Genomic DNA, 72,089 nt, shown 5'->3' on the forward strand with positions numbered 1-72,089 from the left:
AGTTAAGTTTCATTTTCTTCTCATAATACATAAGCACATGGGCAAGCTGCCCCATCATTGGTTGTCTTTTTGCTCCAAAAGTGCACAAAAAGTTTTTAAGTAGTTTTTTAATATTTTTATAACTTTAAATGCGTTGTGAACAAGACTTCCTGAAACCATTCGCAAGTACTCCTATTTTGTCATTGTCATGAGTTTATTTGTCTTTTTAAATCAAGTATATTAGAAACTTTGCTTTGTGGAAATATCAGCTTTATTGTTTCTGCCCCCATATTCTTCCTCATCAGAATCTCTTCCATAATGATGTAAGCAGAATTACATTTTTGGGAGCATTTTGAAAACTCTTGAGGTCTTCCCTCTTAGGTTCTGACTGCCTGAATCCATTTTCACTTTGTTCTTAAAGTAATAAAAAATACTTCCTTCTAAGACATAAAGACATAAAGAATGTGCCCAGAATTTTCTTTTGCTGTTATTTTAAAACTTTAAGGTAACATTGTTTCCTGTCTCCAAGGTTCTTGTCACTTCTACTTTACTAACCAATTTTTCCTTCTTGGTCATCATTAAGTCCAGAGTAACAGTTTCCCATGATGCTCCCACAGCCCTTTAAGATGTACAATCTAGTCACTAACTGTTTTGATAGTCCAGGCACTCCTACCAGCTTAATAGCCTGAGAGCATTTTTTAAAGCTTTCATTTATTTATTTGACAGAGAGAGAGAGAGAGAGAGCACCTCTAGGTTAGAATTTGAAAGACTACATCCTAGGATAAGATTGAGCCAGAAGTAGAAAAGCCCTTCAATGAACCTAAGCCCAGCATCAAGTCATTTTAATTCCTATCAAGGGATCTAAGTGATCTATGATTATTAGATTTCCTGGCTGCACGGATCTAACAATAATTGATTTAACAATAAGTAATTATTAAATAGATGAATTAAGAGTTCCCTAAAATATCAGATTTTTTTTTTTTGCAAAACGAAGTAAATAAAATAGTTGAACACTTCTTTGTAAAAATTTTAAGTTAGAGCAGCCAATCCATATTTTTATGTAAACTTAGTGAAAGATCAGAGAGCAGTCACAGAGAAACTAGCAAAAATAATTCCTCTCTAGGAGAAGTGAATGTCATCATAGGCCTCAGGTTATTTCTATAACATTTCATATATGATGTTTGAATATATGATTTCAGTAAAAAATAGAGTAACTCATGGAGGCAATCACCATGACTGAAAACCAAGAGGAACAATAGACTATAGAAGTAAACCAATTAGAAATAAAGATAATGGAGTTAACACAGACTTAAAAGTAACTATGTTGTGCCCATTCCAGGAATTAAAAAGAAAAAAATTGAAACTTTGATGGAGAACTTGAAACTGTGAAAGAATAAAATTTAAATTTATTTAAAAAATTTTTTATTAAAGACTTTATTTATTTATTTGAGAGAGGGAGTGAGAGCACACATAGGGGGAGGGGTAGAGGGACAAGCAGACTCCTTGTTGAGTGGGAAGCCCAATGCAGGGCTCAATCCCAGGACCCTGAGATCATGATCTGAGCTGAGCTCAGATGCTTAACTGACTGAGACCCTCAAGCTCCCCAACAAAATTCAAATTTAAGGAAAATTTAATAATCGAAATTAAGCACTAAATGTATGGATTTAAACATGCATATGTAAGGAAATTATTGTGATGATAAGTCAAAAGAAACTATCCATAACGAACCAACATAGTAAAAAATACAGAAAATAATATAAAAGATGTGGGAAGTCCACTGAGAATATCTAGCATAAATGGAATTGTTCTGATGAAAGAAAAGAAATAAGAGAACAGAGCAGAAGCAATATTTCAAGACCTAATAGCTACCAAGTTCTAAAATTAATGAAAGACATCAACATACAAGTTCAAGAAGCCCTTCCAACAGAAAGGATGATGAATAATAAATTAAAAAAACTTATCTAGACCCATCAGGGTATAACTGCTAAAATATATAAATACAAAGTTTTCAAAGCAGCAGAAAAATAGAACAAGCATTGTATTTGATTTTTCAAGAGCAATTAGAATTCAAGATATAACAGAATGATATTTTCAAAGTAATGAAATGATTTAAATGCCAAACTAAGATTCGATGTCCCATAAAAAAGAATCCTCCAAAATGATGATAAAGACATTCACAAACAAATCTAAGTGAAGAGAATCTGTCATCAGCCAATGCTCTGTAGGAAATAGTAAAGATTGTTATTCAAGAAGAAGGTGAAAAATCCTAGGGCAACTTTGAAATAAGGAATGAAGTAAAAGCAATGGACAGAAGTATGTGGGCATATAGAAATATATAAATGAATGGTGACTGTATAGAATAATAATGATATTTTGTAGAGTTTAATATATATCAGGCATAGCCATAGACATTTAATATATAATACATATTTTAAGTGTGTATACATGTCATATATCTCTGTATATGTAATGCATGACAACAATGCTATTTAAATCTAGATAAATAGATTTAAAATTTTCTAAAATCCTTGCATTTTCAAGAAGAGGCTAAACATATTAATTACCTTAGATTTTCATAAGTCAAGAATACCTGCTGTGATTTTCATGGTAATCACCTTCTCAACTGACAGAAGAAAAATATGAAGTATTAAAATATGCTAAATCATAAAAAAGCAATAAAAAGGAGAAAATGAACATAGAACAAGTTTGACCAATAGAAAATAAATAAGTAAAAATATGTAGTAAAGACATTAAAAGTAAAAAGAACAAATGTGACAATCAAAAGATTATTAGAAATTAATGGATGAAAGAATCAAGAGAAACAGGTTATTTACATTGTTTCGAGATATCTCCCTGCAAGCTGTCTATTAATAACAAAGAAAAAACTAGAAAATATCCAGTGGCAAACACCAATTAACAAGTGATCACAGTCTGGGGTGCCAGGGTGGCTCAGTTGGTGAAGTGTCTGACTTTGGCTCAGATCATGATCTCAGGGTCCTGGGTTCAAGCCTGGAGTTAGGCTCCCTCCTCAGTGGACTGTTCACTTGTCCCTCTTCTTCTCCCTCTGCCCCTCCCCCTGCTCATGCTCTCTCTGTCTTTCTTTCAAAAAAATAAATAAAATCTTTTAAAAACCCCAAAAAACAAGTGATTAGAGTTCATATCACAAGTAATAAGAAAAATTGACTTCTTGCTCTTTCTACATGGTGCAGTGGGAAAATCACAACACTATGGGATTACCGTCAAAATCATCTGATCGTATCAGTAGATGTAAAGAAAGCATTTGTAATACTTAGTATCAATTTATTATTTAAAAACCCACTGAGATAACTAGATACAAGGTCTTTTTTAATGTGCTAAATGGTGTTTTTAGACACCTACAGATAATATCATACTCCTTGGCTAAATGTTGAAACCTTAACCCTGCAGAAGCAGAACAAGATAAGGAGGGCTCCTATCACAACTTCCTTTGAACATCGTATAGAATATTTGTGAAATTGCCATAAATAAAATGGTAAACAAAATGTGTAAAAATTTGGGAAAAGTAATAAAACTACAGTTATTCACAAATTAATACCTAAATTGTAGTTGTTCCATGTAGTAACTACTAAAAAGCAATGAAAAGACTTCGGGTTTCTAGTTCGGCATGGGAAGAACTTGGAAGTCACCAATCCCATCTTAACAACAAGTTAAAAGCTGAACACAGACTGAAAAATCAACTCTTCTTGGGTCCATAAGAGAGGGGAGGACACAGGGCAGACTGCTGCCCTCAAGATTGGAGAGACAGACAGGTGAATACAGGAGCAGTGGCTTAGTGGAGCAGAGACTCAAAGTCAGAAACCACCACAGGAGCCAGTCTGGGTGTAGGAAAAACTCATTATATATTATTTAATATGTAATTTAAATTATACATACATTTATGTATGCTTACATATAAGTGAAATTAATGAATGACAGCTATATACTGTATCATGTTTTGGAAAAGGCAAAACTATGGAGACAATAAAAAAGTCAGTGGTTGTCTTGTGGGGTGGAGGGGGAGACGAATAGGCAGAGCACAGAGAATATTTAGGGCAATAAAATACTCTGTATGATATTATAATGGTGGACATATGCCCTTACTCTTTTGCCCAACCCCATCGAATGGACAACACCAAGAGTGAACCCAAAGGTAAAGTATGGACTTTGGGTGTCTAATGATATTCTTTCAAGGCAATGAGATCATTTTTTGGGCAACTATTGTGTACAGCTTGAAAAAGCATGCTTATTTGTTAGGATGTCATATCATCTTGCTGCTCACTAATATCAACGCTTAAACTTATGCATAATTGTGTTATCCAGAACAGTACATATTATTGTAAATATAAATAAATAAATACCAAACCAACCTGATATGTGAATGTTCCACAGACTTTTTGATCTCATAATTTTATAGTTTTCATAATTTCTGGATTGTAGGAATTCAAGTGAAAGGCAAGCATTTAAAAATATAAGACCTTGGTTTTTTTAGATATTAGTCATGAACATTTACTGGTATGCTGTTGGTTTGCAACCTTGAGAATTTCCTAAGTGCAATCTGAACTGGCCCCAGACATGGGGGGCAAGGAGAGATGAGGCAGACCACTCCAAACTGGTAGGTGACAGTGTTAACAAGCAAGGGAACTTAGGAGGCTTGTCTTGGGTGGTGCAAGATGAATAGATCTCTGCACCTGCCTGCCAGAATCTCAAAAGTTTTTTTTTTTTTTTAAGATTATTTACTTATTTATTTATTTGAGACACAGCATGTATGAACACAAGGTAGGGGGGAGGGTCAGAGGGAGAGGGAAAAGCAGACCTGATCTAGAGGCAGATGCTTAACTGACTGAGCCACCCAGACACCCTGGAGAACCTTGAAAGTTTATATAGAGGACTTAATTGGGTTCTGTCAGGTATAAGGTTAGATGGTCTCAACACCACATTGCTTTTTCAAGCCTGTGTCCTTGAAAATGGCTCCCACTGGTAGGCAGAAGCATGTTGCAGAGATGGGAGGGAGTGAGAGGCAGCAGATTGGCCGGATCCATTCCATGACGTCCTCTGACATGGTAACAATCTCTATATCCACATTTTATGTCAGTTATTTCCTTTATTGCTCACAAAAACACTACAGGCAGGTACTAACACTAATATTTAACTCACTTAACAGATGGAGAGATTAATAGAGCGGTCAACTGACTTTCCCAAGGCTATACAAATAATGAAAGAGATGAGATTGAAACAAGTATATATGAATCGAAACATGTTTGAATCACAAGGCTACATTTTCTTTAATATTTTAATTTAATTTAAATAAAATTGCTTTTATTTTTCCACCTGTCGTTTGTTTCTTTATTTTTATCCCTGTCTTCATTAATCAAGTATTTAAATTTTTTCCCCTATTTTTCCTTTTATTAACTTTCAGCTAAAAATCACTTTACTGTTAAATGTAGTGGTTACCTAGGAGATTACAATATACATCTCTGATGTATTTTAGTATAAATTAGTAACTTTTTAAAAGATCTTATCTATTTGGGAGAGAGAGCACAAGCAGGGGGAGGGGCAGGAGGAGAGCAGGGGCTCGATCCCAGTCCCCTGAGATCATGACCTGAGCCAAAGACAGCCACCTAACCAACTGAGCCACCCAGGTGCCCCATAAATTAGTAACTTTGTAACCATATACCAAACAACCAAAAGACATTAAAACATGTAAATTCTATATATTTCTATGTTTTATAGTATTTTTATTTTGTTTTTAATTTTATATACATTTTAGACAGCACATGATATTATTATTAGTTTATAAAGTCAACATTCATTTGGATTTAATTACATATTTATCTTTCTCTTTGCTCTATAGTTACTTCTTTCTTTCCATTTTTCCATCTGGGATCCATTTACTTATGCCCAAATAACTTCCTTTATTATTTCTTTTAGGTGGATCTGCGATTGACAAATTCTCTCAGTTGTGTATGTACCTATGTGTGAAAACATATTTGTTTCATCTTCATTTTTGAAGAATATTTTCGCTGTATATAGAATTCTAGGTTGGCAGTTATTTTCTTTCAGTACTTTGAAGTTGCTATATTTTATTTTTATAACATTCATTGCTTCTGTTTATAACTCAGATTTTGGTCTTATAATGACTCATTCAAAGAGATTTGTGTCTCTTTTTGGCTACATTTAAATATTTTCTTTGTCTCTACTCTTTAGCAGTTTTACTTTGATGTGCCGAGGTGTGTGTGTGTATAGTGAACAAGTAGATGTATAAATGAAATTAAAAATATATATTTAATTAGTGAGTTAAATTCACCAATAATCAAATGAGTATAAAGTAAAACAGCAATCATAGAGTATTTTCCTTCTATCTTAACAGAGAGGAGAAATTATGCTTCTTACACACCACTTTCTAAGGCAGAAAATGTGAGATACCTTCTACATAGCTTTTCATAAAATATTGAAAAGTAAATATTTGAAATAAAAGAATGACTGGTACATATCTTGAAAATGTGAGCAACCAGAACATAAGCCAGCTAGTCTACATATTAGAAAAAAATCTTAATGCTTTTATATGCTAAATAAGAGCTGCTACTTTTTTCTGGAAGTTAAATGTCCAGCCCTGTGGGGTCCTCTTATCTCTTCCAGGGAGCATATGTGTAGTGGACATGTTGTGATATCATTCAGCAAATTTTGTTTCCAGCTGTCTTTTATGGCCAGAGTTTCTTCATTCCATTTTCATTGCAAGTATTTTTGCTCCAATATAGTAATTTTATCTTCACAGGAAGAGATTCAAGACTTTTATTTTGTTAGCCTGAGAATGGGGCTTCTGGGTACTCTTCCTTAATGAGTTGTGCAAGTTACCAGCCTTGCCTATGCTTTTTTAGTCCAGCAGTGGCACAAAGATATTTCTGTATTGCTTTTTTTCACTGCATAATAGATTCTAGTAAGATTCCCATGAGTTAGATTCCGTGGAAACATTTTCCTTACTAAGAAAAAATGCATGTGAAATTAACTTGCTTCTAAATCCTACTGGAAGTGATGAAACTTGATGTTCCCTTGCGATTTGGCCTGCACATTTCTAAGACTGGGACAAGACTACAATTGAATTTCTAGTTTCCCTTATTGCCTAGAGGGAGAGTTCATCCAAGCCAACCCAGGCATTGCTTTCTAATAATTTCTTTTGCATCTGCTATGACAGCACAACACATTTTGCTCTCTTATAACCATTGAAGTCAGAACTTCCTCCCTTTGTCTGACAAAAATTCTTAAGCTTTTGGTATTTGGTATTCTATTGTTCAGATGAGAGAAGAGAGTTTGAGATACATTTTGAATGAATAGAAAATGAAGAAGCATTTGTTTTATACTGGACATTTTCTCTGTCCTCCATTTAGTGCTGCGGTTACTCAGGGCATAGAAGTAAAACATGGGATGATGGGTTGGGGATGATTGACACAGGTAATGGGAGAAGGGATGAGGGATTCTAAGGCTCGTGATTCTGCTCTCTGGCCTTAAGTTTTAAAGCCTGGATCCTAACGTATTTCTTCTGTTTAAAATTATACATTCTTCAGACCTATAGGTGAAAAACAAGAAAAAAGAAATGAATTAGACCATGAATAACTTTGCTTTTCATAAAATCACAAAGATTCAAGAGAGAAAAAAATGTCAGGAAAAAAAATTGAGCCGTAAGTAGTTGCAAGTTCTCAGCATATGCCAAGGAGGGTTCTCTGTTTCCTTTTGATCTCTCCACTGCACATCCTCCATTTCATTAAGAAAAGTGGCATGCCTCCCTGGATTCGGGGTGACTGATGCAGGAGATAACTGTCAGGACAGTCATTATGCAATGATGAGTCTGAGCAGAGACTTGAATGACATAAAGAGCAATCCAGGTAAAGATCCAGAAGAACAGCAAGTCAGGCAAAGGTAAGAGTAAATGAAATGGTCCCAAAGCAGAAGCTAGTTTAATACATTAGGGACTAGAAATAAAACCACTGGTTGGAGCTTAAGGTTATATTTGCAACATCATAGGAATCCTTGTAGTTTCTACCATGATCTATAGGATCTATCGCTTTTGAAGCCCGGAGCTTCAGTAGAAGGTGATTTCCCTGGCCTGCCCTACTGGGGAAACTATGTGGAAACATCATATGGAAAAACCGTGAAACTGTGGAGATGGCACATTATCAATCAGCCTCAGCTGATCTAGCCTACAGCCATTTCAGTCTTTCCATCTAAGGCCACAGAGATCATGGAGTTGTGGATGAGCCATCTTTGTCATGTTCTGCCTAAGTACCTGAACAACAGAACTGTTAGAGATAATCATAATATGGTTCTGGTTTTAAGCCATAAAGTTTTGGAGTAGTTTGTGAGACTGCTATACTCAGAGCAGAACGTGGTTCTAGGAGTAGAGTGCCGCCATAATGAAAACGCAGGGCATTTGCCATTGGCTTTGGAACCCAGTGCTGAAAGAATCTCAAGTAGACTGTTAGTAAGAAGCTGGAAATACCTTGGGGAAAACTGTTTGCAAATGCTTGGAGGAAAGTGAGGAAAATATTCCTGGAGGATAAATAGAGAATATTGTTATGTAGTGGCAGAAAGTTTAACAATACTATTGTCTACAGCCGTGTGAAAAATACAAAGGGAACCCAACAAGCTCATGAATCTGGCAGAGGAGCTTTTCAGGCGGAATGTACAAAGACCAACTAGCTTCTTTTTGCTGCCTGTAATAAAATATGAGAAGAGATTCTCCGAAGAAGAAATCTCTTTTAAGTTTTTGAACAGAGTTTAGAGAAATTTTATAAGCCAGAATTTGCTGGATTTGAAAATAAAACTCTTTCTCAATCTCTTCTAGCAGAAGAATATCAAAGTATGAAGAAATCAAATTCAGATGGAGCTATAAAATTCTTTGTTAAAATCCCCCAAAAAGGTGTAGTTGGTGTGTTTCACAGACACTTTCAGTTAGACAAAAGGCATCTGAAAAATGTAAAGGCATGCCTCATCGACACTCCCTGTTAAAACAGTGGATCTCCTCAGTCCACTAAGGGTTCAGTATCACAGCAGCCTCACAGAAGACCCGAGGTCTAGAGGGACTTTGAGAAAAGATTTGGGAATGTATCTTTTGTTTAATGGAGTATATTATTTGATACACGAAGATATAAAAGGAATTATATTAGCTTGGACTGAAAGGGGCAGAGAAAGTACAAAATGAAACGAGGCTTTTGGACTCTACCTACTTCAGATAAGAAGCAGACTGAGAAGCTTCCTTATATTTGGGAAGACGTTTCTTATTTTTAAAATATAGATGACTAATATTAGAACAGGGTATTAACTGAAAAATAGTGTCACTAAATTAATTTAAAAATTAGGAGGACATTCATCTATAACCCCCGAATACCCCTTAAAAACCTTTTAGCTTTTCAAACTTATTGTATATTATGGGTTTTGTAATTATCCAAGGAAATACCACATTTAGAATTCTTAAGAAAAGGAAGCAGAGATGAAAGCATTAGAATTACACTGTGAATGAATAAGATTGAAACCTCAGAAATCCAATAAAATAAGAATCCAATAGCTAAAATTCTAGTTATAGGAACTCAGACTCATAAAGAACAATTTCTTCCACCTTGCCTGCGATATTCAGCAAAATTCAGTACAAATATTATTGAAAAAGACAACCTTTGCAAGCAAAACACCTGGATTCAAGTCTTATTTACTCCAATTACTAGGGTCTTGATTTCAGGCAATTTCAGTAACTTCTCTATATGTACAGGCCCCTATCTATAAAATGTGAGTGCTCATAGTACATATACTAAAGCATAGTCGTGAGAATGAAATGGAAGAATACATGGAAATCATTTAGCACAGAACCTGGAAGATAGTAGGTACAAATAATGATAGCTAGGATCGTCATTTTCAATATAATCACCACTGCAATTATTTTATCATCATCATCTTCTTTATTATCATCATCACTGATCATTGGAAACTAGACACTAAACTGGACATTGAGGGATATACTTGTGGCCAAATAAACTTGATTCTAGTTCTTGCAGTCTAGATGGGAGACAATTAAACAAGTGATTGTGATTCTGGTTTCCCAGTGTCCTGACGGTGGAAATAAGGGACGCTATGTGCATACGCACCATACTGAATGCATGGAGTACAATGTATTTTAGGGCATGAAGGAAGCTTTTGAGGAGGTAATCATGTTTAGATTGAAATTTTTTTTAAATTTTAATTTTAATTTATTTTTTTATAATAATTTTTATTTTGTTATATTAGTCACCATACAGATTTGAAGTTGACTAGCAGTTTACATGTGACTAATGGTCAGAGGGTTCCAGAAAAGAGAACAGCATGTGGGAATGTCCCCAGGTGGTTTAAGGAAGAAGAAAGCATCAGGAAGAAATGACCCAGGTGAGATGAACAGGGACATTTTAAAGAATTTAGATTTCCTATGAGTGCAAGAGATAGCCATTGATAGGTAATCAATCAAAACAGCAAGGACACCTTAAATATCTTTATTCTCTGAAAGACCATTTTGACCGTGGCTTGCAGAATAGATTTTGTGGCATCATATTGAAGGCAGAGAGCTCTGTTATGGATCTGTGGATAGATACCTTGCAGGTGAGAGATGTTGACTGCCTGGACAATTAAGAATGGAAAAAAAAGTGACAAGACTTGAAAGATGCTCAGGAGAATGAACTTTCTGAACTTAGTAACAGAGTTGACTTCGGATGGGAAGTAGAAAAAGGATTGAGTTATGAAAGTTTTCCAAATTTTTAGCTTGAGCATTTTGTTGCCACTCAACAGATTTCAGGAAGAGTTGGAGAAGGCTGAACTGGAGATTGAGCGATGGATGATGAGCTTCGTTCTAGGCATTCTGTTTGCTCTGCCTTTGAAACAATTTAGTTACAGTGCTCAATTATGCTTTTTAACTTGCCTCTACTACCTAATACATATGTTTGGTCATTGCCTAAAAGGGACAAAACAATCTATTGAAATGATTACTAGTAAAAGAAGGAAGTATTATGTTTAGGATTAGGGAGGAATGTGTATTGTGAGTATTCTTTTGACTGGTATTTCATTAATAGATTGTATCGCCCATCATGGTAATGAAATGAAATCTACCAATGCTGCTCATAAAGCAGTTTAACTAAATGTTCAATTTTAATTATGGCAATAAAAAGATTCAAGACATTCAGAGAATACTGGATTCTTTTTAAGATTATGTATCTAAAGATGGCATTGAAATGGATATTTTTCCCCTAACAGAAATTCAAATAATGTTTTATCTCTTGAAAACAATGACTTGTGTGTCTTGGTGTGTGGTATAATATTTTCTTTGAGAGGCTGGTTTTGTCATGTTAATCTGTGCTATAGTTTTATATTGTTTTTCACTTCCGTCCCCCAAATTGCATGATATTCTGTGCTATCTCATAGTCCTAGTTCTTTAAAAAATAAATAAAAATAAAATTGAGAAGTAGGTTTCCATGGTCTGGTTAAAGGAGAAGAAATTCAATGTTTTCCTCTGTCTGTATCCTCTTTAGAACTGCTCCTTTGCCCTGACTGTTATTTTTACTTGCCTCAATTTCGTTTGAAACCTGCATACGGTAGCTTTTCAGAAGCCTGCTTTTCCACCCGTCTAGATGTTTTTCTAATAATGAAGCTAAACTGGTGTGCCTATATCTGCTTTAGTTTTATTGCAAGTCTCTTTCAGCTTCCTTATTCCTTGAGCTCTTACTTTTATTTCCTGGGGAAACCAACCTGATTGTTTCCAACCTTTTACAGAAAAATATTTGTGACTCATGGTTTCCATTCTTCTCCTTTTGTATCAAACAAACATAAACAGAGTCATTTGAAAATATCTGCTTTACTTACCTATTTTGAGTGTACTTTTATCATATGCTGTTTATTTAACAGAAGGAGGAGATATAGCTCTGAGATATTTTGATAATGGGGTTTCAATTCACTAAACAATTGGTATCTTTCAAGTTTGTTTATTTTTTTGTCATGTCTGTAATCTATTTCCTATTCAAATCATGGTTCTACATATATTCAAATCATGGCTCTACCATTTACTCTCTGGGACAGAGGCACTGGAATTAAACACCTGTGGGTTTGAATGTTACCAGCTGTCTCTTATTAGCTGTGTGATATTGGGCGAGTTATTGTAACATTTCAGAGTCTCAGTCTCCTCATTAGTATAATGCTGGTAAAATCATAGGCTGAGAATCAATTGAGTTATATCTAAAGCTCCTGGCATTTTATTTTGTGCCTAAGTACTTAAGAAAATTTTGACTACTGCAATTACTAATAATTCTTTTTCCTTAATCACTCTAACAATGTCTTGCCTAATATGAAGAAAATGAGTATTTCAACAGTTGCATGTTAGACTTATTGTAATGAATAATGAAATTATATATAAGTATACTTATCGTTTATCTTTAATAAATGTTAATTCTCTTCCTGCCCCATCCCTCCTTGAAATATTCTGCAGATGCAATGTTCAGCTTATTTCTTGTTATATTTTTATAAAAAGTCACTTTAATATAGCTTCCGATGGACATTTCATAAGGCGTAAGATGTTTCTTAAAAACACTGATTTCCAATTGCAGAAACTGGTGCAGAACAAACCAATTGAATCAGAATCTCTGGATGGAGACTTTTGCATTTTAAAATGCTTCTCAAGGGAGTCTGATGCACTTCAAAGCCTAGAACTCTCCCAAGGCTGGGAAGTTACAAAGAAAATATAAAGAGAGGAAATCTATGAATGTATATAATGTGATAGAGTAAGTCATACAAGTATGAAATAATTAGAAACAGAAGGCAGGAAAGTACTAAAAATACAGATTATGAAATTTTAATGAAATGTCTTATCTAGCATCCATGACCTATTGAGGAACAAGAACATTAGAAAGTAAAGTGCACTTTATTGATATCTGCCAATAATTTAACCCTGAGTGGTAGAGCAGTTATGTAAGTTACAATGACTTCGAGTAGTATGGTGGATAATGGACTGCTCCATTTACAGAGGTTATCTATCTATTTATCTATCTATCTAATCTATCATTATCATCCATCTATCATCATCATCTATTGAAATGAATGGCTGGTGCAGAGGACTATGACCCAGAGTTTTTCATAACAAGAAGGCTATTTTCAACTCTTGCTTTTAATGCTCATCAGTCAACATCATCCTATATTCTTGGAAAAATTTCCTCTTCCTTCAATCTAAGATGCCTTTTCTCAGGACTCTTGCACATTAATTTTCTAAGTATACAGTAAGCTCAATTTGGCTATGTTGTCATGCTGGGTATTTATGCAGAGACTCTGGCTCTCAACAAGCAATGCAAGTATATATTTCTGGCAAATCAAATGACCAAGTTGTAAAATTAGTAATCCATGAATTCGTCATGTGTACATCTATTATCATAATTGTCATAAGTAACTACACTGGGTAGTTAAAAAAAGTGTATTGACTAAAGTAGGTCATTAAAAGATGGTTAATACATACATTTTCAAGTTAAAATACTTTGAGAAGGATGCAGACTTATTGCAAGGATTCCACAGTTTGGGCTTCATTACATCTCTATGGAATATCCAGTATTTGACCTAGTTTTGAGCTCTGTATGAAGCAGGATGGTACAATAGATAGGACTCAGGATTGCTATCAGAGGATATGGTTATGGCCCTGCTTCTGTCAATTATTAACTATGTTATTTTGGTGTGAGACTTCTTCATTTGGCGATAAAAGTACCTATTAGTAGATGCCTAAAATGTTCCAGAAATTTTCTTATGTGTTTATTGGCCTTATGTCATTTAATCCTCATATTTAGTGTCATCCTCCCCATTCTAGAGAAGAACAAATTGAGGTTCAAGGAGTTGTGCAGTTTTCTTGAGGTCAGACATCTAGTGGGTAACACTCAGAAGATGAACTCCAGTTTACCTGTCTCCGTGGCCCGTGGAATTCACCACCGTAAAATACTGCCTCTCAAAAATGTATGGAATGAGGAAAATATGTATCATATATTTTCTTTTAGAATTTGCAGTACCTGATATGTTATTGTTAAGAGGGTAGGTAAGTAAAATAAATTTTTAAAAAAACTTTCAGATGAAGGAAACTTAGAGGATGAATCAGATTGGTAACAAACAACTCCCAAACTTAATAACCTAGATATAGTCTTTTCTTAGCTCATAACTTTGTGGGTCAGTGCAGTTGGGCTAGGCTCAGCTGGCCAGTTCTTCTGGACACATGTGTAAGAGCAAGACAGTTCTGCTTCTGGGTATCATCTAGGGGCAGGGATAAAAAGTTTTAGCTGTCTGGTGCACTCTGTTTCTTTTAGGTATTTATTTCTTTTAAATCCTTGCTCTATTATATCCTCTGACTTTTTTTCCTAATACTGGTTATCTTTGTATCAAAGGTGTGTGTGCACCTGTGTGTGTGTGTGTGTGTGTGTGTGTGTGTGAGAGAGAGAGAGAGAGAGAGAGAGAGGGAGAGAGAGGGAGAGACTGAGAGAGACTGGCTGGCATATACGTCTCTCATCATCAAGCAGGCCAGCTAAGGCTTAGTCTCATAGCACCAGGGTGGGTTCCAAAAAAGAGAGAGGGCAGAAGGATGCAAGACCTTTTTGAAGCCAAGGCTTTAAGCTGCTACAACATCACTTCCACCTCATTCTGTTGTCCAAGGCAAGTTGCAAAGCCAGTGCAGAGTGAGAAGCTGCAGAAACAGACTTGATGGGAGAAGATGCGAAGTCACATTATAAAGGGGGCATATCTACAGGGTGGGATGGGAAATTGTGGCCATTTTTTAATCTGCAAAGGAATTTTGTCCATGAATATATTGCTCTTTGAAGGTGAATAATATTGAAAAAATCCTTATACTTAACTTTAAAAGAGTTAATTTGTTCAACTGTTAAACTTTCACAAGTATGTCATTCTGACAGTCACAATGGGGCTTAATGAGATCAATGCACATTTCTGGTGGTGATGTAGCGCTCTGTGTCTGTAGCCCTTCTGTGATGCCGACTGGAGGATATAAAGGAAGCAGCATTTCAGTTGCTTCTCTGCCAGGGGTAATGTCCATATGGTCTTTCAAATCCTTGCTCCACACAGACCAACAAAGGAAACCACAACTGTTTTTTCCACCTCAGTTTTCCATTGCCATCTTTCAAAGATTTGCTTTCTTTTCACTTTTATATGTTTTTTACAGAAGCATCAGGGACTTAGTTAGCTGGAGGGGTTTTCCGTTCTCTCTGGTCTTATATAATGAAGCCTGGATATTCGTCTTAGGATTTTCCTCTCTTATACTGACCAGGGAAAAAAAGAGAGAGAGAGAGAGAGACAGAGACTGTATTTCGTTCAATGCTTTATCAATTCTCCACTGGTATGCATATCTCTTCCTTTTATCTTTCCATCTTCTTATTTTCAAACTTATCTGAAATGTTCTCTAGTTTCACATCTAATCCTTTATGAATCACAAGAAAAGTCTGAATTCTTCTAAAAGATGATCCTCTTGTAGATTTGATGATTTCTAGTAGCTTATATAACCTTAGACTCAAATTGATTCATTAGGCCTTTGTTTTCTCATTTCCCCTCTTCCTTTGGTTTCTCTGTAGATCCCTCATAATACAGATTTAATATTATCAGGCTAAAGGCTTCCATTATTGATTTCTGCCATCTGTATGAGTTATCTTTCTGGAAGTCTTGTAATTTAATGTGAATATTTCCTCCATTTAAATTAAAAAGGGTAATTTATGTAAAACATTTTGCACATAGTAAGATCTCAGTAAATGTTATCTATTATTATAAATGCTTCTGCTACTACATTTACTATTGCTAATTTATTTTAAAACAAACCATATGCCTTTTTCTCCCTATTGAATTTACATTAAGCTATATAAGGAACCATCTAGATAATATGAGAATGCATGTTATAATTTGAATGTAATTTTTCTTTGGAAATTTTCTGGCAGTTGAAATTTACTATCACTTATTTTAAGAAATGCCTCAGTGATTGATAATAGTGCTAAACTAGAATCACTCCCTCAGCAGTTAAGCTTTACACTTGTGTGTGTGTGTGTGTGTGTGTGTGTGTGTGTGTGTGTGTGTGTGTTAGTAAAAGCAAATTTCTGTTGTCACAGGCTGGGCCCATATAGCAGTTCCTGAGGTTACTACTGCACATGTACTGACATACTATTAGTAAATTTCTTATGAATGGGTGCATATCATATTTTCTTACATTAGTTTCCTAGATATCAATAATCTTCCAGACATTTTTAGTTCTTTATTTTGTTTCATTATCTACTGTCATAACAGATAGGGGTTCTCTTAAGGAACTATTTGTATTTAACTGCCCACCCTGCAGTCCTGTATATTTCAAAAACTTTCTTATATAGTAATTCATAACTCTCGTACTTTCTAAATCGCAGTGTCAATATCGGTATCTGTTTTTCAAAGAGACTTCCTCCCACATTCAACCTGGGGTTTTACTTGCTCCATGGATTTCAATCCTTTCAAGTTATACCTGTGGAATGGAGTCCCTCTCCATCTGTCTCTCTCTCTCAATATACACACAGACACAGAAACACACACTCTGTTTGGTGGCATGAACTGATATGGGTTGAATTGTGTTCCAACAGCCCTGCCCCTCCCCCCACCAAAAGAGAAAGGTGTTGGAGTCCTAGCCTCCAGTGCCTCAGGAGGTGACCTTATTTTGGAGATAGGGTCTTTACAGAGGTGATCCAGTCAAAATGAAGTCATTAAGGTGGGCCCTAATCTGTTATGACAAGTGTTCTTATATAAAAAGGGATGCTTGGACAGACGCAGACATAAAAGGAAAATGATGTGAAGAGACACAGGGATAAGAGAGCCATCTGCAAGCCCAGGAGAGAGGCCTGGAATAGGTCCAATTCTCGCAGCCCTCAGAAGGAACCAACCCAGACTGCACCTTAATTTCTACCTTCTACCTCCAGAACCGTGAGATCATACATTTCTGCTGTTTAAACAGACCAGCGTGTGGTACTTTGTTATGACAGCCCTAGCAAACTAATACGAGGCCCAACAAAAATTGGAAAGGGAGAGATTGGCTAATCAGATAATTGCTTTGGTACTTGGGTATCTGTAGCCTGCCTCTGTTGCTTCTGATAAAGAAACCTGAATTTTCACTTGCTAGAGCATTATGTTCCTGGAATAAACTTTTTAAACTTGTTTTGTTTTATATAACCATGATGTGGTGACTGGAGACCTACATTTGACTGGAAAGAGCAAGCCAGAGCCATGTGTAAGACGCGAGAAACAAGACTCACTTGTCACCTGTAAGTAGACTTCTCTCTCCCATACGCTGTCATTAAGAAAGGGGGAAAAAAATGGAATTGGTCTTAGGGATGCTCTCTCACTTGTTGGGAGGGGTGGGGCAGTGGGAAGAGAAAGGGTATGGAGAGTCGGGTGTAAATAAGGCAGGCAGAAGCTCCAGAGAGGGTGGGGATAGAGCTTCACGGAAGAAAAATATATGAACCTGGTTGGTACAAGAGAGCTTCCCCAGACCCACCCACCCACCCACCCTTTCCTGAGCTCTGTGCTCCGGCGCTGGTGGTTGACGGCGAGTGGTGTGGAAGGGACAGCTCTAGCAGCGGCCGCTTTCGGGGGAGAAACAAAACCTGCAGGTCCAGGTCGGAGCCCGGTGACTTCCCCTTCAAGTGCGTGAGCTCTCCTGACCTCGGGTCAGCTCCGCCGTGGTCGCGGCCCGCCGCTGTGCCCGCTCCCGGCGGGGTCGCGGAGCGCCGGCTGGACCCGCCCCGAGCTCCATGGTTTGCCCAGCCCTGCGCGATGGTGACTCTGGGCGCGGAGGTGGGCGCGGGGCGAGCCCGCAGCTCGCAGAATGAAGGCGGGGAGCGCGGCCGGCGGCCAGCGGGGGCTGGCTCCGCGACCCCAGCGCCGGGAGAAGCGGCCCAACCACCCGAACCCGGAAAACGCCAACAAGTAGTTTCTCGTTGGAGAAGGGCGGCTCGGCTGGGTGTCAGGACTCAGTCCGGCTGCCCGGAGAACCTCGTCCACTCGGAAACCAAAGCAGAACCACTTTTCTGTCGGTCTCGTTAAGGTATCTGGGGGCGGGAGGGAAAGGGGTGATTTGCCGGGAAGGGCGTGCTGACCCTGCAGGCAGGCATCCCCCCCACCGTTCCGCAATAGGAATGTGGAGGTGAAGCCCTGGGGAGAGGTGGCTGGGAGACTGGAAACGGGGACACTGTCAGCTCAGGGATCCAGGGGGTGTGCCTCCAGCGGCTTTTCCCAGGGCCTCGCCCCTCCTAGAAAGCAGCCCCCCCCCTACTCTGCATCCCCCAGGCGTTTGTTTTTCTTGGGAAGGGGGATGGGGTGGGATGCGTTGATCATTCGTATTCTCAAAAATGGAACCTAGTTAGTGGTTTCCTTTCCCAAGTAATAATAATATTAACAACAACAACAACAGTAATAATGTGAAAAGGAAATTGGATCAGGAAATTAGTCACAGGTCTCCTTGGTGAAAGGCAACAGCAGGGAGATTTTTTTTTGCTTTGACTTCGGCGTTCAGTCTTTTTGCCTGGTCCGTGAGGGAGAGTGGAAGTGAACCGAGAACAGGGCACTCAGAGGGCACTCCCTGAGTGCCGGGGCGCTGCGAGCCGTCCAGAGTACCGAGGGTACGCGTGGAATGGGGTCTCTCCGCCGCGTCTGGGGGCTCTCACCCAACACTGCCAAGTTCCTTCAGTGGAGAAACTCCTTGCCTAAGGGAACTGCCTCCAGGCCAGGGAAGGGGGAAGAGATGGTTTAGGGGAGGGGAGGAGAGGGGCCAGGGCAGGGGGAGGGTAAGGAGCAAGAGAGGGGGAGAGAGGGTTTAGGAGGGAGATAAAGGGTTTGGAGAGAGGAGAGGAGTGGGGGTTCGGGCCTAGAAGCAGGTTTTCTGTGAGAGGGGAGAGAGGGGAGGGAGGGTGAAGGGTGAAAAGATGAAGTAGGAGAGACCAGAGCAAGGGGAGAAAGGTGTGAGGCAGGAAAGAAGGTGTCCTGAAAGGTCAGGGAGGCTGAGACCACCTCCTTGGTTTTCTGGAAGCCTGGGGAAGGTGTGCTGTTTGAGGCGGGGACAGGGCTGGCGCGCAAATCCTCCTGGGAGGGTCAGTTGCCCCTCGCCTGTCTCCAACTCTACATCCTGGGACTCGGGCTCGGCGTGGGGGTGGGGGTCATGGTGCGGCTCTGACGGCCGAGATCTTTAACTTGGCGCTGTGTTCGCCTTCCCCCCAGTCATGTCTGAGCCACAGAGATGGGCAAGATCGAGAACAACGAGAGGGTGATCCTCAATGTCGGGGGCACCCGGCACGAAACCTACCGCAGCACCCTCAAGACCCTGCCTGGGACGCGCCTGGCCCTTCTCGCCGCCTCCGAGCCCCAGGGCGACTGCCTGACGGCGGCGGGCGACAAGCTGCAGCCATCGCCCCCTTCGCTCTCGCCGCCGCCACGACCGCCCCCACTGTCCCCCGGGCCGGGCGGCTGCTTTGAGGGCGGCGCGGGCAACTGCAGTCCCCGAGGCGGCGGCGGCGGCGACCACCCCGGGGGCGGCCGCGAGTTCTTCTTCGACCGGCACCCGGGCGTCTTCGCCTATGTGCTCAACTACTACCGCACGGGCAAGCTGCACTGCCCCGCCGACGTGTGCGGGCCGCTCTTCGAGGAGGAGCTGGCCTTCTGGGGCATCGACGAGACGGACGTGGAGCCCTGCTGCTGGATGACCTACCGGCAGCACCGCGACGCCGAGGAGGCGCTCGACATCTTCGAGACCCCCGACCTCATCGGTGGCGACCCTGGCGACGACGAGGACCTGGCGGCCAAAAGGTTGGGCATCGAGGACGCCGCGGGCCTGGGGGGCCCCGACGGCAAGTCTGGCCGCTGGAGGAGGCTGCAGCCCCGCATGTGGGCCCTCTTCGAGGACCCCTACTCGTCCAGAGCCGCCAGGGTAAGGCCAGAACCGCCCCCTTCCCTGCTGCTCCAGCTCCTCCAACTCCTTCCCCAACTTTCTGTTCTTTTCCACCAAGGGCCTCTGGGACGCAGGGGGGTGGGAGGGAGAAGAGAACAGGGCCTTAAGGATGAGATTAGAAACCCATCTGGTGTCAGGTTAGCTCAGGGACCCTGGCCGCCATCCGCCCTGTCCTCCCCTTCATCCTCCACTTCTCCTCCTCAACTCAAACTGAGATTTACTTTAGCAGATGGGAGCTAGAGGGCAAATGTCAACCTCTCTGTGCAAGTCTGTCTGGAACCTTGTCCTGAGACTGGTATCGTGCTTGTCTTGATTCTTTTTTTTCCCGACTCTTTTGTTCCAACTTTTCCTTTAGTATGGATGTTTCTTCAGGCCTCTGGTCATCACGATTTGACATTTTCAGTGAGGCCTGACACTCCTTCACATCTGACTCAAAGCAGTGGCTTCAATTAGGGATCTAATCTGAAGAAAGAGATGGAGAAATAGAATCTAGTAGGTGGCTGGCTGGGGACAGGGTGTGGGGGGGGCACGGGGGGGTTCATTTTGTGAAGAGAATCTCCTGAATGCTGTTTGGGCCTGTCTCCTTCCTAAGGAGGAGAATGCTGAATTGCTTGTCCCAGGGAGTTGACCAGAGAGCCCACCTGCACACTGACTTGTGGAGTCTGGTCCTTTTCCCCTTGGGCTGTATCCATGTTTCTTACAGGTTGAATGTGAATTGGTCACTTTGGTGATGCTGGTTTAGTCTGATTATCTAAATCTGGGTAATTTAGATTGTTGCAAACTTCATTTTACTCTTTAGATTGTGACTCCATCCTCAATTTTTCTTTTCAGGTTCTAGCTTGAACGACTGTTTAAATTTAGTCCTTGGCACTCCCAATTAATTCTTTAGGATCCCATGAAGGGACTGTAAAAGTTACCAATAATAGTTTCTCCAGTTTAAAGGAAATAAAAGAAATATAAATAACCAAAAATTATACAGTATGTGAATGGTTTTTAATTATACACGAGAAGGGAGTAGTGTATTTAGTTAAATCTTTGCAACTGCATGTGTCTGGTGTGCTTCTGACACCCAGAAAAAATACCCCCTAGGCAGCCTCCCTTTGGCTCCATCCTCATTACTGTCTTCTTCTGTATGTCAGAAGTCTCTGCATCCGAGATACTGTGCAGCTGTCAGTCTAATAACCTGTCAGAAGATGTGTTTCTGATACCACTTTCAAAGTCTGAGGATATGTTTTGTTTTCAGTTTGAAATAGAATATGAAAGAGACAATTTCAAGTATTGCTCCTCTATTGGATCCGGCATTTAAATGCATACATAAATTTCGGTAGGTCCACAGTATCATATTCGAATATAGAATCAATAACTTCAACTCTGGTATCTTCCTTTTAAGACCATTCTATAAATTCAACAGCAGTTGGATTTAAAACAAAAACAAGTGCGTATTTACTTAAGTTAAATCACAGACTCATGACCATTACATCTGTGTTTTTTTCAATTCCAGCTGGGTGCCACAGTGCTCTTTCCACTTGGTGGCTAAAAAGATAATCGGAATTTGTTTTCAGGCTCATCATCTGATTTTTTTTTTTTTCCAGATCGCGTGCTATAAAAGAGACAGAATGTGTTATTTTCTTTTCTCATGACAATATAATGTCTTTTATTGTAGGCTAGATTGCATAGCAAAAACTTGAAGATGGTATTCAATTTTTATTATTGCTATGGAAATTGATTTCATTGATTATTGGTCAAAGGGTAGACTATCGACTTGAAAATAGTTTAAAAAAAATCTTACTAGGATTACATTGTGACAATATTGAGGGTTTGATGTGCATCCATTTCAGGTGAGGAAAGAGCACAGATGTATTAGAGATTAACACAAGGTCAAAGAGCCATTAGAAGCAGAATCAGCGGAGAATCACAGACCTGGAAAATTTCCTTGAGGTCACTTCATGAAGACCCTTTATTTTATAGATGAGGAAAATGAGGACTGCAAATGCTAAGTGATGGCCAAGGTCATACAGCAAGTTAATAGCAGATCCAAAATTATGCTGGAGGTGTCATGACATCTTCCCCAGGCCCTTTTTACCACAACCATGCATTATAACTGACTGGCTTATGAAATCTCCGCAGATCATGTTGCTCTTGAGATTTAATGCAGCATAAGACGCTTTCTAGAATTCTACCTTTGAAAGGTCATCAACGACTTTTTAAAACATATATGAATTCTAGGACTTTGACTTATAGAATTTTTACCCTGCACCACCCAACATTAGAGTGAAAATATGAAATTCAAATTGACTTCTTTTTTTTTTTTTTTTTAAGATTTTATTTATTTATTTGACAGAGAGAGAGACAGCCAGCGAGAGAGGGAACACAGTCAGGGGGAGTGGGAGAGGAAGAAGCAGCCTCCCAGTGGTGGAGCCTGATGTGGGGCTCGATCCCACAACGTCGGGATCACGCCCTGAGCCGAAGGCAGATGCTGAACGACTGAGCCACCCAGGCGCCCCTCAAATTGACTTCTTGAACCCTGTTTGAACTTCGCATTTTTTATTGCCCAGTCTGTATGTAGTGATTTTCTTTCATTCAGACTGGCCAACATCTGTGGGACTTGTCTTCAGGGAAAACCCTTTTCAAATTAATAGGGGTTGCCTAAAAAAGAGTAATTAGAAGTTGCCATTCTACTTAAATGTGATTTAATATTTTTATATGAACCTTTTAGTTCAGATGATGGCTTGACTTAATGTTATCTGACTAGTTTGATAAATAGAAGTACATTGGGAGGTCACAGGATGAAATTATATTTTGCATGGACATGATTCTAGAAGACATAAATCGATTATCAAGTGGTTTGCTTCAGCTGTGGTCTTACTGCCACAAGTCTCATTCTTTTTTTTTTTCTTTACAAGTCTCATTCTTAATAGAAGTCAAGTATTTAACTTTTATAAACCCTCTTTACTCCTTTTTTACATTAGTTCATCTTTTATTGATCTACATGAGATGAACATTTTTAACTGTCTGAATTCCTCTTTCAATTTGTTAAACCTGTCATCATCATCTTTATCTTTTCCCAATATTGAGGAGATTGACTCAATTATACAGTAGAAGTGTTTTATTTCTAACTTTTATGATCTTAAGTGCCACACTGAAACAACCGTGATAAGAACTGGATGATTAATTTAATTTTATAACATTGTGTTTTTGCTTTCTGTTTTGGTTGGCATATCCCTCTTCTAGTGCTTTAAATTTATGATATAAATATGTATTTTAAAGGTCAAAATTGTTCAGGTTAACTTGGTAAGTAAGTTTATATTTATATTTAAATGAATTCTTATCCTTAAGAATAGTATTCCAAAATAGAAATTTATAAAAAATCAAATATAAGTTGTCATGGAAACCTGTTCTGGAGAAAATGAGATCAGGAAAGAAAAGGAGAAATTATACTGTTGATGCCATTGAGTGATATTTACAAATAGCAAAAATCAAGGATGCATAGATGTATTTGTGAAAGTGTTATGCATTGGATCTTTCCAATTTAATATCTAAGTTTAAGAGGGAAATGAAGCTTGTGTGTGCTTTCTTCTGAAAACATTAGATCATAGGTAGGCAGACAGGTGCCAGGCAGAAATTCTTTGATAGAACTTCTAGATTATTTAGAAGTTAAAAAACTGGAATAAAAGCAAAACACTTGAACCAAAATATTTTAAATAATTTGTTCCCAGTATTAAAGAGCTGAGAGCTGTCATAAGTTTCTCCTTATCTCTGTTCTTTTCACTTATTTTTTGGGGGGAATAAAGGTGATTGAATTAGGTTCCACTTTACAGGGTGGCTCTTCCTTGGTAACTCATATATCTTTGGTTAGCTGATAAGACTTTTTTTTTTTAGTTTAAAAGAGCATTTTATTTTATTATTTATTTATTTATTACAGATTTTATTTATTTGAGAGAGAGGGAGAGAATGAGTGGGAGGGCGGGAGAGAGAATCTGAGGTACACTCCCTGTTGAGCACAGAGCCCTGCACTGGGGCTTGATCAGATCATGACCTGAGCTGAAACCAAGAGTCAAATCCTCAACCGACGGAGCCACTCAGGTACACCAAAACAGTAAAAAGAATAACTGCTATGGAACCACATGTAAGATGTTGGCTTTTCGGTCTTTGGGTCTAGATCATTTTACATACATTCTCTGGATCTTTATCTAATATATCGTTATGTGCAGATCCTCCTGAATCAGACATGGGTTGTCGTAGTGAATCCATCATTTTTTGAATCTTGAAAATATTCACTTTATTAGCATTTTAAATTGGTTTACTTCCACAGTATTATTAAAATATACTCCTCAAAACTATTAAAATTCAAATTTCAACATATAGAATTGGATTCAGAATTGCACATACTTAATTTACTTTTTATGGACCATTTTTTCCTCTTCCTCAAGCCTCAAAACGAAATAGTAAAAGAATGATCTAAATGACTGTTTGCTAGCTTTCAGTGTAACATTTAATTTTAAAAAAATTATTATAAAGTAGGACAATTGAGTCATATTTTAAGATTAAAGAAAAAATTATTAATTTTTCTTTTGTAAGTATTGCTCCAATTCAAAGAATTATTGTCTAAATACAGCTTGCTCATATAATATTACTATCAATTATTAGAATTTTTGGAATATTTACTTAGCTAGGAAATATTGGTTATGCAGTCATTCAACTATGGAAGTTACTGGAAGTGCATGGACAAGATACAGTCCTTTGCCCTCAATAAACTCACCATCCTATTTAAAATAAAACATTTCCTAAAAATACTATTAAATTAAGAAATGCAAAAAATTTCCAGAGATGTTAAAGATAAATTTTCCTCAAAAAACAAACAAACAAACAAAACAACTCAAATGGAAATATTGCCTGACACATTCAGGAAAACATTCTATTTAGAAATGATGCTGTTAAGATATTGTTAATCTTTGTTTTATTATGAAAGTGTTAGGCCGTTTTAATCTTGATTTTTCTGTTTTTAAGGTGATTTATAGGCTCTGTCTTTTCGATATTATTGGAGAATGTGATGAAGGCTGTACTTAGACAAAACAACCAAATTATTTAGGGTGTGGTCAAGTGTCTTAGTATCTTCCATTTTAATTAAAAGTCATGGCCAATTATGTGGCAGTGCACATTCAAACTTTGGACCCCTGAAAAAAGTTTGCTATAAATAGTCTGGTGTTTTTGCATTTGCCCTTATAAACATCTAAGTATCTTTTGACCCTTTCCAGACCCCTAATTGTACAGATCACAGATTAATTTAATTTAATGCTTATATTCTGAGTGTTGGATAGGTTCAGAGAGTACCTAATTCAATAATATATCATGAAAAGAATCAAGGAAGTTCATTAGAAGATTGTATTTTCAGTTGTGTAATTGATCCCAAAGTAGGTGATTTGATCCATTGCTGGGCATTAGGTATGCCAAAGGTGAATGTGGTTGGACAGATCAGGTATGACTTTTCTCTGTGATATTTTGTTAAGTGCTCATTTGTAGACTTGAGTCGACAAAACTAATGAGAGCCAAGGAAATTCTCTGTCAAGAAGCTTATTTTCAAAGCAACTGAAAACAAGGAACGTGTAGGCTTATATACAAATGCAGGTCAACCCTCCCCATTTGAAAATGTAGATCATTATCATTTATTTTTACTACTACTACTACAAAAAAAAGTAAATGCAGTTCTCAGGTCTCATATTTTTTGAACTTCTGAGTCATATCCTTTTATTATGGAAACCTTTAAAAATATGTCTAAATGAAATGGTAAGGGCACTAAAGGACTAATAAAAGATAGACACAGATCTCCAGAAGGAAATATATAGTGGCAACATAGTCTAAACAATAACCGCCAATATATTATACAAACTTAATTCAATTCTTTTTGAAATATGAAGGGTTTTTTTTAGAAAAGCAGGCTCTCCTCCAATTATATATACATATATATATATATATATATATATATATATATATATATATATATACACACATATATATATGCAGTGCTATCTATTCTGTTGTGTGTATATATGTATATATAGCACTGCTTTTTATTTTTCTTATAGGTTGAAGGGTGGTGATTAATTTTAATATTATGTAGTCAATAGTTTCACAGAAAGTGACTAGAATATGGGTGTTTGGGAGGAGGAGAGAGCAGGAGTTGAGATTATATGGAAGTAGCATTGGAAAACTGACTGGGGTGGGATATATGAGACCTGTGCACTAACCCAGATTTCACAGCCAGCTGTGTGATCTTGGAGAATTTACTTCATTTCCTTGAGTCTTGGTTTCCTTTGAATTTTCTGAAAAAAAGAAAATGAGGATGACACATTGGACTAGCTAGTATCCAAACTTCTTTCCAGCTCTTAGATTTTGAGGTTTGGAGGAAAAATAAGGATACTAACTGCTAAAAACCCCTGGGAGTGGGTTGGGGGTGGAACAAAATGTCTGCCCTCATTGTGATTGTACTCTAAGGACCATTACACTAATGAGGTAAACCAGTATTGATTTTTTTGTGTTTGGTTTTTTTTTTTTTTTTTTTTTTTTTTTTTACATTTATAACTTTCTGCCCTTTTATCCCTACAGCTGTTGGGTAGCTGCTGCTCTGGTTACCATAGAAACAGGTTAGCTCCTAGCTTCCTGTTTCCATTGAAAACAGCTTTCCCTCAACCACATATTGATCTCAGGAAATCATTTTGCTGTGGCTCTGTCATGAAACCCATAAAGATGATTGGCTCTGTCATTTCCTAAATCTAAGTTTCGGTGCAGGTGTATATCCATCCACCACAAAGATAACTGATTAGATAATCTCAGTTTTATTTCCAAATGAAAAGTGCCTTGTCAAAGACACCATCCTTTTCCCTTTCCTGTATCTTCTACAGAAGGGAAAGTCTTATTCACTTGAGGATTTACAGATATGCCTAACACATCTAAATGTTTACAAAATAATGTCAAATTATTTAGTTCTAACCTCTTTCATAACTCATTCTATCAGAATGAGCATGGAGAATAGTATGCTGTCTAGCACACTTCAAATAAATTTATATTTTAATGTACTCATTAATGAAGAATATTTCAAGGTAAATGTATACATATATTATAGTGTTCCATATTTTTCTTTTGGGAAGATAGTTTGTCTATTTCAAGAAATACATATTTACATAAAAGAGGATATATTCACTGTCATTAGCATAGATACATTCTCAAACAATATGTAAAATTTTTATATGATTAAGCAATGGAAGAGATTTGTAGGAATATGGCTTAAAATTTTGATTTGAGAATATTAGTGTGTTTGTGCATGTGTGTGTGTATTAGTCATACCCATCCAAAATATATGCTCTTTGAATGAGATTGATTACTGGCATATATGACACACTTCCGGTATTCACGAGGCATAGAATTGGGAGGAAACTGGTGATTACCTGGCACAACTGCATCAATTCACTGATGAGGCAGCTGACTTATTCGTAGCTATGGCTAGCTGGTGACGGTAGCAGGGCTAGAATTTAGACCTTCTATTCTTTCCATTCAATCTCAGTTGCTTTGTCTGGACTGTGTTTAACATCAGATGCACGAGTTTTAGGTCTTAGGAAGCAGCAGGCTTGTTAGCAATAGTATGGGGTGCTCTACCCTCTTCCCTGTCCTATTGTTCAGTAATAGCAGGGAAATCGTTACTGTTTTATGTATTCACTTTATTTCCAGATCCCCCGCCAGATGCAGCCTTCTCTACCAGGTCTACATCTCCCTGTTCTACTATCTTTAAAGCCTCATAACTAACCTGCTTATGCATTTACCTCCTATTATTTCTCTTTATCCCTTTGTGTGTCTGTTTGTGTGTGTCTTTTATAATATGCTTCCTACTCTCATTTGATTTATCACCTTTGGAATTTGTCAGTGCAAACCTAGTTCAGTCTATTGGTAGTGGTTAATGTATTTTATAGAGCATTGTCTTCTCACATGTAATTGACCAGGTTATAATGGTTTCAACGCAGGGTAACTGGTGAATCAGTGGGGTGAAAGATATTTGGAGCTGTTAAGATCTGCAAATGGAATTGAATGTTGTTATGAGGTCAGTAAATACAGAGCAGAAGAACTTTTCCTGTAGCCTTTCTTCAGTGGATACTTAGTCATTGGTGGTGCTTACTGGACTGTGATGAAATGTAAAGCAACAGTAAAATTTTGGGAGTGTTCGAGAGGGAATGAATTTTACAGGAATCATAATGAAGGGCTTGGGCCCAAATGCCACTGGTAGTATTGGGAAAAAGACACTCCATAATTTCTTAGTCACTTGACTGACCTTTTCTTTTGAAAGTTCATAATAAAAGGACATCTTTGTAATCTGACATTTCCTTTGTATTCCACGTATTAAGAAAATTCTATGCAGACACCTCGTAATGTCTTCCTTGCTGTTTGTTTGAAGACCCTGGTGATTTGCTATCAGATCGTAGAGCTTTGCCATTCATTATGTATCTTACAACATTGCTGTCATCTTTAAAAATTGAAGCAAAGGTCAGTTTAGCCTTTCTTGGCTGGTGTTCTGTGATTTCATCTGATCAATGGAAGGTGTTCTCTCCTTTTAGGTGTCTCTGTGGGGAGAGTCCCAGAGATGAAAATATGCCACCTTTTGGCCACAGACATTCTTTTACTTTACACCAATACTTTGTCCAGAATTTTTAAGTCGTTCACTAAATGATAAAATACAGGCACATTTTAAAATAAAATAAAGTGATTCTAAGTAGTTTTGTCAATATAGCCAAATAATATTATTAACTCTAAATTTAAGACAACATGTTTAAACAAAAACTATTTAGACCAATAGAAAAAAAATTTTTTTGAGTAGTTTGTCAGATTGGGTTCAATGAAAACACAGAAACTATTCAGAATTTATGTAAAAGTTGTGTCTGTGTTTGCAAATTATACAACAGCAAATCAGATATAGGGTTGCTTAATTTGGTACTTTTATGTTTATTGATAAAAAGCTATTTGCTTAAAGTGAATATTGCATAATAATTGTATTGGAAACAATAGCAGAGAAATCATAGCAAGAGTAAACTTCGGTACTGTTTTGATGTGTTAATGTGGATAAAATTAATAAAATTTATATTTAGGAAAACAGAACAATACAGTTATTATAGTTTGATTTATCATTTAAATTATCACGCTTCTCTCTTGAGATAAGCATTGAGAGGGCCATTATGAAGTTATTAAAATATCTTTAATGAGACCTGGTTTCATATAAATTGAGTAGCAAGTGGACAGAGTAGAACCTTAGCTGGCCCTTTGTGTGTGTGTGTGTGTGTGTGTGTGTGTGTGTAAACAGAATGTAAAGTAGTAAGCACCCTTTTTTTTTTTTTTAAGCTATTGGAACTTTGTTATCAGACCTGAGCAAACCTATCACAGTCATATAAAATGATTAGTGGATGCATGAAAGTTGAAAAACTATTATAGTTGTATCATGATTGGTAAACATTTGTGAGCTTATGCTTAGTTTCCAGGTTGGTAATGGTGTTGATTGTGCTTTGATATTTAGAGTACAATGCTAGAGGTATAAAATTCAAGAAAATTAATGAAATCAAGCATATTTTAATGCACTAGAAGGCTTCCATGACATTCAAAATTGATTGGTCTCAATGCAAAACAGGGTTCTTTAACTGAGTGCCTCAATTTCTTCTGTGAGTGTGCTGTTCAATTTTTAGTCATGATGTGTCTAGTCTCAGTTCCTTAGTTTTTTTTTAACTTAGTGGTTGTTTTCAAACTCTGTTGATTCTTCTATTTATATATCAATCATTGATTTAACTCATCTCTGATTTCTCTGTCTTAGGTGGTGTCTTGGTAGCATTAGTTTTGAGTAGTTGACTTCAGGCTTCAGTGCTGGGTTGTTACCTTTTGTGTTTCCTCTACTTTGTATTATATTGATTGGTGGATGAAACAGCATGTTGTTACCAGGTGTTATTACATTTCTCTTTTAGCTAAACAGACTGGAAGAGAACCAAGCACCAAAGATGAAAGCTTTAAAATGCTTTTGAATTTCTCGGCTGACAATTATTGAGCTTCAGCTGTTGGCCAGGACTAACTGATATTGAAAAATTTGACATTTATCTTTAAGACGGTTGCATTCTGTTGAAAAAGAAGACCATACATCCATAGTTATAATATAATATATTAAGCACTATAATAGAGATACTAGTATAGTGTGAACACACAGACTGGGGAGAGATTCGCTTTCTTATGCGGAGGAGATGACATTTTAGTTAACTTCCAAAAGATTAGTGTTTTCCAGCAATCAGGGGGAAGGTCAACAGAGCAGTTTGCAAACATGGAGGAATACCATGCCATGTGATACGAGGTAATAGAAAGACCACAGGGTAGGAGAAGAGGCTTGAGAGGGAGGGAAGGCTGAGACTGGGAGTGACAGGACCTCTGGGCTTACAAAGGAGATTTCCTTGATGAGCTGTAAGATGATCAGTCCGGGGCAAGACTGAACACTTTTATTTCAGTTCATTCCAAAACAGTGGTTCTAAGACTTAGATGTGCCTAGAAATAATAGAAGTTGACGGTTACAGTTTTGCTTCTTGGGTCTCACTCTAGAGCTTCGAATTTAGTAGGACTTGGAAAAGATTCGGATCAGGTGAATATCTTCGGGACTGTAAATGGCTCCTGGCGAACTTTGATGTGACTGCTGCAAAAGCAAATATAATTTAACGGTGAATTAGGAGAATCATCATGCTTAGACCGGTATTTCCCAAAGTGCATTTTATAAATCTGTAGTTCTTCAGAATGTTAATGGGGGTTGCTCCTCAAGAGAGTTCCATGGACAGATGAATTTGGGAACCCGTTTGTTTGTTGTTTGTCTATTAAAAGATTTTATTTTTAAGTAATCTCTTCACCCAACGTGGGGCTTGAATTTACAGCCCTGAGATCGATCAAGAATCTCATGCTCTACTGACTGAGCCAGGCAGGTGCCCCTGGAAACCAGTTTAAAACAAAGTTAACTAGACTTTTATTTTTGAATCTAATCTATTACTATATTATTATTATTGTTATTATTATTATTATTATTTTACTACAGATCTTTTTAGAGTCAGAGCATTGAGAGACTGCCTGAGTGCCTGACATTTGGTTTTGAGGTGGGAATGAATGCTAAGGGCTAGACTCAGTTGGCTGAGTTTGAGTCTTGACTCCATCACTTGCCTGCTGTATAACTTTCACCAAGTTTCTTCTCTAAGCCTTCTTCTTTTCATCTGGACTGGGAAATAATCATAGCATCTGACTCAAAGAATTGTTATGAGAGTGAACTGAGTATATTCACATTAAGAATCCAGCGTAGTGCCTGGTTCTATAAATGTCAGTTCTATCATCATCATCATCATCTATTATCATAGGGCAAGCATTAGTTCTTTTTTTGGGGGGTATGGTGTGGTTGCATAGCACAATTTAAGGAAGCTTTCTGGCATTTAGAAAGTCCATGAAAATATAAGTTATCTGTTCCTGAGATTTTTCTCTTCTTTTTTTAAGATTTTATTTATTTATTTGGGAGAGAGAGCGAGCCAGAGAGAGATTGAGAAAGTAGGTGGGGGGATGAGCAGAGGGAGAAGCAGACTCCCTGCTGAGCAGGGAGCCTGACTTGGGACTTGATCCCAGGACCCCAGGATCATGACCTGAGCCAAAGGCAGATGCTTAACCAACTGAGCCACCCAGCTGTCCAGTTCCTGAGATTTTTTTCATGTGGATACTGGATTACTATCTGGGAAATTGTAGGTACTTAGTTTTATCCCTCATGAGTAGGTAGTGATTAATTAGAACAATATCTAAAACATATCTATTATATACTAGGCATTTTGTGACTGGTAAGGTGAAGTATATTTCCTGCCTTTAAGAAGTTTGTAGTCTCTTGGAAGAGAACAACAAAAGGGAAGGGACAGTGCAAGTCATGAGATCTCCAGGAGAAGCATGCATGGGGTACTTTGGAGATTAACAGTCTTGCTAAGGTTGGAAAAAACTTCCTGGGGGAAATATGTCTCTCTTGGTTCCAGAGGGTGAAGAGGAGATAGCCAGAATTTTCAGATAGAGAGAAAGCCTTCATGAAGTTCATAAAGTTGCACATGGTCTGTGCAAGATACTATGACTAACTCCATACAGCTGCAGCACTGTGTAAGGGATGGGGAGATGTGGCAGGAGAAACTGAGATCAGATGAAAGGTTCGGTAAGCTCTGTGGAGAAGGTCTGGTCTTCCTCAGGTGGTAATGGGGGAGCTTTTGAAGGATTTTTAGCAAAGCAATGGCATGCAGATTTGTAACTGGGAATATCATTCTGATACCTCTTTTCCTAAAAGGGGGATTGGACTGGCAAAGACGAGTGCAAGTTTGTCAGGAGGGCTATAGTTTAGCATGTTATTGTAATAACCCAGGTAAGAGATAATGGTGACCTGAGTTAAGACAGTGGCCAGGTGGATGAAGGAAAAGCAACATAGTGAAGTGACATTGTTGATTGATTAGGTGCAGTGAATGAGGCAGAGAGAGAAATCAAGAATGTCTTCCTAGTTTCTGTCTGCACAATGAGATAAGAAAACCTTTATGACTTTTGTCTAATTCAAGCTTCTGTGGTTATATGATTTCAGAATCTGGTTTATCAGTAGTTATTCTTTCATGAGATTTAACAGTATAATATTTTGTATCATGTTTTGTGAGTTCCCTTTTATATTTCAGTACCAATTACCCAATTACAGACAGCCATTTCATGGATTTTATGGTTGTGAGGGTATGTCCCTTAAAATTTCTGGTTACAGTAATTCATCATCATAAAAAGGAGGTGAGGAATAAAAAGTCCTCCACAAGATATGTTAGCTTTGCATTGTTATTATTTTGTTTGAAGCCCAAGAAAATATTAATTTTTGCATAATTTCTATGAAATAGAACAGACTATCCAATGTAGACTCCAAAGCTAGAAGCTTAAATTGAACTGGGGATTAAAAAAATACTAAGGAAATTCTGTGGCTCTAAATACTCCTTGGAAAATTGCTTCAGATAACTATTTCCTTTAGAAAAAAAGTCCAAGAAGGAGCAAATGCAGTGAGGAAACAAAACAAAAATGAAAGCAGGGAAGAAGGAAGATGCCTTCAGACCCAAGGCACAGTAATTCCTTCTAAAGCATAATACACCATGCCACTTTCTTGCTTAAAATCCTTTTATTTCTTTGACTACCATATTATGATATCCTTTGTTTTGCCTGGCTCTTCAGAATCTGTCCACCACCTATGCTTCTGATAATACCTCTTATAACCACGGTAAAATACCACTTAAGTGAGACCACATGTTTTGCCGTTCCTGGATATAAGAGATGTGTTCTGAATATAAGAGTTGTGTTGTGAATTTGCATACACTCTTTTCACCACCTAGAATACTTTCTCCTCCTGGCTTTAATAGGTTGATTCAATTATCTTTCAATATCCTATATGATTACCAAGTCTTACTTGACCCCTTCTAAGCTCTCTCAAAAGCAGTTAGTTTCTTCTTCCAAGTTTCCATATCACTTTGCAGACGCAATATTATAGCACTTAACTGACTGGATTAATTTCCCAGAGTTACTATAGCAAATTACCACAAGCTTGATGTCTTGAAACAACGGGAAAATTATTCTCTTACAGTTCTGGAGGCCAGAAATCTGAAATTCAGGTGTCAGCAGGATTGATTTCTTCTGGAGTTTCTGGGGGGAAATTCTGTTCCTTGGCTCTCTCCTAGCTTCTGGTGGTTGCTGGCAATTTGGGGGGTCCCTTGGCTTGTAGACACATCAATCTGTTTCTGTTTTCACATGCCCATCTTCCCTTTGTGTTGCTCTTCCTCATTTTTCTCTTCTTATAGAGACACCAGTCATTGGATTATAGCTCATAATAATCCAACATGACCGCATCTTAACTTAGCTAATTACCTCTGCAAAGATGTTATTTCAAAATAAAGGCATGTTTTGAGGTTTGGGGCCAACATGAATTTTGGGGAGGTACTATTCAAACTGGCACATGGCCTTCAACATTTTGGCAACTCATTGGTAATGCCCAATTATTTTTTTATTTTCTGATTTCTCCTTTTCCATATCAGTGTGCTCTCATTTAATGAATATAATATATACAACGTCTTTCTGAATCTTTCTGAAGATACTAGTTAGACAATTTTTAAAGTTCTATTACATTTTTAGTGTTAACTCTGGTCCCCAATGGATTTTTTTTTCTATTCTTTCATCTTTGATCTTTTTTATACTATTGATTTTCTTCACATATATTTTTCTTTGAAAGAGGGTGGGGGTACTATAGTGTTATGTGGGTATATAGGCAGGATCATGTAGAAACATAGGATTCCCTTCAGAAGGGTGGGTAGGAGCTGGTAGGCAAACTAGGGACCGTCTCAAGGTCTGAGGAAGGAAGCTCTATTTGGAGACAGGGCTTTACTGTATTTCAGTTAATGGGAAGTGATCTTTCCCTCTCTTTTTCTCCATGCACTTTGCAGAAATCTGAGGTACTTTGAAGTTTGCTTTTCTCTATCACATCAACACATCAACACACCTAATTAGGAACATCTTCTTTGTTGATTCTCTGCTTAATTTAGAGAGCTGCTCTTGCTGGCTATATTCTGTGGGCAATTCTGTAGCCAGTCAATGAAAGGAAGTGGGAGACCTCCAGGTTGCTCCACAGTCAGCTCCTTGTTCGAGTGCCTGTTGCCTCTGACTTTGAAGTTCTTCTGGATTCTGGATTTCCTTGTGAAGAATTGGACCAACCCCAAGAAATGCTCTCTCTTGCATTTATTTGAATTCCGTTCTCCTCCTCTCCTCAACCTGCATTTCCATTATTCCAACGCTGTTTGCTTTATATTGTAGTATTTCTGGTTCAAGAATAGCAAGGCTTCCTGTTTTCCATTCCTGTGATTTTTTTCCATCATTTTAAAAAAGACTTGGCTAAGGAGGTGAGGTGTACTGTCTTCTACTAGAATTTGATTATATGTGTGTAGGCTTCTTTTCCATACTAGTAATGAACTTATGCCATTTCTTCTTGTTGTTGTCCAGAGTTATGAACAGTGTCTGGTAGTTTTCTCAGGGAATTTTTATCACCATCTAAATAATTCATAAGTTTCCTTGTCTACAAGGATGCATTTCTGTATGATTCTTCCCTACAAAGTCAATGTTTCTTCTTATCTTCTTTGAGCCCACCTTCTTTATCTACTTTTTATCTATTATGGTGCCTGAATATTTAACTTAGTAAAGAAATTCAAAGCCTAAATGCTAGTGTATGGCTTTTACCATTGCTCTAAGAAGCTTATTACACTAACATTAATACAAAATCCTAGAAAATTATCACTTGGAGAACAGTGATACTTTAATCTGTCATCTGCCCACTGAGAATACATTTGTAAGAAAGTGAACTTTGATGGTTTAACAGATGTTTGTGGTATGTAAAGTCCCCAAATAAAGTAACAGCATTTAGCTGAAATAATGTTTACATATTAGGGTGCTTTAATTTTTTACACGGAGCCTTTGCCAGTGGGACCAAATGCCTGGCCCCTATTATGTAGAGAAGCATCTGACTGATGATAATAGATGGCACTGATTGTCCCACTAATTACATGGAAATGGGGCCTTCACTGAAGGATGCTGTGTCCTAAGAAAAGATACTGAAGAATGGATGTTGTGGCAGCAAGGAAATTAGCCAAGAAGAGGAGGAAAAAAAAAAAAGATTCCTGTTCATCGCAGTATTGTTATCTCATTTCATTTAATAAAATAGAAATGTCCAAAGGTGAAATTTCCCATATCGTATCTAGAATACACTTTATCAAACTAAATGAGGACCATTATATCTAAACCTAATTTTGTCCAGATATTTCCTCTGAGTTGTGGCAAATAGAAGGACTGAGAAAGACATTTCAAGAAACATATATACACTCTAATGATCATGCAAATAGAAGGAACAGAAAAGCCTTCATTTATACAGATATACTCTATATATTATAGAGATCAGGTAAAACTGTATTGTTTTTTAGGAAAAGCCATTGTGAGATAATATAGTAAAAATTATAAAATACGTTAATAATATTCAAAACACAGCAATATTAGAACAAGTTTATGTTTTTAAGATGAGGGGTCATTGTAGTTTATTTATTATTATTTTTCCCTTTTTTTTTCTTTCAAGTTCATTTAAATTCCACTTAGTTAACATACAATGTAGTATTGGTCTCAGGTGTAGCATTTGGTGATTCATCACTTAGATACAACACCCAGGGCTCATCCCAACAAGTGCCCTCCTTAATGCCCATCACCTATTTAACCCATCCCCATACACACCTCCCCTCTCATAACCAAGGGTTTGTTTTCTATAGGTAAGAGTCTGTTTCTTGGTTTGCCTCTCTCTACTTCCCCGTATGTTCATTTGTTTTGTTTCTTAAGTTTCACATATTAGTGAAATCATATGGTATTTATCTTTCTCTGACTGACTTATTTCACTTAGCGTAATACCCTCTAGTTCCATCCATGTTGTTGCCAATGGCAAGATTTCAATCTTCTTAATGGTTGAGTAATATTCCTATTCATAAAATGGGTATATGAGGATTAAATGATATGAGAACTAAATAAAATAATGCATTTAATCTGTGTAGCCAAATGCGTAACATAAAGTAAGCCTCCTATAAATGGTAGTTACTATTATATGAAGCTTAAAGGACAGGCTGATGGGCAAAATCTTTAGTCTAATGATTGGTGGCATCTATCAAATGCTTATTGTATGTCTAGGTCAGGGGACAGGAGAGCCTCTTTCCATTGGATCATAGGTAGAAAATCCAGGAGGCTGTGGTAGAGAGCTTTAAAGATGATTTGCATTTTTGTCAATAGATTGTGGAAAGCCCAGCTGACAACTTTCTATCATCGCCTTGACCATAATGCACTAGGTCTGGGCTGTGTTTGAAATGAAATAAGATAGCTTTCCTCATACCATTGCCTGCTTCTCTGAATGAGGTGAAGGAAGTGAATGATCAAGAGGCACAGGGGAGACTGAGACCACTTTTGTTTAATGAATTACCAATGCTCAGGACAGACTGGCACCTGGTAGGTGCTCAAAAAAGTGTTCCCTGACAGACTGGCTGACTAATGATTTCGTAAGTGGAGAGATATCCATCCCAGCATGCAGCACTCCAAAAGCAGCCTACATGTGTCTCTGAGGGAAACAATTGTAAGCCTCTTTCTTCCTTCAGCTTCGTCGCTCCCTGGAATGGTTGTTAGATGATAAAGAACAAGGAGCAGGAGTACCCCTGGCTCGTTGGCACACTGCTGGTACTGGAGAGCATGACCACACCCGCAACTCTGTCCGCTTCCCGAGCTACAACTAAGGACAAGTATTGTTGCAGAAGGAGTGTTCTCCCCTCTTATTAAGTAGTTCCCATTCTTTGAAAGATTATTGGTGGGATGATTCCTGTATAATGTGGTTTTCCTAGTCAGAAGTAAGAACTGCACCAACTATAACTTCTAAGCTCAAGAGAGTTTTCAGATTTCCCTAATCCTGGTCAACATTCACCCCCTCTCAACAACCATTTCAAAAGTTGGACCACATGTTGCTCTGAACATCAGTTCTTAACTATTCTCATCAATAGGTATTTTAATTAGTATAAACTCTTACTGGCTTCTGGCATGTGGTTCATTTTTGTTCTCAATCTCCTGGGCTATAGTAATGTGGTATCATTATTATATGTTTTTATGGCTATAGTGTTGCTAGATAAAATACGACACCTAACTAACTTTGAATTCCAGATAAACAACAAATAGGTGTTTTTAGTGTAAATACGTCTACCAAAACATGGGTCATTATACTAAGAAATGTGTTTTTTACCTGACATTTAAAGCTAGGTAGGTATCCTGTTTTGATTTGCTAAATTTAGAAAATTTACATTGTGTTTTAAAGAGAATGCAGAAAGAAATCTTTGGTTTCCTCATTTTGTAGTCTTTCTCACTGTTTTAGCATAGTCTCTACCCACATTTTCTGACTCAACATATTCATGGTGCTGTACAGTGTCTACTATAGCTCTTGTTCTAATTTTTTTTAGAGATTTTATTTATTTATTTGACACAGAGAGACAGCCAGCGAGAGAGGGAACACAAGCAGGGGGAGTGGGAGAAGAAGAAGCAGGCTCCCAGTGGAGGAGCCTGATGTGGGGCTCGATCCCAGGACTCTGGGATCACGCCCTGAGCAGAAGGCAGACGCTTAACGACTGAGCCACCCAGGCGCCCCTCTCGTTCTAATTTTTGAAGCAGTTAGTGCTCAAACAGAGATAAATAACTTCTCAAGCCATCCCATGACCCCACTGCCAGAACAATAGCAAAGATAGTTGAGTCCTTGGTAGAGGCGATTTCTTTGGTCCCCGACCTGGAGGAAGGGTAAAATTTAATATCATTTTCATTCAGATGTTATTGAACCAAAATACTTTAAATGACTCTGTATTTTTTTTTCTCTTCTTGTTGGCTTTTATATGACTTCTGTTTGACTTCTGTTTGCCTGTTGATGGCCTCTTCCTAATATATTTTACTCAAAAGAGGCATGACTTGCAAAAAAGAGGGCTTTTCTTATTATTAAATAATTGCACACAAAGGCTATGTTCTTTGAGGAAAATTCAGGAACTGTTAATGTGCTAGATAGAGACCCATTTTGTTATTACAGGTGTGTTTTTAAATATATAGGTATATGAATTCGTAACTTGTGACAATTTTATTTCTCATAATTTTCATTTATATTCCTTTGGCTATTATATTTATGTTATTGCTTGTGGTGTTTTCAGACAGACAATAGTCAGTGGGCAATTAAATTAAGCAGTCTGCTCCGTGATATACTCCGAGCAAGACTGCTTCTTGCCTCTGCCTTCAATTTGGTTCCACAGTCATTCCCTTTGGCCTTCACCGTGTCTCTTCCGCAAATAGCTGTCTTCATAAGCACGGCCAGCGTGCCCCACTGTGAGCTCCCCATGATTCAGTAGCTGAGGAACAAGCAGGTGAAGGAAAGCCGCTGAGAAAATAAGGACAAAGAAGGAGGTTGGAACAAAAGAGTATATCCTATAACTATTATTCAGTAAGACTGATTTTCTAGTGTTTGGTAAATTGTCTCTTGAGTCACTTCCAACAGAGGACTTCTAAAAAATGTTTAAAACAGTGTCAATGTCATACTAAGGGCATAATCTTTCCAAACAGAAGTGTGTTCTTCAGTACACAAGTCCTTTGAGATGCTGCATCATAAAAAACAAATTCTGTTTGAGAAATGAGTCACACCCTACCTTCACTTGTTGATTCAACATGCACATTGTGTATTAAACCTCTGAGAAATCCCAGTTAAAATAAAAAGGGAAATGGCCTATTTTTTAATATCTCCCCCCAGAAATATCCAGTCTTATGAAATATGCTTTGTAAAATACTGTCTGTCCGTCAGGTACTTTTTAAAAGGAGGTGATTGTATCATTATTTATCTCAGTTTCGATTTGTGTTTTTAAAGCCATTGCCGTAGAGTCAAATATTGGAGTAAAAGCGTTAAAATGGCAAATGAAAAGAAGATGACACCTGTGACTCATGTATTTAAGTAAAACTGCAGGCCTGGGAAAGGAAGACACCAATTTTGTGAAATGAGGATTTAGCTCTAATCTGTGAGCCTTTGAGTTTGGCTGCCATTCAAGACATTTGAAGGTTTTGATCACATGATTCCATAATAGAGGAAGGAATCAAGAACTAAAAAAGAAATAGGCAAAATTTGTTTCTCAATCTGATACTCTTACTTTTATGAATTAATTATAAAAAAGTGTACTAGATATGAGGAAACTAATTTTTCCATGAAAGTATTTCATGAATAATATTTTATTGTTATAAAAACTTTAAAATAACTTTAATTCCCAGCAAAGGGAGATAAGAGATATATGTAAGTTAGGATGATCCATATGATGGAATATTTTTCTACTGTGAAAAATAATAATTATAAAAAATCTTAGTGTATTGGAAAATATGTATCTTAAAATATTATCATTGCAGGTTTAAATTTTACTTATTTGGTATATTATTAATAATTTAAAGGAGTATTTAGTAAATAAATATTCTAAGAATTAGTAAAAAGTTATAATTTATATAACTGAATTATATAGATTTAAAACCCGTATGTTTTTTCATCCTAAAATATTATATATTTCTAAATTTTGTCCAGGGGTCACTTATTAATTTTATTAAAAATATGAATGTAACAGCTTTAAAAAGCACCCTTCTAAGGTGCAGCAGGATGTGCTAATGAAGCTCCTAACACTGAAAACGTATCAGGTTGGTTTTTCTGTTTTAAAGAATTTGTGAAGGGGTGCATGGGTGGGTCAGTCGTTAAGAGTCTGCCTTCGGCTCAGGGCATGATCCCAGTGTTCTGGGATCGAGCCCCGCATCGGCTCCTCCGCTGGGAGCCTGCTTCTTCCTCTCCCACTCCCCCTGCTTGTGTTCCCTCTCTCGCTGGCTGTCTCTCTCTCTCTGTCAAATAAATAAATAAAATCTTAAAAAAAAAATAAAGGATTTGTGAAATTACAAAAAAATATCATCTTTAATATCAGCTCTAATGCACACCACAGAGAGAAATTATCAGTGAGACAGATTAAGTACCCCAATCAATTTTCATTATTCATTTCTTAGATGTTTATTGAGCTTTGTGCCTACTAAGTGCTATTGGTGCTGGAAACTATCTGCAGCCTGAAGAATCATACAGTGTAACTGGGGCCTGGGGGTGCAGCAGAGAGGTAAGCAGACAATTAGATAGTTTGATAAATTCATGAGAGAGATACACAGAATGTCTTAAGAACCCTCGGGATGAGCATCTAACCCAGACCTAGGAAACAGAATAGATTTCCTTGAGGAGGCAACACCCAAACTGAGCCTTAAATGACAGGTTCAATATAGGCAGAAGTGTAAGAAGAAAGATGTTCTAGTAAGGGGAGCAACACTGGGAATGTTTGAAGTTTGAGAGCACCCCACAAGTTAATCATTTTGGCTTAAGTAGTGTGCAGAGGCACAGAAGAAGTGGTGAGGGAGAGTGCAATGTTTTTTTTCAAAGTGCACTAGATAGTTCTAGAACCCTAAGAAGCCTAAAGAAAATTTCTGAAAATTAAGGATTTGTACTTTGGTACTGAGATTCCATGGAAGGTATACCTCTATTTTCTTTACTGGTGTTACAATGAAATTGGAATCAATAACCAAGGTAATGTTTATGGGACACTATGCATTTAATAGACTGCAGATTTTACAGTATTCTGTTTTTAGAAATACATAAAATTGAATAAGTGTGAAAACTAATAAATAGCATAAATGTAGTTGCACGTGTTACCATTGTGCCAGTCCAAAGATGTCTTTCATAATTTTATCCCTCAGTATCTGATTAAGTATGATATCTATTACCATTTGTATAAAGAGTTACGTATTAAGTCCTTCTTGTAACTCTCAATTCTGTTTCTTCTATGAGAAAATCTAACAGATCTTAAATCATTTCAGATGTAGAATCTACTCATATGTTTCCATATTTGTTCTCTGCATCTTTCCAGCTTTACATCTCTGCTCCCTTCAGGTAGAGTCTGCATTCATGTGTCCATTAATGTATACCTACATAGTAAAAATTTCCCATGAGCCATTGCTCATCCTTCATCCTGAAGAGGGAGAACTGGGCATATAACCACCACAAGCATTTAAACTCTGTTCTATCTCTGTGGATTCACAGATCATTTCACAAGCAGGCACTTAGGTACACGAATGGCTCTTTAATCAATGGCATCATACAGTACTGGATGAATATTTTGAATATAATCTTTCCCATACGCTGTGAGATAATTAAAAAAGATCACTGTGCTTGGTGGCCCTTACCTTTCTTTAATTCAAGAAAGAAATACTGCGTGGCAGCTCATACTATCAGGCAATGCAAGGTAGCAAAAAGAAGTGCCTCATGGAATTTGGGGTTCACATACCAGCTGTGCCAATTAAGTTATTGACTTCCAGGAAATTACTTCCCTTTCTTTGCTGAATATGGAGATGTAGTAAGGGTTAAGTGAGAAAAATGTATAAATTGCCTTCACATAGAAGGTACTCATCCAATGGTTGATATTGATTAAATCCAGTGCTGTTAATCCAGGTTTCCTTAGCTTAGCCAATCAGCACCTATATGGAGACTCTCAACGAGATGATTAAGTTAGTATAATTGGTATCTGTTCTTGAATAATGCAAAAAACGTCCAGATCCTACAAGACATATACCATTTTTAGAATTATTCATTCTTTGTGTTTCTACAAAAATGGAATACTCTGTGTTAGTTAATGAGGCTATGCAAGATAATACACAAATCTTTATAAAATTTATATCTAGAAAACCTGAACCAGTCATAGGATCAAATATGGTAAGTGTTTTAATGGGGGATATCCAGGGAACATATAGAAAGTGGATCTAACCAACACAAGGTGATCAGAGAAAACCTATAGGAATGGACATTTATATAGAATCTTGAAGGAAAGTGTGGGTTAGAAGTGGGTATGAAGAAGGATGTGTCTGAGCTATGACATGAAAGGTTTCAGGTGCTCCAGTGATGAGAAAGAGAATGAAGTTGAGTACGGCTGGAACTCTGAGCATCTGAGGGGGAGATGGGCAGAGAGGGTGGTGATTTTGCAAAGGCAGGTGGGGATTTTGGAGAGCCTGGTAAGCCATCTCAAGAAATTTGGACTTTATCCTAAGAGTGATGAGAATTTAGTGAAGGATTTGCAGGAAGTTGAGTGACAACATCCATTTTAAATTAAAAAAATATCATTCCTACCATTTGGAGATTGATGGATAGGAGAAGAGCAAGAATGGAAGGAGAGCAACCAAAGAGGCATTGCACTAACCTAGGCGATTTTTCTATTTTAGTATTTTATTGTCACCTGATTGTTATACAGTTTTTGCCTGTATAGAAGTGCACACAAACTTGAACAATTGCAGGTTCCTTGAAAACAAAACAACTATTTATGGTTTTACTGGATGATCTAGCCTTTTTTTTTTAACTGGGAAAAATAGTAGCACCTTCACTTTTCTTTGATCAATAAAATATTTTAAGACAAAAATGTTGCTCAATTTACTTTCTAATTCCAGGGTAAAACAGACTTCTGTTATTAAAGTTGTGAGGCCATCCCAAGGGGAACTGACATTCCATATTTTTACATCCCCATTATGCTGAAAAGACAGAGATATTCAGTTGGACTTGAAAAGTAACATAGTGATTAATGTTAAAATTCCTAACACATGTAGATAATATTTCAAAGACACATCAAACCCTTAGAGAAATTTCAAATGTAGTTTGCTTTTATCTCTGGGACCTTGTCATTTCCAGGTCTTTCCAGTAACTGATTATTTCCTTCCTGAATATGGCTGATAATTTTGATGGGTTAGGCACAGTGGTTTTTATATTTTTGGATTGGACACTGAAAAGAAAGCTTAATATTTTTATTATGGTGAGTATCTCTTATAATAGACTAGAATTTGTTTTAGAAATGATCATAGTTATGGAAGCTCCTACTTGTTTAGCATAAAGGATTTATCAAATTGAGGTTTGAGGTCCCTGTGTAGATAGTCCATTGTGGAGAATATTTGAGTTGAGGGACACCAAACTCTCCGTACCTTGTTACTTTGCTACAGTGTTTAAAAACTTCCAGTGGTAGGGTCACTTCTTTCAATTAATGCAGTGTGATTTTTTTCAGTGACTCTGTTAACATGAAGTATGTTTCCTGAGAGTGTAACCCATGGGGCTCTTCTCAGCCACAAACACTACCGTGAATTAACAATCTGATTGCTAACTGTGCCATTATTGGTCTGGAAAAAGTAAGGAGCAGAGAACAATCTGTTTTGAGATAGAAGGTTGGGATGATAATATATTTATTCTTTCTCTCCTGTTCTGCTATTAGATAATCTTGAGTCCCTAGCACCCAGGAGAGTGCCTGGCATAAAATAGCTGACAATCTCTGGTCCTCACTTCTCAGATCCCCGAATCTCTGGAAACAACATTTTTTAGTAACTGATTTGCAGTAAAGCTTCTCCTGAAGTGAGGTGAGGCTATTTATAGTCTTCTTTATTTATCTCACTTAGTGTGAATGTTCTGATTGCTGTAGAAATATTAATGCGCTTGATTATGGGGTGCTGCCCCAGACCCTGCTGGCAGTTTCACATAACATGTGTTCAAGGTACCATATTGCCTTTCTAAAATCTGAAAAATTTGAGTTCTGAAATACATCTAACCCTCAGGGTTTTGAGTAAGAGACTGAAGATCTTAGAAAATACTACATATTCAGTACTTCCCATGAGTCAGGCAAGCATTGTGAATTTACACACATCACCTTGTTAAAGCATGCAGGAGAGGCGCTGTTGCACACTGGAGAGAGCGGGAGTTTGGAAGTCAGACTGCCCTGGTTGGAATTCTAACTCTACAAGTTAACTACCCGTAATGCCTTTGGGTATGGTCCTTTTCCTCCTTTTACCTCTATTTTCTAAAACCAATATAATAACATTTCTTTCATAGACTTGTAATTGGGATTAAATGATGTAGGAGATTTAGAACTACGCTTTCACAGAATTATTATTGTTAATCATTTTGATAAAACTGTGGTATTGGCACAATGATACCCATTTTATAGGCGAAGAAATTGAGATCTGATGAGGTTAAATAACTTGTTCATGTTCACATAGTGGGAAAATCATTGAGGAGGGTTTGAATCCGTATCTATGAGGTCACCAAATCTGCACTTTTTGCCATTGTACCTCTATTGCTTCTCTGTAAAAGGAGTTTTAGTGAGTGGGTTGGAACGTAAAGGTTGAGAGAATGAGAGGCTGCTTGGGGACGTTCAGGTGGCAGGCATCCTGGTGGGGAGCTCTCAGCAGCTGTGAAAGGGATCATGCACAGACTTGGTGAGAGGAAGGAGAAATCAAAGGCTCAGATGAAAGTATTAAATATAATTCTGCTACTCTACAATGCTGTTTGGGATTGGTCATATCTGCATTGCTATAGATATGCAGATGTGTTCTGTATAGTCAGAAAAGTGACCTAAAAAAGGATAGTTTAAATATTGAAAAAAATGAAAAAATAATTTTGTTAGACGTCAGGAAGCAGTTTACTTTGTGATCAGCATTAAGTATTCTTAAAATAAGAATGAGGAATTATCGGTATTTTCTTCTTATTATTATTTTTTAAGATTTCAATGAAATTCTCAATTCTTATATCTGGGATCATAACTCAGTTGCTTTAACAGAAAATAACTCATTTGTTTTTTAATCGAATTGACCTTTGAGCTTTGCCTTCCGTTTCCATGGGGATCCTAGAAACTAAATTGTCAAGTTCCTCACTTTACCTGGGCATCATTATCTTTAGTTTGATGGTTGTCCACTAAGGCTGTCTTCTAAATTATATTTTGAAGTATTGTACTCAACATGTTAGAAGAATAAAAGGTATGAGAACAGTTCTACTTACAAATATGTGTGAGTTAATCAGGAAATTGCGAAGAATTTGATGGTTTTGGAAAGGCATGAGTTATCAAAAACCATTAACTATGGAAGACATTAAAAATTACGAAAGTTATATCAAGAAGACTTTGAACCTGTCTAGGCTTGTGGCGAGTAAATTGCACATACTGAATTCATTAGTTTTCTGTATACCAGGAATAATTTGTGATGAAACAGAACTAGTCTATACAGAGGCCTAATATATAATAAAAGAGGCTTCACATGGTTAGAAATTAATAGCACCCATTCAACAAACATTTTGAGGTCCCAGTATGTGATAAGGATTTTATTTATACGGTAATTAACAGAAGAGATGTGGTCTTCTCATGGAACTTGTAATGTTAGAAGCAGAAAAGGAGTGTGATAGTAACTATATCATGTAATTATTGTTAAAAATAGTACAGATATGTGCCGAAAATATTAATATAGAAAACTTTGAGTATTTAACATTTTATATGTCTATATTTAAACTTACTATATTGAGCATGTATTCCTTTGATAATGAAGAAAAAAGTAAGAAAGAAAAACAGTAAAATTTTGGAGTTTTTAATTTAATGCCTTAATACCATTTTCTATTCTTGGTGGTTAGCACAAAGTCTAGAAATAGGTAACTTTTTGTTGATGATGATTAAGATACAATGCAATTTAGAGTTTGTATGGAATGCTAAATTATAGAGACTGTGTGTTAGTGAAATAGTAGCAGAAATATCCTTTGAAAAATCAAGTTCGCATATTTTTCGATGACAGTAGTAAAAACTCTCATTTATAAAATACATATAGACATATTTACTCTCTGCATTTGTTTTTATTAAAACACGGAGACTTACACATGCTTAAATTAGTGAAAATATATCAGTAAGTCTAGAGGAAAAAACATGCTTACTTTAAAACCTTTTTCTTATATAATTGGAGTTGATATCCAGTCATGTGGGACTTTTTTTTGAGGTTTTGGAAGCTCCTTCTTTTTTACTTGATTTAAGGAACATTTCTTTAGATGTCTCTCAGATTCACTCCTTATATATTTTAACCAAAGTGAAAAAAATTGAAAGAAATAATAAACAGTCTTTTTCAAAGTGTAAGTGATTTGCACTTTTTAAAAAGTATTTGTCCTCTTCATGTTTATAGACAAGTAAAATACCGTATCATTTCCAACAAAAGTCCTAGGTTTTAATTGTACTCTGGTTCAACCTCAGAATCAAACTGTTTAATTATGTAGTAGTATGTATGTCAAATACTGTTGGAACATGTGGATGAAATTTTTAGACTGATGAAATTTACTTCGTATTCTTTCATTGCCTTCTTTTCTTTAGTATATTTCTGTTTTTCGTACTTAATCTTTTTTTTTTTTTAAGATTTATTTAACCCATTTTAGAAAGAGAGAGAGAGAGACTAGTGGGAGCGGCAGAGGGAGAAGGAGAGAGAATCCCAAGCAGACTGCACGCTGAGTGTGGAGCCTGACATTGGGCTCAATCCCAAGACCCCGAGGTCATGGCCCTGAGATCACAACTCTGAGATCAGGACCTGAGCCTAAACCAAGAGGTGGCTGCCCGACCGACTGGGCCACCCAGGTGCCGCTCATACTTAATCTTGAAGTGAGAGTTCTATAGGGATGATTTCTATAGGGATGAAACATTCACGCCCAAAGATAGAATAGCAATGCACTGGGTAGCCATTGCCTGATGTACTAGCTCATTGGTCATAGAAATTTTCTATGCGTGATTTGTTTTTTCTCTTATCTGAGGAAGGAGGGCTGAAATGCTTGCACCATTACTAAATGGCAGTCTTAATTTGTGTTACTTGCTTCATGCTGGCAGTTTGGATCCTTCTGTATCAAAGGCTAAAGTGTCTCCTTTGTGCAATTCTGTATTTTAAATGCTTTCATAGATATATTATCTCCTTTCACTGCAGTTCTGTGACTGTTTTTGAGGGTGTATTTTTGTTATTGCTATTGTTTTGTTTGATTAAATTCCCATTTGAGGGTTACCAGGGTCTGAAAGTTTCCGTGTTTGCAAAATGGTAAGCTGCAAAGCTAACTTCTGAACTTGGGATTTTTTTTACTCCAAATCTAGAGTACTTTTCACTCTGCAATAAGGTCTTTGAAAAGATTTTTAGCAGTCAACAAACATACTTTCAAGAAAGAAACTTTTCACACTGCCTTCACCAACAGTGACTCTGCAGAAAAACTTGACATGCATTCCATTAAGAGCTTCAAGAATCATTTTGCCATCTCTTTAGATATATTTTCCAGTTTAATTCTTACCTACCGTCTGATTTCTTTTTGAAAAGGCCTGGTTTCTACTGACTATGCATCTATGCTAATCTGTGTGATTCATAGAACTGCGTCATTAAGCATAGATATACATAGTGATGAAAGTAGAAGAGTCAATTTAATATTTCATGTTTGATCCATGCCTTCATTGTGTTTTTGCAGTTAAGTTATATCACGAAAGTGAGAGGATTACCAGTGTTCTCACTGGTTACTGCACATTCAAAAAGACATAAGCATCAGTGGTAGGCCTCATCACTCAATTCTTGGACAAGGTATTTATTTATTTGTTTGTTTGTTTGTTTGTTTATTTATTTTTATTCTTTAAAATTTTTATTTGTTTATTTTTGTGAGAGAGTGGGGGAGAGAGAGTGAGAGAAAGCAGTCGCAAGGTGGGAGGGGCATAGGGAGAGAATCTTCAAGCAGACTCCCCACTGAGCATGGAGCCTGACTTGGGGCTCAATCTCATGACCCATGAGATCATGACTGGAACCAAAATCGAGAGTTGGACACTCAACTGACTGAGCCACCCAGGTACCCCAATTCTTGGACAAGGTATTTAATCTGTCTGGATTTTACCTTTAGTGTGTTAATATATAAGATAAAGACATTATTGTTTACCTCTGTTTCCCACTTTCCTTCTTCATAAGAGAATCCCAACTTTGTTGGGCTAGCCACAATTCTCTGTAGATAGCTATACGTCTCAGATGACACTGACCCCAACCCAGATACAGTGGTGGGACTGACTGGTCCAAGGACAGTCCTACTCATTTATCGGTAAGTCGTTCAATAAAACAATGAAATTTTAGGCCACATTCCCAAGAAAAGTTATGGAGAGAGCATCCTCTTTCCAAACAATATTCAGGAAGAGAACTTAGTTTTCCTTTTTTGTATGACATTGTATCTGGATGGGATGACTAAAACTTTTGTTTGATGATGAAATGAACACAAAGGATGTTAGAGCAGACTATTTGAATGAACCTGACCACTTGATGACCTAGCTGAGCTGATGAGACAACCAACCTTGAAGCCTCTCCTTTCTCTAGTTTTCGTAAAATTTAAAATCAAAGTTCCCTATATTTTAAGCTAGCTTGATTCCTTGATGATTGCAGCTGAAAGCATCTTAGTTTATATAATTCCCATATTTCCTTTCAACTCAACAATTCTTTAAAAATATATTACATGTAATAATTATATATAAATATAATAAGTAAATATATAATATACAAACATAGAAAATAATCATTGAGATTCCACAGTAAGTTTATAAGGTTGTAGGCACATTTCCTGAACCCTGCGTCTATTCATGGAATAACATTACCTCTTCCTGATATTCCTTCATTGTTCTTTTTGCCAGGAAGTGGGGGAATAGATCAGATTCTATTCAATTTCCTAGTGTAAGTTTATTAAATCTTCCCTTTAATTTTTACTTCATTTCATAAAAACTTTTCTTGGGAATTAGCTCTTAGTTTTTACGTTTTCATGTTAAAACTTGATTATAATTTTAACAGGATTTGATGATAAAATGATAAAAACATTTCACTTATAATTCTATTACCCTATGTAATAGGCTGAATTGTATCAAATTAATATATTGAAGCCCTAAGCCCAGTACCTTAGAATATGATTATACTGGAGATAGGACCAGTAAAGAGTTAATTAAGTTAAAATGGGGTCATAAAGGGGGGGTCTTCACCCACCAATATGACTGGTGTCCTTACAAGAAGATTAGGACACAGACAACATGGAATGAGGGATGACCATGTGAAGACAGGGAGAAGATAGCCATCTGCAAACCAAGATGATAGGCTTTAGGAGAAACTAAATCTGCTGACAACTTGACCTTGGGGTTTTATCCTTCAGAACTGTGAGATAATAAATTTCTGTTTAAATCATCCAGTCTTTGGCATTTTGTTATGGCAGCCCTAGCAAACTAATACACTCTAAAACAATTGCTTTCATTTCTTCCTGTTTTCCAAAGTACAAAGCTGAAGCATGGTGCATAATAATTTGGAGCATTGTCGTAACTGTCTCAACACATTCATGTTGGTACAGTCTCCTTCTTCACACTTTTTAATGGGACACAATATTCAATTAATATATTTCTTTTTGCACTATTATAAATTATTATTGAGGCCTTAGTGGTAAGAACATATTTGAAAATATACATTTTCTTTTCTGTATATTTTTTTCTTGGACACATTCTTGGGACTTGGATTCCTGTAAGAGGTCACAAATGTTACAATGGCCTTTAATAAGAATTGCTAAATTTATCTTCAAAGAAATTGTAAAAATCTACAATATCATTTGAAATGAATCATTCTGTTTCAAAGTTGAGGTGGTAGTATTCATTGTTAACTAAAGCAGGGGAAAGACACAGTTCAATCGGATCAATAGATCACTCTTAATGTAGTAAGGAAATGGGTTTATATAAATTAAGGCAAGAATGGTGGTACGGAGTTAGGAAGCTCCATCAGTGATTTACAGAGCTATGATGATTTCAATCACGGCAATGCTAGTAAATAGGGAAAAGGGATTTGTATTTGAAATGTGTTTAAGATGTACCCTTAACACAATGTTGAAGTGATTATATGTAGAAAATGAGGGAGTCAAATGACTCCTCGCTTTTGGTCTGAGTGAAGATTGCCCTTAGCTGAGTTTAGGATTATAAGAGAAAGATGATAAATGCAATTTAGGCATGTTGAATTTGGGGTGTTTGTGGGACATGCAGATACATGCATTTATCAGGCATATAACTATAGAAGCTCAGATGAGAGAAAGGGCTAGAGTAGATTAGAGGAACTAACACAAACATGTAGAGTAATGAGAATAGTACCCAGGTATAGAAGTCTCTGACATAGCAAAATGTAAAGAGTGGGCAGGAGTCCAAAATAGCTTGAGAAATAATGGCTATGGAGGTAAGATATGGTCATACAAGATATGGTCAACCATCAAACTCTGTGAATAAAATATTTATAAAGGATCCAAACAAAGGCCAACATGCCGTGGATAGTCTGGAAGTCCAATAATATAAGGTCTAAAAAGTACCTACCCAATTTATCAACATGGTGATCAATAACTTTTGGGATGAGCAGTTTCTACATAGGAAGATTCCATATTTCAGTAAGCTGAAGTGTCAGTGGGATGAGAGAAAAATAGAAAAGTATAGTATAAAATACTCTTTCAAGAAAATTGACTAAGAAGGGAAAGTGAAAGTTAGTGTTTTAATAAGAAATACTTGCAGATTCAGAGAATTGTGCATTTAGATTCAAGGGAGGCTATTGTTTGAGTTTGGATATGATTTGAATGTACTCAGCCAGCAGAGAGCAAGGCATTGAAAAAAAAGGAAAATAAATAGTTTTTGAAATGAGTCATAGAAAAGGCAGGAAATGAAATAATTCACAGTAGACACTCATTTAATATTTCCTAAATGAATGAATAAATGGATATAGACAAAAGGATTAATGAATGGCATAAGAATCACATATCCTCTGAGAATAAAAATAATTAGATGGTATTAAGATTAAATGTAGATAAGATTCTAAATGGACCGGTAGATGAGCTGGTTCATGTGTGAGGCCTTGATTTTTACAAAGAAATAGGAGGTGAGAAGATGCACAGGACATTTGAGAGGGATTAAAAGCTTGTTATATATATATATGAATATATATATACACATATATATATATTCATATATATGTGTATATATATATATAATAATTACTTAGAAAAAGAGAACTTATCAGAAAGAAAGATTGCTACACAATTCTTATAATATTGTCTGGGCTTGGTGAGTTTTCTCAGTGAACAGACGTGTGGACAGGGGTGGGGAGGGAGAGTAGGGCCCATCTCCTGATTCTCATCTTTCTCACCAGGATGGGAACTAATGGGTATTACCATGGAATATGATATGTTGTGTTCTTTTTCTTCAATGTATAGAGTTGCTACCAATTTTTTTATGAGGGGATTTTAGTTGGAATCTGCAAAGAATGTGAATCAGTTTGTCTTTTTTATAGTGGTAAGATATACATACTATACAAATTTAACATTTTAATAATTTTTAAACTTACAGTTTATGGCATTAAATGCATTCATATTGTTGTGCAACCATCACCACCATTCATCTCCAGAACATTTTCATCTTTCCCAACTGGAAATTTGTACCCATTAAACACTAACCCCCATTCCCCTCTTCCTCCAGCCCCTGGACACTGCCATTCTACTTTCTCTATTTTTGGCTACTCTAAAAATCTCAATATGTGTCCTTTTATGACTGGCTTATTTCATTTAACATAATACTCTGAAATCTCCTTCATGTTATGCATATGTCAAAGTTTTCTTCCCTTTTTAGAAAAGGCAGAATAATATTCCGTTGCTTGTATGCAGCACATTTTGTTTTTCCATTCATCTGTTGTTGGGCACTTGAATTGCTTCTGTATTTGGCTGTTGTGATTAATCCTGCTATGAACATGGCTATACAAATATCTGTTCAAGTCCTTGCTTTCTGTTTTTTTGGATCTATACCTGGAAGCAGAATTTTTGGATCATATAAGAATTCTGTGTTTAATTTTTTGAGGAATCACCTTACCATTTTCTGCAGTGGCTGCATCATTTTACATTCCCACCAGCAATGCATAAGATTTCCAGTTTCTCCACATTCTTGCCAAAATTTGTTAATTTTATTTTTTTTTCATAATAGCCATTTAAATGGGTGTGAAGTGGTATCTCATTGTGGTTCTAATTTGCATTTTTCTAATGACTAGTGATATTGAACATCTTTTTTATGTGCTTCCTGGCCGTTGTATATCTTCTGTGGAGAAATGTCTGTGCAAGTCCTTTGCTAATTTTTTGATCAGGTTATTTGTGTTTTTGTTGTTGGCATGTAGAAGTTGTTTATATATTCTGGATCTCCTGTTCATATCAGATATAAGATTTCAAAATATTTTCTTTCATTCTGTATGTTGCCTTTTTTTATTCTGTAAATGATGTACTTTGACACACAGAAGTTTTCAAATTTGATGAAGTCCAACTTACCTATTTTTTCTTTTGTTTCCTGTGCTTTTAGTGTTATATCTAAGAAATGATTACCATATCCAACATCATGAAAGCTTTCTCCTATATTTTCTTCTCAGACTTTTTATAGTATTTTTATCTGTTTTAATGTCAGTGATCACATGGATTACTTTTTAATAGTATGAATAAGAAAATGTAGTGCTTAAAATGAATCTATAATAACTAGCTGGTGAAAAACTAAACTATAAAATTGAAAGTAGCATATTTTATGAATGAACGTTTCTAGTTATTAAAAATTAAGATATAATAAAACTGCTCTTATGTTCTTGAGATAATGCAAAGAGTTTGCTAAACATTGAGGCGTGATAGGGATGAGCAAAACTGATGGAAACATGTAACAGATAGTAGATAAAGGAGTTTAAAAGGTGATTAAAATAATGTAGAAACAACCCATAAGGATTAAAAATTCCAACTCCATAAAATGTTTTGTTGATTTTGCATCACAATCATATGCGTCTCAAACCCTAGTTATCTTGAAAAATTTTCTACATTTTTCTCCTTATCCAATTGATTGCCTAATTCTAAAATTTTTGTCTTATTATATTATCTCTCACATACATATTCTGTGTGTGTGAGTGTTTTGCGTTTGTTTTTCTTGAGAGAAAGAGAGAGAGAGAGAGCATGAATGGGGCTCAGCATGGAGCTCAACTCAGGGCTCCCTCACATGACCCAGAAATCATGAGCTGAGCTGAAATCCGCCACTTAACCAACTGAACCATCAGGCCCCCCTCTCATATACATTTTCTTCCCATTCTCACAACTGCCACCCTTTTATTGTTATAGAAATAACTTCCACAATGAACTTATGTCCCCACATTATTTATGGGTTTACTCATGGGAAGATTATGGCACTGGGAAAGTAGGAGCACATATTTTTCTTAAAAAGTTTGGTATTAGATGTTTAAAAATACATTGAAAGAGACATTTTAGGAAAAAAATCATAACTTTATTGGACTTACCTACACTTGTGTAATGGTTTAGTTTAGTTTTTTTTTTTTTTTTTGAATTAGGGGTATCGCAATTCCTCTCACGTTGTTGTTAAAGTAATCTTGCTAAAGCAGAACTCAGATGATATGCTTACTAACTTCAAACCATCAAAGGCTGTTCTTGTCTTCTGCAATATTTATGCAGTTATTCATTTAAAAATATTCATTGAGCATCTTCTGTGTGCAGGTTGCTGTTTTAGGCACTAGCGATGCAACAATGAACAAAACAAAAGCGTTTTACCTTGTAGAGTTTACATTTTGTTGGAGGAGTAGACAGTAAATAAATAATTAAATATATCATATATTATGTGGTGATACAAGAATGGAGAAAATATTTGATTAAAGATGAGGGCTGCAATGTCATAGCCTCCAGGAAAGGCTTCATTGGAAAGGTAATATTGAGCAGAAGCCTGAAAGAAGTAAGGCAGCAAGCTATGCAAACAATAGGGGAAAAGTGTTTTCAGGGAGAGTCAAGAGCAAGTACAAAGGTTCCATGCTGCGAGTGTGCCTGGTGCTTTTGAGGAATATCGAGGAGGCCATTTGGCTGGTGCAGGGTGAGAAGAGAGCTTAGTAATTGAAATCAGAGAGTTTGCAGAGCACAAGATCTTGTAGGGCCTGTAGGCAATTGTAAGGACTTCAACTTTTACTCTGAGTCAGATAGAAGCCATTGAAACATTTTGAACAGAAGACTGACATGACCTGGCTTCTGTTTTAAAATGATTACTGTGGTCACTGTTGAAACACGTCCTGGGGTAGGAGCAAGGGCTGCATCAGGGTTAGGTGGCTATTGTAAGAACATCAGCAAGCGATGGTGGCTGTCACTGGGGAGGAGGTTACAGAAGTGAGTTATTACCCAGTCTACCTTTCTAGTCACATTCCAGTTCAGATGAGAGGAAGGGCTCGAGTGGATGATAGTACTTAGGGCAAAAATAGAAAAATGAGAGTAGGATCACAGATGAAACCCTAGGAAATAAAATGTAGGGGTGCCTGCCATTCCAGGTACATGGTGTTTCAGCTAAGTTAGACTTCCTGATCTTTGAATATTCTGTATTTTTGGCCTTTGGCCCTTTGCCTGAGCTTTTGCTTATCTTTTTTACATGCCAAAAGTCTATTAATTATTTAGAATCCGTCTTGGATACTACTGCCTTCATAAATAGGGTCGCCAGATTGAGCAAGTAAAAATATAGAAGGCCCAATTAAATTTGAATTTCAAATAAACGATGAATAATTTTTTTAGTATAAGTATCTCCCAAATACCGCATGGAACATAGTTATACTAATTTTTTTCATTGCTTATTGAAATTCAAATTCAATTGGGCATCCTGAATTTTATATGGCAAACCTACTCATAAACTATTCTTGGACACTGAAATTAGATGTCATTTTGGTCAGGATAGATTATGTTATTCCACAGTAAAAGAGAACCCCAAAGTCTTAGAGGCTTTAGACAACAAAGTTTTATTTCCTGATCATACTACATGTACTTAATGGGGCAGCAGAGAAGTCCTATTAATTGTAGTTCTTCAGAGACTATCATTTCAAAGTGGTACTATGCCAGAGGGGGAAAAAAAAGAGTTTTGCAGAGTCTCACATTAGCAATTAAATGCTCTGGGCTGGAAGTCACAAACACCACTGCCACTCGCAACTCATTGGCCAGAAATAATCCCTTGGGCCTGTCAACCAAAGAGGAACCAGATGTTCAGTCCTACTGTGTTCTGGGAAAGGAGGGGAGGTGGGAATGGAGCTATGCAGAGAATAGCACCCATGATGTAATTCCTAGATATCACCATAGGTGTAATCTCCCTTTTCTTGAGCCTGATGGGAATTTATTTATAATTCTCTAATGATATTTATCTTATTTTAACTTATAGCTTAACCATCTTTCACTTATTTAATTCTTTTGGGCTAAGAAATTGTTTGAAAGGTAGATCCCAGAATTATATTGACAAAGAGTAGAACTTCAATACATGTATGTTAAGTACTGACATTTTGTGCTGAAGGTCAGTGCCTTGCTCACTTTACTATTGTCCCAACTCTTTATGAAGATATGATTTCATCTTAAGCTGAGATGTCCGTTGTTGTATCTGTCATTGGTCCTTCAGGTACACAGACTCTTCTCTTCTTCTTTGCCTGACGGTCTCCTCTTGCTGTTTTTTCCTTGAGGTTTTATATGGCAGGCAGAAAGCAGATTCCTTTGCCCCTGAACACTATAACTTCTCTGCTCTTTGCACCTCTTTATTACTGCTGGGTGGGAAGAATTTACATGGTATTACTTTCTTTTTCTTAACCTTTTTGTTCTCTGCTATCCTTTCAACCAGACCAAATAAATAAATGTTCATACAGATAAATGTACAAAACTACAGATAATTAATACATAGGGAAATATATTGACTACTCAAATGAGAGACTTCTTTTTGAATCTATTTGGAATAAATAACCAAATTTTGGTGGGTTTCTGCCAGGAATAGACTTCATTTTCCAACAAACAAGAAGACACATTCCAGTAACTGCCAAGAAGTGGGAAAAGGAAGGAATTTGACGGATTCAAACTCCAAGTGAAGGCTGAATTTAAATGACCACATTTGTATCTGTAAAAGGAATGGATTAGAGCCACTGATCTTTACTATGTCAAGAAAAATCTATTTGTGTCACTTTCAGACTATACAACAGTGCTGCAAAGTTTCCATCTCTCTTGTGGTGAGGATGAGGCAAGATAAGATAGGATTTTGCTGCTATTTTATCTTCACTGGGGGAATCCATCCATCATTGAGAGCATCAAGAGTGATTAAGATGGTCATCCAATTATTATATTCTGTAACATTTGAAAAATTAGTTTTCATATCAGCACCCATTTTATGACACTTTAGCCATGCATTTAATAATATTTAAGAATTCTGATCAAGTTTAATTAATGATCTAGAATATTCAAGTTTGCCATTGTTTCAATAACTTGATTAAATTAAAGAACCAGGTTGGAAAAATGTTACAGCTATGAGGAAGAAGAGTATTTAATCCAAACTCAATCAAAACCTGTATTAAAAAAAATTACCGTCTTTTGGGGCGCCTGGGTGGCACAGCGGTTAAGCGTCTGCCTTCGGCTCAGGGCGTGATCCCGACGTTATGGGATCGAGCCCCACATCAGGCTCCTCTGCTATGAGTCTGCTTCTTCCTCTCCCACTCCCCCTACTTGTGTTCCCTCTCTCACTGGCTGTCTCTATCTCTGTCAAATAAATAAAATCTTTTAAAAAAAAATTATCGTCTTTAAAACGACTTTGTTGTTGTTGTTGTTGTGAAGGATTAAGTATATACTAAAGATTAAAGAAATGGATTCAGGGGCGCCTGGGCGGCTCAGTCGTTAAGCATCTGCCTTTGGCTCAGGGTGTGATCCTGGCATTCTGGGATTGAGCCCCATATCGAGCCCCACATCAGGCTTCTCCACTATGAGCCTGCTTCTTCCTCTCCCACTCCCCCTGCTTGTGTTCCCTCTCTCGCTGGCTGTGTCTCTCTCTCTCTGTCAAATAAATAAATAAAATCTTTAAAAAAAAAGAAATGGATTCAGAAAAGAAATGAAATTACCCTGAAATGCATTATACTTCGAAACTTTTTTTTTTTAAAGATTTTTTATTTATTTATTTGACAGAGAGACAACCAGCGAGAGAGGGAACACAAATGGGGGGAGTGGGAGAGGAAGAAGCAGGCTCCCAGTGGAGGAGCCTGATGTGGGGCTAGATCCCAGAACACCGGGATCACGCCCTGAGCCGAAGGCAGACACTTAACAACTGTGCTACCCAGGTGCCCCTCCAAACTGTTTTTTTACCTTGATGCTCAGTGAAGAGAAAGTACAAATGAAGTTTGGTTGATTAAGAAAATTATATATCTATTTCTGTATCTTTTGATTTTATGAATTTCAAGAGTATTTTTATTTTGCACTCTAAATGAAATTATCTTTATCACTAGAAATGGAACATCATTGAAATTCTTTTTATAAATCTTGAATAATTTATACCAGTTCATTGATTATTATTTTTTTTTAAGATTTTATTTATTTATTTGACAGAGAGAGAGACAGCCAGCAGGAGAGGGAACACAAGCAGGGGGAGTGGGAGAGGAAGAAGCAGGCTCATAGCAGAAGAGCCTGATGTGGGGCTCGATCCCATAACGCCGGGATCACTCCCTGAGCCGAAGGCAGACGCTTAACTGCTGTGCCACCCAGGCGCCCCTCATTGATTATTATTAATTCAACTAATTTTTCAGAGTTTAGTTTTATATCTATTTTTTGCTAGTCAATGATTCATCTATTTATTCAAATAATATTTTTGATCAGTGCTCACTACATGCCAGGCACTGTGCTGGGTGCTGGAATAGAAATTTACCTGGCAAACACTCAGGGCTTCAGACAAATGCAATCCCAACTAGCTTTATGCTTGAAAGAAATTAATTACTATGATTTATTTATGATTGCATTGCATTCTGGGTTTCAGGAAGGGAGGCTACATGTTAAATTAATCCTGGTAGAAAGATGACTTTGACGAAAAATGTTTGCTCTTTTTTTTTGGCACCTTTCTCAACGGAATATTGATAATTAAAAACAACATCAACCTGACTTCTACAAAGGGAAGTCTTTCTGTTAGTCATTATTTATATTATATTTTGAAGCAAATCTTTACAAATAGTTATAGGTATAGCTATGGCCTAAATCAAGTAAGAGAACCTTTAAATAAAAATTGTATAAACTTTGCTTCCAAAAGTACTGAAACAGATTTTTAATATTTATTTTGGCTGATTAATTACCTTTGAACAGATTTTAGCCAATCATAGACTGATACATTATTTACAACTCCTACTGATTACAACATTATTCAGGGATTAGTTGGCTGAAGGAGTGTATATATACACACACATATATTTGAGCAATTCCCCTTCTTTTTCCAATATGGTTTTAGTCAGAAACAAAATGCAGTTATCAAAATAAAAGAAAAACAAAAGATTATGTTTTTCATTTGTGAGTCTCAAAACAATTGTGTTTCGTTTGATTTTTAGTTAATTATATTTTTCCTAGTAAATTTATGTGAAACTTATTGGTGTATGGAAACCATGTAATTGATAATTATTGTAGCACAGTAATTAGACAAACACTCTGGGTCTGCAGCTTGGCACCCACACTTTTCAGCTCCTTTATGACAGTGGGCAATCAGCTTTTCTGACTCAGTTCTCTATTTTGCAAAACAGGGCTGACGATACATGTTTGCTCTTATTCTGCGTTTAGTAAAGGACTAAACACAATACCTGGCAATAGATAAGTGCTTAATAAATAATCCATTATTGTTATAATCTATAGTATTTATTTGCTATGTTCACCTACTAGTTGACACATTAAATACTCAGAAAAGAGATTTTAAAGTCATTATAAAATTTTGTTTTCAGTGATTGATTGATTTTTCCCAACATAGTCATGGTTTTCATTTTTTCTTAAATCACTCATTAAAAAAAAAGCAGCGCTCATTTTGGCAGTTATGGGAGGGTGAATGATGAATAGCAAGGAGAGATTAGATTTTTAGAGAGAGGAATTCCAAATTACTTGGCTATGGAGCTCATTTTGGTCTTTGGCAATCTCATATTATACCTTTTTAACAAAGAGTTGTCATTCGAATATGGAAGATAAAATGCAGAGATTAAAGCAAAATTGGAAATGATGATTGAGGATTTAAGATAACTTTTTTATGCATTATAGATTTAAGGCCATCAGGGTGTCAGAAAATCTTAAGATACTGTCACATATGCAACTATGATTAACTTCTATTATAAAATAGGAGTTATGTGAAAAGTGAGAGGATTTTAAAAACGAAAATAATAAAACAATTTATCCAATAGGATGTATGATTTAATAACTCAATCTTTCTCAGTGGTACTTTTGAGAAAACAGAAGAGCTGAAAGCATAGAGCTATAAACACAATTCATCAATTACAACTCAAATTGGTGAAAGAGCTCTCTGCTAAGACAACTCTAGTTATCAACCTTTATTTATTTATTTTTAATTTCATGCATCTTTACATATGTTAACCTCAAGGTTATTTTCTTTGTGCAATTTCCTCATTATGTCATTCCACTATTGACCTATGATTCCCCCCTTTTTTTGACCTATGATTTTCTTCTCATGTGTTATATTTGTGAATGATTTTTAGCTTATAATTATCACTACTTCTAAAGAGAAAAATGTGACCTATAAAGAGCTTGTACTTTATATTTTTGGGAAAAATTCTCAATTTTTTTAAAGGTTTTATTTTTAAGTAATCTCTACACCCAATGTGGGGGCTTGAATTTATAACCCCGAGATCAAGAGTCACATGCTTTACCAACTGAGCCAGCCAGGTACCTCTAGATTATTTTTAATCCTTCAAGTTACTTTTTGCAGGATTTATTAAATGAATTTTATCTTACAAATGAAAACATTAAATAAGTATTCCATGCTTGTTAAATGGAAACAAAAGGAGAAAATAAAAATACAGATAATAGAGTAAAAATTCACTCAGAACCCCTATGCCTGCTGATAACCACCATTACTATATGGATGGATATTGTTCTATATTTTTCACATGTTCACACATCTTTACCATATGTGTACGGAAATACCTACATGTTATATTTTACAAAAATTAAATCATAATAAATCTTTGTTCTCTTTTTTACTTAACAATATGCGTATGTTGTCATTTCGTATGCCTGAATATATGTAGATCTATATAGTAATTTTAGTGGTTACATAATATTCCATAGAAAGCTGCATCAACTGATTCCCATTTTGAACATTTAGAATATCTATGAAAGGCAGTAATGAATGTATAATGGTTTAGAGCATGGTTCCTGGCTCTAGACTTCCTTGGTTCAAATGTCAGCTGTGACTAATTAATAAATGATCTTGGGAGAGTTTCTTAATCAGTCTATTGCTCAGTTTCCTCACAGGTAAAACAGAAATTGTAATAGTAGTGATCTCAGGGTTGTTGTGAGAATTTAATGAATTGATGATGAAAATTGTAACATTTGTGAAGTTAAGATTAATCTTGGGTTGCAGAAGCAGAGTGAAATCTCATATGCTCTCTCATTGCTGATGTAGCAAAATCCGGCTAATGGGAGAAGCCCAAAACAAGCATTCTGCAGGTCTTACCCTTAGACGCTGAAAACTGGAGATGCACTGAATCGTATAGAAAATGCAGAGTATTCCAGATCTACCTTATGTCCTTATTGGATTAAGTATTTAGCCCCTCAAACTATCTAACTAACAATGGAAAGGATGAATCTGTTCTGGGGAAGATTTTCAACTTCAGCAATTATGTTGTTGTTGTTGTTGTTTTAAATACGCAATGTTTGGTATATAAATGGAAACTTAAAATGCAAGGGAAGAGATAAAAAAATGAAGGGAAAATAGACAATAGGAGCAGGCACTCAGATATTCCAGATGGTAGTGTTAGCAGACAAGAACTTTAACTACAAATGCTGTATTAAAGATAATGAAGAAAAGATGAATTCAATAAATAGAAAACATGGAGAATTTCTTATAGACTTTCAAAGTATAAGAGAGATTTAAATGGATACTCTACTAATACTGAAGTTAAGAACTTGTTAGGTTGGATTGACAATAGACTACAGGCATCAGAACACAGGTTTAATAAAATCAAATGAGAGATGAATAGAAAACACAAACTAAAACACATGGGGAAAAAAAGAACAGGAAAAAAACGAGATATTTAGGGCATAATCAAATGGTGTAATCATTGGAAAACTATAGTACTAGAAAGAGGACAATAAATGAAGGAAACAGTATAGTGATCGTGATAAATAGTGATATAGTAAAGTGATAGTGGCTGAGGATTTTCTAAAGCTGATAAAATTCAGGTTCAAAAAGTTTAGAGAACCCTAGATGGGAAAATGAAACACATGTAGGCACATAAATTCAAATTACGGAAAATTACAGATACAGAGAAACTCTTAAAAGCATCCAGAGAAAAGAGACATTGCCTTGAAGGAGTAACAGGAATTGCTCACATTTTAACAGATTACAGAAGATAGAAGACAATAAAATGACATCTTCAGAGAATGGTGGAAGACAAAAACCCACTGACTTAGAATTCTATTTTCAGTGAAACTATTCTTCAAAAATTCAAGGAAATAAATACATTTCTAGATAAAAAAAGCTGAACATATTCATTATTAGCATACTAAAGGAAGTTCTTTACGATGAAGGAAAATATTCCAGAAAGTAAGCATTGAACTGTGAGAAGGAATGAGAACTAGAAGTGGGTAAATATAAAGGAATATTGACTGGAGCCACAATGATAAATATGTATTATAGGGCTCCACCCTATGTAAAAGTAAAATATAGGACAATAATACCACAAAGGACAGGAGGAGGGAAATGGTACTATTCAGTTTTTGAATTTCTTGAATTATTTGGAAAGAGGTAAAAGTAATGCATTTAAGATAACTTTAAAAAGTAAATGAGGCATATTGCAATTCCAAAGGTTACCATTAATACATACAAAAATGCCTAACTAAAACATTAATAACTACATCCAGAACAATTTAAAAAATCTTGATTAATTCAAAAAGTGAGCAGAAAAGAAGAACTAAGGGACAAAGAGGGAATAAGAAAAAGAGAAAGAAAATAGTGAGATGGTAGACCTAAAAGAAATTATATCAATAGACACATTATTCATATAATATACTGCAATTAATATATTATTTAATTAGATTTAAAAAATACAGAAACAAGACCTAACTATATGCTAGACACTGTTACTTGTATAGCATCTAAGAAGCCATTACTTAACCCAAGATCACAAAGATTTACTCCTGTTTTAAGAATTTTACAGTTTAACTCTTCCACTTAGGACTGTTTTCTGTTTGGAGTTAATTATGGTGTACAGTCCGAGTTAATTATGGTATACAGTCCAAGTTAAAGGACCAACTTCCTTCTTTCAAATGTGGATATCCCAGCACCACATGCTGAAAAGACAATTATTTCCCCCCATTGCATTATCTTAGCACCCTTGTTAGAATCAACTGACCATAAATTTAAGGGTTTGTTTCTAGAATTACAGTCCTATTCCATTGATCTATACATCTATTCTTATGCTACTACTATACTGTCTTGATTACTATACTTTTGTCATTGAGAAATGTGAATCCTCCAACTTTGTTTTTTCTCAGAATTATTTTGGCTATCCTAAGCTCCTTGAATTTCCAAATGAATTTGAGTATCAGCTTGTCAATGTCTGCAAAAAAAGCAGCTGGCATTTTGATAGAGATTTTGTTGAGTCTGTAAATCGACTGGGAAGTATTGTCATCTTAACAGTGTTAAGTCTTCTAATTCATGAACATGGATTTATTTATTACATTTGGTTAGAGATCTTTTGCTTAAAAATATTTGTAATTATTAATGTACAAATCTTGCACTTCTCTTATTAATTTTATTCTTAAATATTTTAGATGCTATTTTAAATGGAATTGTTTCTTTACTTCATTTTCTGAATTGTGCATTGCTAGTGTATATCAATACAGTCGATTGCTGCATATTTATCTCGCATCCTGCACACTTGCTAAACTTGTTTATGAGTTATAATTTTTTGAAGTGGATTCCTTACCATCATAATCATATCATATGCAAATAGATACTTCTTCCTTTCTGATGCTTTTTATTTCTTTTTCTTGCATAATTTTCCTAGTTAGAACTTCTAGTGCAGAGTTGAATGAAAGTGACAAGAGTGAACATCCTTATCTTGCTCTTGGTATTAGATTTTGTTACTGATCTTAGGCTTCTGCCATTAAGTATGATGTTAGCTGTGGGGTTTTTATACTTTTCCCTTTAAGAGAAGGAGGAAGTTTCCTTCTATTCTTAGATTATTTCAGTGTTTTTATTATGAAGGAGTGTTCAGTTTTGTCAAATGCCTTTTCTGCATTAGTTAAAATGATAATGTGGTTTTTGTCCTATATTTTATTAATAGAATATATTACAGTGATTAATTTTCAGATTTAATTTAGCCTTCTGTTGCTGAGCTAAATCCAGTTGGTTATGATATATAATCCTTTTTATATTCTGTTTAATTTAGTTTACTAGTATTTTGTTGATGATTTTTTTCTGTATTCATAAAGAATATTTTGTAGATTTTTTTAATACTGTCTTTTTCTTGTTTTGTTATCAGTGTAATAATGGTCTCACAGAATAAATTGGAAAGTGTTCCTTCCTCTTCTGTTTTTTTTGGGAATATTTTGTGAAGAATTGGTATTCTTTAAATGTTTGGTGGAATTCACTAGTGAAACTGTGTAGATTGTTTTTGGGGGGATAGTTTTAAAAATTACTAGTTCAATCTCTTCACTTATTATAGGTCTATTGAGTTTTTTTATTTAGGCCATTGATAACATACAGGAACAGAATCATTAAAGGGTAGATATTCTAAATACTTCTAGTCAGACTCAGAGATAACAATACAGACCTCCTTTTATCAGTTTTCCTTAGAATTTTTCATGAATGAGTTCCATGGTTTTGTGAAATTGGTCTCAACGAGTTGGAATCACTGAGAAATGAAATAGAAATGGAAACATGTAGCAGCCATGACTTGGCCTAAGCACAATGGTTATAACTGCAGTAGGTTGATAGATCATTTGGTGGTAAATTTTGGGAAGGACAAACTTGAAAAACTGACAGATTTTGTTAAATGAGCTTTTGAGGTATTAATAAATATCCAAAAAATATTCTATTTTGAATAGTTCATGCAAATGAACTTTTATTTCAACCATTTTTGACCTATGAACGATACGTAGAAAACTCCAGGCACTGTTCCATTGGCAATTTTCATAGATCAAGAATAGATTTTGGAGGGGAAATAAAACTGCCATGTTACAGGTTAGTGTTTAAAGGACTGTAATCTGCTTACCCAGAGAACATTCATGTCTTTCTTGCGGATACCTAGTGAGCCTGTTACCAAATCCTACCTGGCAGCAGTTTAATCCAGAGGAATGTATTCCGGTTAAGGATCAATAGTTTTGCCCAAACACAGTTAGAGAGAGCCTGCAGGGACAGTGGCTACCGACAAAGGATCAGAAATCTGAATGGTTTCTATGAACTCGTATTTTCTAGTTAGTGCACACTGTGAAATGTATTCAAATATGTGTGGGGCTAAGGGTAAAATTTGACCTGTGATCCCTCAGATATTTTTTTGATAATATAACCTCCAAATATCATCCTCAAAACGGATGCTGATTTATTGTGAACAAAACGAAGTGAGTCAAATTCAGTTTTAGATGGTGTGTTGGACTGGGCTGAATGCACATAGGCGGGACCAGCACATACATGTGTTGAGAATCACATAAAGTTCAGATCAATTTCCCCACAGAAAATATATAGGAAAAAAAACAAAACAAAAAATATCAGGCTAATAATGTTCTGATGCTGGGCCTGTATTCTCCTCAAATGACCAAAGAGAAGCTGGTCATATAACAGGGAACTTAAGTCATGTATTAAAGGTAACTCTTCAAAGAGGTATTTTTGAGAATTCCTGAATCCAGGTACCATTCTGTTGTTCTTGTTTCATACTGTTCTTTAAAATTCTAATGAAGAGGAAATACCTTTTCCCAGGGTAGTTTGGGAACAACACCTGGGGTCTGTCTCACAGTAGCAGCAACAATCTTTGTAGCAGGGGTGCCTGGGTGGCTCAGTTGGTTAAGTGCCTGCCTTCTGCTCAGGTCATGATCTCAGGATCCTGGGATCGGGCCCCAAGTTGGGCTCCCAGCTCAGCGGGAACCTGCTTCTCCCTCTGCTCCTCCCCCTGCTTGTGATCTCTCTCTCTCTCAAATAAGAAAAATCTTAAAAAACAAAAAACAAAACCCCCTCAATCTTTGCAGCAAATCTCATGGCAGTTTTGAAATGGGGTCATAGGAAAAGCTTACTTAACAGAAGGTCTAGCAAAACTATGAGTGTTTTTAACATAAACACTTAGCATTTCAAATTTTTAGGTTTCAGCAAACGAACTCCTCTTTTGCTTTACATAATTTAATCTATATTTTTTTTAAGTCATTGAAGTTATAGTCTCCAAGTATGGTGGTGAGATTTTCTAAATTGCACTCAAGATTGTGTCACCAGCTTCTTTAAAAACAAATGGAACAAAAATGGTTGGAATGAGTAAGTAGCAATAGATATTTTCTACATGGGTTATGTATCTCATATTTTTGAAGTTTAACAATCCATAGAAATATGTGCATGCTTGATGCTATATTTACTGCTCATTATTCTCCAACTGTAAGTGGCTGGTATTAAAACAAATTATTAATTTGCAGAAACTTAAATGCATTTGTTCCAAATGAGAAGTGTTCTTTTTCACCATCTGGTTGACTTTAAGCTTAGGAATCCCATTTGAAAAATAGGTTTCTTTCAAGAACTCTTTGTTTATTCCTCATAATAATTTTACAATAATATCTCTCTTACCCAGATGACCTATCAATCCTTTTCCCTTTGGGGGTTTTGGTCAAGGGAGATGGAACAACAGACAAAAAGGAAATAAGACATCAGCTTTATTAATTAATGGGAAAGCACATGAAAACATCAACACCTGCTTTTCTTCTTCCATCTCTTCCCCTCCTTATCATCCCTCTCTCCCCCCGATGGGCTTCTCCAAGAAGCTGTCGTACTAGCCTGAGGCTTTGGGGCTAATGGAGCATACCATCCTCCTCTAGCTGAACGTTAACTACATGCTTAGGCTTGCCTGCATGAAGAAAGAAAGACAAATCTGGATCTGTAGATCCACTTTTACAACTAGTCAAATAAGTCTGCTCTGTGAGGACAAATTAAAGGAGGAAAGATCCTCCCACTCTTCAGCACAGGAAATAAAGAGGAAGTAAGTCATGCCCTTAGCCTTTTCAATCTCTAGTAAAATACATCTCCCATGTGAATGTCCCTGAGGGGGACTGCTCAAAGGCGCTGAAAATATTCCCTTCCACTAATCTGCAAAGAGGGAGAAGGGGTGAAGTTACCTCTTCGAAAAAATGAAGCCAAAACAAAAGGAGAAAGAGAGGTTTCTGATGATGAGTAGGCAACACAGATGTCATTAAGTCTGTTCTCTCTAATCCAACTCCAACATTTCACAGGCAAGCCTCTTTCTTTTTTTTATAGGGTTTTAGCAGGCTTGATTGTCTGATTTTACGTCTGCATGCAACTTAAGGTGGGAAATCAGTCAGAACAAAGGGATGTAATGATGTTCAGCATAGCAAGACATAGCCTCTGACAGTGTGAGCGCAAGAGAAGAGAGAACGAAAGTATGTGAGTAATCAAAAATTCCAAAGGCATAGCCATTAGGCACCATTTTGTGTGCTTAAAGGAGTTCCATAAACCTCAGCAGACCCTTTGCTGATGGTCTCAGTATGTTGCGAAAAAAAGTCATCATTTAGGTTGAAAGCAACAACTTTGATTATTTGGCAAAACTCAGTAAGCAGATCTTGGAGTCCATATAGTCAAATCTTTTATAAATGATGAAACTCAGATCAAGTATTCTGTCAAAGAAGATGAGAAGGGTATTTAATATATTTTAGAATGATGTTTATATGACACGATTTTTTTTAACGAAAAGCTTATTTTTGAGACAAGGTAAACTGGCTCAATGGAAAACTTAGCCATACTGAAAGAAAATGAGAGAGATAGATGGACAGAGAGAGAATGTTTTAGTCTGTTCAGGCTGCTATAACAAAACTATCATATACTTGGTGGCTTACAGATGACAGCAATTTATTTCTCACAGCTCTGGAGGCTGGGAAGTCCAAGATTACTGTGTTGGCAGATAGAGGTGTCTGGTGAGAGCCTGTTTTCCAGCTCATGGATGGCCGTCTTCTCACTGTGTCATCACATGGCAGAAGGAGTGAGAGAGCTCTCTGGGGTTTCTTTTATAAGGGCACTAATCCCAGTCATGAGCGCTCCACCTTCATGACCTAAGCACTTCCCAAGGGCCTTACCTCTAGATACTATTGCGTTGGGGATTAGGTTTCACTGTATGAATTTGGCAGGAACACAGACATTCAGGTCTGCAGTTGAGAATGAGAACATGACTATAATGTCTTCGTGTGTTTTTTATAATACCAAATAGTACCTCACATAGCATTCTGCCCATGGTGGGTCCAATTACTGTTCGCTGATTGAATGAATGGCATACATGGTGGGATATTATAAGCATAGAATTCAAAACTTTGAAGGAATTTACGTTACTGTAAGTTTTAAGTGCTATCAATGGTATCATCTCACTCTTTAGCATGTTTTCATACTTCTACCTCCCTACTGCTTCTTAATCGCCACTGCCTTCCCCGGCCCCATGGGAATACACCATGGAGAGGGGAATAAGGCTGTTTTTTCCTAGTAAGAAAATTTAGGGCAAAAATGTATTCCCTAGTCAGAAACAGTATTGCATGACTCCAGGGGGATTCAAGTCACATTCAAGTCCATGTGAATGACACTCTAGAATTGGGTAGTGGCCAATCTGTGTGACTGTACGTGGCAGCTCTAAATTGTAAAACTTGCCAGACCATAAATTTTACCAAGGTGATCAGAGTAATTTTTCTTCCTTTATAATGCTGGAGGAGAAGATGGCAATAAAGGTCTCTACTAATCAGAAATTGAGACGCCTCAACTTCATGCTGTGAACTTTGCAGAACTTCATTCTTTAAAAGACCCTGATTCTGGATAAAGTGAATTTTTCATGTAAAAACTGTCAGAGTGCTCCATTTGACAGACTGTTTTCAAGTCTTTGAACTCTTCATTTCTGCACTAGTATTTGAAAATAGTTTCCCATATGGTTTTGGGTAAAATTAATTTGTACTCGCGTAGGTGTCATTTGTGTTTTGAAAGTGTGTTTGTAGGAATAAAGCCATAGATGTTTACAAAAATATTTTAGATTTAATACACTGGTATAATTTGGAAAATATAAAGTTTTATATAATATTTATTATTGTTGCCATCATGGCTCTTTTTGAAAGCAAAAGCAAATCTGAGTTTAAATGAACACTGTCCAATGCTGTGGTATAGTGCATAAATCGGTTGATATAATTACATAACCTGCTATACCTGTACTCAAACCCTGGCCTTGGAACTTACTTGGATCCCCAGGCATGTGAACTTAAGCAAGGTAGTAAATTCTTCAGCTTGTGCCGAAATGATTAATGTAATTAATAAATGTAAAATATCCTTTGTCAGTTTATAGCAAATTCGGATGCTGCTTTAATTTTGTCTGTGTGTAATAAATGTATTAGTTTTCTAGGATTCCCATAACAGAATACCACAGACTGGGTGGTTTAAACAACAGAAATTTATTTTTTTACAGTTCTGGAAGCTAGAAATCTAAGATCAAAATACCAGCACTTCTGGTTTCTTCTGAGGCCTCTCTCTTTGCCTTGCAGAGACCACTTTTGTGATGAGTCCTCACACATCTCTCTTGTGTGCCGGTGCCTTGCGGTATCTCTCTGTGTGTCCAAACTTTCACTTCTTATAAGGACATCAGTAACATTGGACTAGATCCCACTCTACAATTCCATTTACATTTAAATGATAGATTACCTTTTAAAAGGGCTCTATCTGCAAATAGAGTCACTTTCTGAAGTACTGTGGGGTTAGGACCTCAGCATATGAATTTATGTGTATGAGGGGAAACAATTCATCCCATACAGTAACTAAGGATGTTTTTTTATCATCTCTTCATTCATTTATATATTTTTCATTTAGCTGTCACTTAGAAAGAACTTATTTTGGGTCAGACCCCTGTGGTAGGTGCAGGGGATTAAAGGTCATCAAACACTTTCCCTGCCCTCAGTTAACTCATAGTATAGTTACAGTGAGTTGCAAACTTGACTGTGTAATAGAATAACCCAAAGGACTTTAAATATGCAGGTTCCTGTGTATGTGGGCATCTCCAGAAGTGGGCTTTGAATATGTAGTTCTAAAAAAGCTCTGGGAGATGTAGGGGTTTGGTTACCTTGGATCAAATGGAAAATGGTAAATATAAATATAAATATATATATAGCTTTGTAGTTGATTGAGCCCTTTTATGATCATTATGCCTTCTAGTTCTAATAATAGTCCATGAGGTTAGAAATTGAGCCTAAGAGAGTCTCAAGTGCTTTGCCTAAGATTACACATCTGGTTGGAGTAGGGTGTTGGACTGGTCCTTCTCACTGCATTTTCCCCAACACAAATCTTTAATGATTTCAGGAGATAATCTTAAACCTCTTGACTTAAGTCCACTAGGGTTCTGTATACAACTACCAGTCATGCTAGTATTCCCAAAGCCACCAGTGGACTATTTCTTAAGCTTTACTGGAACTTAAGGAATTTTTTATTGGGAGAAAAACAAAAACCAAAGCAACACCCACACTGTTTTGCAACTTAGAGTTCAGTTATACAAATGACATTTCAAGCCCATACTGCCAGGCCTTTTAAAAGGGAAGTTTTGTCATTCCTCTTGCATCTCTTGGGTCTGATGAGGACAAGACCAGATTAAATTTTGCTCAGTATTGACGCTATACCTTGATTATATTCAAAGTCTCAGGGGACTAAAATTAAACTGGTAGAAGAAGATAACCCTGCTGTTAATAAAAAGCCTCTTAGATGGCCTTTGCCTTTGAAGTGTTACTAGATCCATTTTCAGATAAAGCTTCTCAGAAGGTTTTTGGGCAAAAAAAAAAAAAAAAATCAAAGTAACTTTTTTGGCTGACACCTTGTTATGGTTTCCTTGTTTCACAAGACTCTGTTTCTAGTGCTTGAAAAGCCAGATTGATTTTTTGAGTAAATGCCATGGGAAATGTCATAACCATGAAGAAACCTTGTTTTAGATTTCAAAGCACCAGGCCCTCTTGGTAGGGAAAAACCAGGGTTACCCAATGTAAAGTTAAGGGATATAGGTTGTTACTTTGTTTTTGCTATTAATTAAAACTGTGTGGCCCCTTTATCTTTCCCTTTGAGGCCTATCTAAAAATACCATCTTCAGTGATTTAATGAATGATTTCCGAATATATGTATGGCTTCATTCTTTTTAAAAGTAGTCAGTAAAACTGTGCAGATAACTTCTTCCCACTTTCAATTAAGATGAAGTAAGATTCCATTAATTAAGAAAATTAGAATGGCATTTTTTGGTTTACAAAGCAACGTTACTGATTTTTATTACTGTTTTATTTCACAGCTTGAGTTTTGGTGGATGACAGCCTTATTCAGAGGACGAATTAATAAACTAAAAGATTGGTAAAGTTTATGAATCCATTACTGAACACTGAGAAATGTAAATAAGTCTCCTACTGACTTCTATTGACTTCAAATATAAATAGTGTAAATAAGGTCCATAGGATTCAGTTAATGACAGAGATAGGGCCAAATACACACGCAACTTAAATAAGTGACCTGTCTGAGCAAGTTATGACTTAAATGGTCTTGACATTAATAAAGACTCCCTGCCACTTAATCTAATCTTTGTAAGAGAAAAAGTTTCCAGAGGGAGTGGGTGAACCACAGGTTTATGAAGTTTGAAGTTTCTATTTAATGTCTTTAAGTGATCATGTAATTGCATTGCTGATTTGCAGCACAGAGTTCAAGCTCTGAAATCAGAGATGCTGTCAGTTAAGATCACCACTGTCAGTAGTCAACGGGCAGGATGTCTCACTCAAAGTTCAGCAGCTCAAATTCTTTTTCCCCAAGGAGTGACACACCTTATTTCTCTTTTTCTAGCGTTTTTGGCGATTGGTGCTAGCTGAGTACATAATGTTACTCAGGCACAAATGATAAGCTGAGTAAGATGGGTAAACTGTAGTCTTGATGCATGGGTACCTGAGCCCAGAGAAGTACTCTACATGGATCAAAGAACTCCTCGAGGGTGGATATATTGGTTAAGATTGGATTTGGCTACAAGAAACAGAAACCAAAAGAGAAATTAAAGACTTAATTTTCAATTCATAAAGAAGTCTCGAAGTAGACAGCTGCCAGTTTAGCTGTTCGTGGATGTCAAAATCTAGGTTTCTGCAATTTTTTAAGAAGATTTTATTTATTTATTTGACAGAGAGCACAAGCAGAGGGAGCAGCAGGCAGAGGGAGAGGGAGAAGCAGGCTTCTCGCTGAGCAGGGAGCCCAATGGGGCTCCATCCCAGACCCTGGGATCATGACCTGAGCTGAAGGCAGACGCTTAACTGACTGAGCTACCCAGGTGCCCTGGTTTCTGCAATTTTTTGCTT

General features: G+C 36.7%; 1 protein-coding gene across 1 annotated transcript; it reads left to right on the forward strand.

Moving 5' to 3' along the window:
• Nucleotides 1-17,882: 17,882 nt before the first annotated feature.
• On the forward strand, nucleotides 17,883-37,353 carry LOC123801231 (voltage-gated potassium channel KCNC2). The gene is made up of 3 exons (XM_045811166.2): nucleotides 17,883-18,079; nucleotides 19,249-19,954; nucleotides 37,219-37,353. Exons 2-3 carry the CDS (start codon nucleotides 19,268-19,270, stop codon nucleotides 37,351-37,353), a joined length of 822 nt encoding a protein of 273 aa, XP_045667122.2. The 5' UTR covers nucleotides 17,883-18,079; nucleotides 19,249-19,267.
• Nucleotides 37,354-72,089: the final 34,736 nt, after the last annotated feature.

The sequence above is a fragment of the Ursus americanus genome, chromosome 17, assembly GCF_024610735.1.
Source record: "Ursus americanus isolate L20-20 chromosome 17, mUrsAme1.1.p, whole genome shotgun sequence".
Taxonomy (NCBI): Eukaryota; Metazoa; Chordata; class Mammalia; order Carnivora; family Ursidae; genus Ursus; species Ursus americanus.

Coding starts and splice junctions, on each gene's coding strand:
- LOC123801231 (XM_045811166.2), top strand. CDS start 19,268: ATGGGCAAGATCGAGAACAACGAGAGGGTGATCCTCAATGTCGGGGGC. Junction 19,955..37,218: donor ACTCGTCCAGAGCCGCCAGG/GTAAGGCCAGAA, acceptor TTCTTCCTTCAG/CTTCGTCGCTCCCTGGAATG.